This window comes from Bos indicus, chromosome 1, assembly GCF_029378745.1.
Source record: "Bos indicus isolate NIAB-ARS_2022 breed Sahiwal x Tharparkar chromosome 1, NIAB-ARS_B.indTharparkar_mat_pri_1.0, whole genome shotgun sequence".
NCBI lineage: Eukaryota > Metazoa > Chordata > Mammalia > Artiodactyla > Bovidae > Bos > Bos indicus.
The window spans coordinates 130,473,763-130,545,419 of record NC_091760.1 but is presented as its reverse complement, the minus strand read 5'-3'; the positions used below and the strand labels follow the sequence as shown (position 1 = coordinate 130,545,419).

General features: G+C 43.5%; 3 protein-coding genes and 1 long non-coding RNA gene across 4 annotated transcripts in view; 3 read left to right on the top strand and 1 right to left on the bottom strand.

Annotated features, from left to right (window-relative positions):
- The window catches only part of LOC139184262 (uncharacterized), a 16,790-nt gene extending 12,480 nt beyond the window's left edge, over window positions 1-4,310 (top strand). Inside the window, exons 2-3 of the long non-coding RNA XR_011567860.1 lie at window positions 1,395-1,468; window positions 3,067-4,310. This is a non-coding gene — a long non-coding RNA (uncharacterized lncRNA). The remainder of the gene's footprint in view (window positions 1-1,394; window positions 1,469-3,066) is intronic.
- A 42,264-nt stretch (window positions 4,311-46,574) lies between these two features.
- Window positions 46,575-47,048, top strand: LOC139179990 (small ribosomal subunit protein eS27-like). The gene has a single exon (XM_070780936.1). It carries the CDS (start codon window positions 46,690-46,692, stop codon window positions 46,843-46,845), a length of 156 nt encoding a protein of 51 aa, XP_070637037.1. The 5' UTR covers window positions 46,575-46,689; the 3' UTR covers window positions 46,846-47,048.
- Window positions 47,049-49,333: 2,285 nt separating this feature from the next.
- LOC139179982 (proline-rich protein 23B-like) lies at window positions 49,334-50,942 on the bottom strand. The gene has a single exon (XM_070780851.1). The coding sequence runs from the start codon at window positions 50,733-50,735 to the stop codon at window positions 49,950-49,952; it is 786 nt and encodes a 261-aa protein (XP_070636952.1). The 5' UTR covers window positions 50,736-50,942; the 3' UTR covers window positions 49,334-49,949.
- LOC139182316 (proline-rich protein 23C-like) lies at window positions 50,843-65,209 on the top strand. Its single transcript, XM_070787067.1, has 2 exons — window positions 50,843-50,915; window positions 64,305-65,209. Exons 1-2 carry the CDS (start codon window positions 50,843-50,845, stop codon window positions 65,207-65,209), a joined length of 978 nt encoding a protein of 325 aa, XP_070643168.1.
- Window positions 65,210-71,657: the final 6,448 nt, after the last annotated feature.

The following is a 71,657-nucleotide window of genomic DNA, read 5'->3' as shown; positions in this document are numbered from 1 at the left end:
AGTCATCCATCTATTCCTTTTGTATTTTGATAAGTTTCAAAATAAGTTGCAGACATCAATATACTTCATCTCTAAACAGTTCAGCATGCATGTGCTGTGCTTAGTTGCTCAGTCATGTCTGACTCTTTGCGACCCCATGGACTGTAACCCACCAGGCTCCTCTGTCCATGGGGTTTCTACAGGCCAGAATACTGCAGTGGGTTGCCATCTTCCTCCAGGGGATCTTCCCAACCCAGGAATCAAACCCAGGTCTTCCCCATTGCAGGTGGATTCTTTACAGTCTGAGCCACCAGGGAAGCCTGTTCAGCATACACACACACACACACACACACACACACATATATATATTTTTGGCTGTGCCTTGTTGCTTCTGGGATCTTATTTCTTCAACCAGGGATGGAACGTGGGCCCCTGGCAGTGAGAATGCTGAGTCCTAGCCACTGGACCACCAGGGAATTACCTGGCATACATATTATTGAAAGTAAAGAGTGGCGCTGAAGCGGAGGCGTGGGGCTTTTAGGTTCTGTAGCTGGTCGCAATGGCAAGCAAAGGAGGGTACATCGTGCTTGGGCTCCTAAGAAAAAAAAAAAAAAAGAAAGTAAAAATGTTAGTTGCTCAGTCGTGTCCAACTCTTTGCAGCCCCATGACTATACCCTGCCAGGCTCCTGTCCATGGAATTCTCCAGGCAGGAATACTGGAGTGGATAGCCATTCCCTTTTCCAGGGAATCTTCCCAACCCAGGGATTGAATCCCAGTCTCCTGCATTGCAGGTGGATTCTTTACCGTCTGAGCTAGCAGGAAAGCCCATACATATGATTAACCAGAGTTAAATATTTATGGTTCTTCCCCCCATGTACAAATGAGCTAATATTAACTCTACCACACATGAGTCTTGACTGATGTATCCACCTGTATAATATGAAGATATAGAGTATCATCATCTCTGCAGGAAAGTTCCCTCCTGCCCACTCCCAGTCAGTCCCTGCCCCCACGCAGAGGCAACGCTTTTGTTGTTTCCTTCATGGACTGGTTTTGCCTGGTTTAGAAATTCTTACCAGGTTTATTTTTTCGGGTAATTATTCTTTCATTCAGGAAAAGAATCTTGAGATTCACTCATATTTTGTGGGTATGTGTACCGTATTTTGTTCATTTTTATTGCTGGGTAATATTTCATTGTTTGACTATAGCACAGTTACTTTATCCATTCTCCTATTGTTAGACACCTGAGCTGCATACAGTTTTTAGATACCATAATAAAGTTGATGAGTTTGTTGTTGTTTACCCGCTCAGTTGTGTCTGACTCTTGTGACCCCATGGACTGTAGCCCTCCAGGCTCCTCTGTCTGGGATTTTCCAAACAAGAATACTGAAGTGGGTTGCCATTTCCTTCTCCAGGGGATCTTCCTTATCCAGGGATCGAACTTGCGTTTCCTGCTTGGCAGATGGATTCTTTACCACTAAGCCACCTGGTAAGCCCTAATAAAACTAATATGAACATTTAAAAATGATTATATGTATTTATTTACTTATTATTTTTGAAGTATAGCTGATATACACTATTATATGAGTTACAGGTGTGCAATAGAGTGATTCACAATTTTTAAAGTTTGTACTCCACTTACATGCTATGCTTACTCACTCAGTCATGTCTGACTTTTTGTAACCCTTGGGACTGTAGCCCACCAGGCTCCTCAGTCCATGGGATTTCCCAGGCAAGAATATTGGAGTGGGTTTCTATTTCCTTCTCCAGGGGATCTTCCTGACCCAGGGATTGAACTTGGCGTCTTCTGCATCAGCTGCTGCTAAGTCACTTCTGTCGTGTCCAACTCTGTGTGACTCCATGGATGGCAGCCTACCAGGCTCCTCCGTCCATGGGATTTTCCAGGCAAGAGTACTGGAGTGGGTTGCCATTGCCTTCTCTGTCTGTATCAGCAGGTGGATTCTTTACCAACTGAGCCACCTGGGAAGCCCATGTACTCCACTTACAGTTATATAAAACACTGGTTATATGCTGTGTGTTATATAATATATCCTTGTAGCTTATTTTATATATAATAGTTTTTACCTCTGAATCCCCTACTGTTATATTACTCCTGCTAGGAACATTTTACAAATATTATTTTATGACATGAGAGTGAGGCAAATAGTATAGCAGCCAGATTGAAGTTATTTGAGGGAGATGAAGAAGTGCAGAGAATGAGCACAGAAAATTTTCTTTGTCTTGGTCACACTGTGTGGCTTGCAGGATCTTAGTTAGTAACTAGGGATTGAACCTGGGCCATGGCAGTGAAAGCACCAAGTCCTGGATCACCAGAGCATTCCCCAGATAATTTTCTTAAGATTAATAGATAAAAAGTGGGGAGAGAAAGAGCAGTAACTAGGGGGATGTTCATGGGTGAGGGATGGTGTGTGTGTATATGTATATGTATACACATGCCATACACACACACACACACACACACACACACACACACAATAGCTTTTAGTGATAACTGGGGTTAAATTCTATATCTGTATCTTGGCAAGTTACCTAACCTCTCCAAACTGAAGTTCTCCCTTCTGAAAAATGGGTGTAATAATACCGCCTCTTGGGGCTGTTGAAAGGATATGGAAAGTGCTGGGTAAATAGCTGGTGCTTGAGGCCTGGCAGGGCTTCCCAGGTGGCGTTAGTGGTAAAGAACCTGCCTGCCAATTCAGGAGACGTAAGAGATGCAGGTTCGATCCCTGGGTCAGGAAGATCCCCTGGAGGAGGAGGCATGGCAACCCACTCCAGTATTCTTGCTTGGAGAATCCTGCGGACAGAGGAGCCTGGCAGGTTACAGTCCATAGGGTCGCAAAGAGTTGGACATGACTGAAGCAACTTAGCATGCATACATGAGCCCTGGAAACTATTAGGTTGGTGTAAAAGTAATCACAGTTTTTGCATTGTTGAAATTTGCCATTCACTATTGGAATACATTCTAAATAAATGTGGTTATGTTATACATCATTTTAATGTGTATTTCTTGCTTTATGTTTTTTTTGGCTAATGATTTATTACTTGCTGTTTATTTTATATTTATTTTAGATTATGGAATTTGTGTTAGAAAGCAAATTTGAGCGATTTTCTTATTTGAGTTCAAAATGGGTTGTAAATCAGTAGAGAAAACTAGCAACTTCAACAACACATTTGGCCCAGGAATTGCTAACAAAGGAATAGTACAGTGGTGGTTCAAGACATTTGCAAAGGAGATGAGAGCATTGAAGATGAGGAGTGGAGTGGCCAGCTGTCGCAAGTTGACAGTGACAATTGAGAGCCATCATCAAAGCTGATCCTCTTACAACTACATAAGTTGCTGAAGAACTCAGCATTGACCATTCTATGGTCATTTGGCATTTGAAGCAAATGGAAAGGTGAAAAAGCTTGGTAAGTGAGTGCCTCATGAGCTGACTGGAAAAAAAATTGTTGTTTTGAAGTGTTGTCTTCTCTTATTCTATGCAACAACAGTGAACCATTTCTCAATCGGATTGTGACGTGCAATGAAAAGTGATCTTATATGACCACTGGCAAAGACCAACTCAGTGATTGGACTGAGAAGCTCCAAAGCATTTCCTAAAGCCAAACTTGTACCATAAAAATGTCATAACCACTGTTTGGTGGTCTGCTGCCCATCTGATCCACTACAGCTTTCTGAATCCTGGAGAAAGCATTACATCTGAGAAGTATGCTCAGCAAATCGATGAGCTGCTCCGAAAACTGCAATGCCTGCAGCCAGTATTGATCAACAGAAAGGGCCCAGTTCGTCTCTACAACAATGCCCGACCATATCGCACAACCAACATTTCAGAAGTTGAATGAATTGGGTTGGATGTTTTGCCTCATTTGCCTGACCTCTTGCCAACCGACACCACTTTTTCAAACATCTTGACAACTTTTTGCAGGGAAAACACTTCCACAGCCAGCAGGAGGCAGAAAATGCTTTCCAAGAGTTTTTTAAATTCTGAAGCACAGATTTTTATGCTACAAGAATAAACAAACATTTCTTATTCATAAAAAGTGTGTTAGTTGTAATGGCTCCTATTTTAATAAATAAAGATGTGTTTCTGCCTACTTATAATGATTTAAAATTCACAGTTCAAAACTGTAATTAAGGTTGCACCAACCTAATATCATAGTACATCTCTGATGCAAAGCCAGGAACGCACTTGTTCATGGGCAGCTTGTGCTCCTTGTGGTCAGTGACAGCTGGCCTCAGTGTCTGGGGTCAAGCTGGGCTAAAGATTGGGGCTCAGTGTCCCCCTGCCTCAGGAAGTGAGCGATGTTGGAACTGGGGTTGAGGAGGTCACTGTGCCATTTGGCAGCTGCCACCAAGACCTTGGAGTGAAGACAGCCCTGGAGCAGCTCCAGTCACTGGCCTCAGCCAAGGCAGTGGAGAGGAGCTGCAGGGAGCCATGGGAACAGAGGCAAGCAGGAAGCCAGGTGGTCCCAGGAAGCTGCAGCCGTGGCTGGTGGGTGGGAAGGGAGCTGATGAGAATGTCAGGGTTCTGGAGGGGATAGGGTTTCTGCCGCCTCCAGCTGCCTTAAGCCACTTCTGCTGTTTTCCAGAGGGACCCAATTACCACCCTCTTGTGGAGCCAGGGCCACCAGAGATCTTGGGGAGATAGGAGGCGGCTCCCAGCTGGGCAGCAGGGGCCTTTTAAGCTCCCCTAACAGTACACCCGTTCCTGATCATCTGAGATATGGGGCCTGGTTTGGGGAAAATGTTAAGACTTCGGCACATGGTCCCTCAGGTCCCACAGGGCCTCAGGCTTTCAAAGTGTTCTTGGAAACACCAACTCATTTGATCTTTTTCATAGCTTAGGAACTGCCTGAAAGGGTTTATTGGCTTCTCTGGACAGATAGTGTCCCTGTGGTCCAGAGAGAGGGAAGCCTCTTGGCTTATAGTCACCTATCCACCAAGGGATCCAGGACTTCTGTCTCTAAAGAGCCTCTTCCCTGTGCAACTTGGTCAACCAATCAACACACAGCAAGGCTGGCCAGGTTGCCACAGGCCCCACCATGCCCTAAGTACGTCACCAGGCTTGCATCCCTCATTTGTGTGACCTGCCTGGTCTTTGAAGATATTTGAGCTGCAGTCCCTGCCCAGCGCACAGCATGTACCTAGCTTTATCCTGGTTACTGTGGAGGGAAGGTGGACTGTTCTCTGCCTCCAAGGAGTGGACAACTAGGTCTGACCTCTGAGGGAACAGTGAATAATATGGTGTACATAATTAGGACCATGTGATGTCAGGCCTGAGGATGCTGAGCTGGGCCTCTGTGGGGTGCTGTGTTAGGCTGAGTAGGGAAGGTGTTCCAGTGGGGAGCCTATGCCAACAAGTGTGAGGAGAAAAGGAAAGATTAGAGAGGGCTTCACAGGGTGGAAAGGTTGGAGGTTACATGGCTTGAAATCCATTCAGACCCCAAGTGTTTACTGAGAACCTCCTTACTATGTGTCAGACACTTATGAGGCACTTTACATATGTTATCTAATTTCATCTCAGTATAGCCACAGAAGTAGGTACTTTTCCCATTTCACAGCTAAGCAAGTGTGAGTATAAAGAGGAGGTCTGTTGAAGTTGAGTGACTTGCTCAAGCCCAGTCTGACTCCCAAACCCTTACAGAAGGCTTCTTGGGGAGGGCTAGTTTTGAGTGTGTATGAGGGCAGATGGGAGGATAAGTCCAGGAGGTGAGAGAGGTGAGGGAAGTGCATGAGTAGAGGCGAGGGGGCAGACCTGGCTGGCTGTACAGGGCACTTAGTAAGGTGCAGCTTCCTGTTTTACCTGCAGCACTTCCTGTTTGGGCTCCATCCCTGCATTAAGGGTCTTGTTTGGCCACTTGAGGTCCAGCGTCTCCTCTGAAATGTTAACCTCTTCTCCCGCTGGCCCCCTGCAGACATTCTGCTCCTGCTGGACTCCTTTCTGGTTTCCCACCTTTGTGTTTGCCTTTTCCGCACTTGAATGTCATCCTCTCTCGTCTCCATGGGCCCAAATCCTGCCTGTCCCTTCATGGCCCCTCTGGGAATTTCAGCTCCTTCAGGAAGCCCTCTCTGGGTCTTTCTGTAATCTTGCCCTATGCTCTGAACTCCAGTTCTCCTAGTTCTTAGCTGAGGGTCCGAGGCCCTTTTCTAATGTCTGTCTTGTTTACCCTATTTATAAACTCCCCATGTTCTGGCAGGAGCCACAGTTCCAACCCACTGTTTGCCGGCCCTGTAAGACTCATGGACAGGGCTAGACCACTGATGAAGCATTTGCTGCAGGCTGGGCAAGGGGCCAAGACCTTGGCACAAGTTTCCAGATTTATTCCTCAAAACAAGCCCTGGATCTTGACTGACCCCCAGGTGACTTAGAAAGAGGTCTTGAACAGGGTCCCTGCTCACAGGCACTCACAGAAGAGATGTGGATGCAAGATAGTGTGGGCCTGGCCAGGGGGCCAGCCCCTCTGCAGATGCTTATAACACAGCCCCTCTTGTCTTCCTCCTTTTTCTTTTGTATGCTGGGGGGTGTGTGTGTGTGGAGGTGGGGGGGTTCCCCATAAACCCACCTCCCCCTTTAATTTCCCCTTGGAAAGTAAGCCTGGATAATCACAGCTTGAATGGTACCCAACTCTTGGGGTTAAAGTAAGCCTATGTGAGGTAACAGTGAGGGGCTTGTGGGGCGCCTTCACTGGGCCCAGTCGCCCACAGCTCAGGTGTGCAGCCCCAGGGAAGCCCTCAGCCTGGATCTTGGCCCGACTGCAGCCTGGAGGCCCCCATCCTCCTGCCCTGGCAGAATGAACCAGCCTGGAGGGATGAGCAAGCCTGGAGGCAGGCTGCAGAACAAGAATGCAGCCTTCTGGCCCACTTGTCACAGGGCATCTCTGGGAGGCCCCCCAGCTCTTCCAGGCCATGGCTCTGCTGGGGAAGCTGGGGATTAGGAGCCTAAGTCCACCAAGAATCCTGTTTTTCTTAGCTTCACACAGATTGCTCTTTAGGAAAGGCCCCTCATCGAATTAGCCTGAGTCAACAGCTCCATTTATTTGGACATGTGATGTTATGAAATGGGCTGCTGCGGGGGTGTTTTTGTACCGCATATCTGGGCTGCCCCTCCAGGATGGTATTGTGAGGGGGGCCGCCTGGGTCTGGCAAGAGCACAGCCTGAGAGGGGCTCCAGCCGAGGCCGGAAGGGAGGCCACACGTTTTCTAGCCAGGCGGGAACTGCTCCCGCTCGGATTTCATAACAAGAAAGTAACCCACGGGGTGTCCACACATCCAGCTTCCTCTCCTGTTGGTGGTTTTGAACCAAAATAAAGGATCAGGGGCCCTTTGACCACCACTCCTTCCTCTGCCCCAGGTCAGAATCCAAAGGGACTACTACAAGGGACTTTTCATGGTGACAGGTCCTTTACCACATAAGTATCTAAGACTTTAGAGAAAAAGGTGAGTACCAAGAGTTACTGTTTACTAAGGATTTACTGTGTGCAATGCGCTAAGCGTAGTATTAAACGAATCACAGTTTTTCTTCTCTCTCTGTCCCCCAACACTGTCTTTATCTGCCTGGCGAAAGAAAGCCGAAGCCCCTCCTTCTCTCCCACCTTCAGTTCCCTCCCCACTCTCTTGCCTGTCTCCTAACTTTGGGATTTATCCTTTCAGTTTTCTTTCTATGCATTTGTATACATACATACATCATATATTATTTTCTAACCATAAAAACAGCTCTTTGGGACCTCCCTGGTGGTCCAGTGGCTAAAACTTTGTGCTCCCAATGCAGGGGGCCTGGGATCAATTCCTGGTCAGGGAGCCAGATCCCACGTGCCACAGCTGAGTTCACATGCTGCAACTACAAATCCCACATGTCACAGTGAAGACTGATGATCCCACATACTGCAACTGAGACCCGGGGCAGCTAAATTAAAAAAATGAACAAAAACAGCTCTTCAAGGAAAGTACTGTCATCCCCATTGCACAGAGGAGAAAAGACGAGAGGCTAAGCAACTTGCTCAAGGGCACACAGCAGAGTGGGTTTTAAATCCACTGTTGGCAGTTTGTGTGACTCCAGGGAGCAGCAGGAAACCCTCATCCTGGGCAGCGCCCTGACCCCTAGCAGGTCGCAGACTTTGCTGTTAGTCAACTGTAGTGTGCTTCTTACCAGCTCTCTTTCTTGCCACCCCTATTCCATGCTGTTACAGTTTTTGGCAAATGTTTCACTCAGCGTGGGCATTTGTTCCATTGGGCCGTGTGGAGGTCACCCTGAAAAAATGGAGCAGGATCATGGCTCTGCTGCCTCCTTCCTGTCCCCTGACCTCAGATTACTGCAGACCTGTCTTCCCTGGACCACTTTTTGCTTTGTGCACCCCCGAGTCAAACGGGAATAAGAAGTACCCCTTCTCCAGGAGGTTCATCTATATGCGTGTATCTCAGGCCACAGGGCACATGGGCTGAGTGCTCATCCCTTTTTGGACAAATAGAACAGTTCAGCACAGAGTTTCAGGTCACTTACCACACGTGGGGTGTCTACCAGGACACAGGTAGGAAACAACCAGGAAAGCAGCTGGTTGTTGCCTACTCCTGCCTGGGAGATAAACCCAGTTGGAGGAGCAGGCCTGTAAATGTTTTCCTCTTTCTAGTGGGGATTCTTGGCCAGAAACTGTTATGTGTGTAAGCTACTGAAACGAATTCTCACAGTTGATGTAGGCTGGGAAAGCAGGGAACAGGGAGAGCCGGGAGGCAAAGAGACATTATTTGATGGATTAAAAAAAAAAAAACAAATTCCAGTGCTGAGCCTGGAAGCTTCTTAGAAAAGGTAATGGGACCTTTTTTTCCTGTTGAACTTTCAAACCTTTCTGACCCTGCACTTTGAGCTCTGGAGTTTATCAGGGACACCAGGGGCCAGGAGTGTAGCAGGACTAAAGTTACGGGGACAAAGCTGGAGGCAGGTCAGCCCTCCACAGGGGAGTCCCCAGGGCCTGCAGGCAGCCACTGCCACCAAGAACTTCTAAGGCCAAGAAAGGGAAGCCTAGAAACCAAACATCCCTGCCGATCCCAGGCAAATGTGTTCCTCATCAAGGCAGACCACAAACAAAGTTTATTAAAAAGCCTTCTGAAGGACATTCCAAATCACCAGCAGGCCTCTGTGAGGTGACCGTCCATTCTCCTGTGGACTCTCATTCCAGTCTCATTGGAGCTTTTCAAACACCACGTCACCGGTGTGTCCAGGAAGGAAAATAAACAGGGGCTCCGGCCGGCGGCCCCACAGCTCAGGGTGACCTGGCTCTCAGTGCAGGTCTGCGCTTTCTGACACCACGGGCTTGACAGGGATGACCCGAGGAGCGACTACAAACGGCGCAGTGAGGCCTCATGGCCTGTGGGGTGGGCTTGCTCCCCGGGTCCTAATGGCAGCCCACCAGGCAGAGGAAGGGCCCTGCGGTTGCAAAAATGGTGGCTTAGGAAGATGGAGTGTGCCCTGAACTGGAAAAGTAATGTGCCTTCTAGGAAGAGAGGAGGTTTCAGCCCCCAAGGAACTGGAAGTTTTCTCATCTGTAAAATTGGTGATTTTCCCAATAGATGAGAGTGGGACTGCACTGGTTAAAAGTGGGGACTACAGGTCTCAGATCCCCAGAGCATATCAGGGTATCCCATAGAAACCTAAGGCCCTATGGCCCACAGTTTAACAGTTAAGATTCCTTGGGAATTCCCTGACAGTCCAGTGGTTAGGAGTTGGTGCTTTCACTGCCAGGGTCTGGGTTCCATCCCTGGTCAGGAAACTAAGATCCCACAAGAAAAAAAGAAACAACCCAAACAAAAAAACTAAGATTCCATGACTTTAAAGATTGCAGGTCTTTAAGATTCTATGATTTTAAAATAATCTGAATAAACAACGGACCGACAAGGAAGATGTAAACCACAGAATATTGCAGTTCTAGGTCAGGGACGGGAGAACTGCCTTTACAGTCAGCACTCTTAGTCTCAGCTTCTCTGTGTCTGTCCATCCTGTCCATCTCCGTTCCCACCCCTTCAGCCAAGCTACTACCATCTCTGATACTTTATTCTTTTTATTTTTAATTTAGTGGTACTTTATATTTGCTTACAGAATTATTTGTTTTATGTCTGCCTTCCTTACTAGCTTATCCAGGGGCAGGAACTAGCTTTTTTGATGACTTTTGTATCCCCTGAAACTTGGCCTCAGTGAATATTGGTTGAACAGTTAAATGAATAACTTTATTCTAAGCTTTTAATTCATTCTAGAGACTGTTGATATAATGGCTGTTCCATTAGAGCTTGCTACTTTTCAGACTGAAATCAGGGATGGTTCCAGGCAGCCTGGTTGACTGCACTCCATGAAGTCTGGGGGCAAAGAGGTCTTGTCTACGGAGGATGAACAAAGTCTGAGCAGACCACATGTTCTGAGATGAGACATAGCCGCACGTTAGGACAGGCAGATACACACACACACACACACACACACACACACACACACGTATCCTTCCTTGGTCAGCTCTTGCCTGTTTACTCTACAGACATTATCTTTATTTGGAGAATCAATTATGAAATCAATCCCTCACCATTTCTCCAATAATGTAGCTAATAAAAAGAAAAGCTATTTTGACGGTGTCTGGTTTTCAGCTAAAAGGAGGGTCAAAACAGCAATTTTATCAGCTGCCCTTTGAAAGTGCTTCTATGTGACAGCAGTTCACAGGGGTAAACACGATGATTCCAGCCCCATTCTTGGTATTGGCTCCTGCCTAAATGACAGATTGTGTTTCCTCCAGACCAGGACATCTGTGGGTAGACAGCAAGGTCAAGTCAAGGTTACATCATGACAGCTTGGTCATCAGAGCATGGCCCAGCCCTCCCCCATTGCCTATTCCAGTTAAGCACAAGCCAAAATGAAGGGTTTCTGGGATTCTGGAGGAAGTGGGCCATGTTCATGAAGAAGCCCTAGGCCCTGGGGTTTTGGTGAAAGCTTTTGTTTCAGAACTTCTGCTAAGATTCTTCTCCAAGAAAACTATCCCAGTGGCAATTCTGGTGGCAATTCTGACTGTTGTTCTTGCCTTCAGTAGATTGAAGGCCCTTGAGGGCAGAGAGGGGCTTCCTTGGTGGCTCAGATGGTAAAGAATCCACCTGCAATGTGGGAGACCTGGGTTTGATCACTGGGTCAGGAAAATCCTCTGGAGAAGGGCGTAGAAGCCCACTGCAGGATTCTTGCTTGGAGAATCCCATGGACACAGGAGCCTGGTGGGCTCCAGTCCATAGGGTCACAAAAAGTCCCACACTACTGAAGTGACTTAGCATGCAAGGTCTGAGACCATGCATTTTTCCACTTCCTACCTTCATTGTCTAGGGCTTTATGCATGCTTAAGATATGCAGATGACACCATCCTTATGGCAGAAAATGAAGAACTAAAGAGCCTCTTGATGAAAGTGAAAGAGGAGAGGGAAAAAGTTGGCTTAAAACTCAACATTCAGAAAACTAAGATCATGGCATCTGGTCCCATCACTTCATGGCAAATAGATGGGGAAACAGTGACAGACTTTATTTTGGGGGGCTCCAAAATCACTGCAGATGGTGACTGCAGCCATGAAATTTAAAGATGCTTGCTCCTTGGAAGAAAAGTTATGACCAATCTAGACAGCATATTAAAAAGGAGAAATATTACTTTGCCAACAAAGGTCTGTCTAGTCAAAGCTATGGTTTTTCCAGTAGTCATGTATGGATGTGAGAGTTGGACTATAAAGAAAGCTGAGCACTGAAGAATTGATGCTTTTGAGCCGTGGTGTTGGAGAAGACTCTTGAGAGTCCCTTGGACAGCAAGGAGATCCAACCAGTCCATCCTAAAGGAAATCAGTCCTGAATATTCATTGGAAGGACTGATGCTGAAGCTGAAACTCCAATACTTTGGCCACCTGATGTGAAGAACTGACTCATTTGAAAAGACCCTGATGCTGGGAAAGATTGAAAGTGGGAGGAGAAGGGGATGACAGAGGATGAGATGGTTGGATGGCATCACTGACTCAATGGACATGAGTTCGAGTAAGCTCCGCGAGTTGGTGATGGACAGGGAAGCCTGGAGTGCTGCAGTCCATGGAGTCACAAAGAGTTGTACATGACTGAGTGACTGAACTGACTGAGGAATTCTTTGAGCAGCAGGAGATGTCTGATCTTGAAGGTGTTAGAAATCAAGTACTGGAGTAGGAGGAACTAAGCCTGCCTTCTGGACCTACCACTTGTGACTGAGAACTTTGTGTGCAAGTTACTTAATATCACTGAGCCTATTTTCTCACCTCTAACATGGGGACTATAATAATGTTATCTTACTTGTATAAGGTTTTGTGAGGAGGAGTCAATGAGATAATGCATATAAAATACAATAAATGTTAGGTTGTGCAATGAATGAGGCTGAGGGTGCTCCTCCTCCTTGAATCGGGATCAGAGGAGATGTGGCACGTACTGGGACCCATTGTGTGTGTGTGTGTGGGGGGGGTGCATCTCAGGCCTTCTAAGTTTACTACTTCTTTGGGTCTGATTTCCAAAAACAAAATGGAAACTACTGCCTTTTAGTAACACTTTTTACTTAGGTATATTATTGGGGACCTTAATTCAAAAAATGCATTTTATTGTTTATTTATTTCTTAAAATTTTTTAAATTGGAGTGTAATTGATTTACAGTGTTGTGTTAGTTTCAGGTGTACAGAAAAGTGAATCAGTTATACATATACATATGTCTCTTCTTTTTTAGATTCTTTTTTCCATATAGGCCGTTACAGATTGAGTAGATTCCCTTTGCTGTACAGTAGTTCCTGATTAATTATCTATTTTATACATAGTAGTGTGTATATGTCAATCCCAATCTCCCAGTTTACCTCTCACCCCATCCTGCTTTCTCCCATAGTAACCATACATTTATTGGAAGAGTCATCTAAAAGAAACACATCACTTTTATTTACTCTTAGTAAATATAAGCTCCACGCTTCACTGTCTTAGGTTAAAACTCCAAACTCCCTTCTTTGATGCCCTAATAGTCCCTAGTGAGGTCAGGAAAGCAGCGACCACCTCAGGAAGTGCCCTAAAGAGGTCCTTGCTCACCGTAGTCAGTGTGAACAGAGCTGGGGGAGACCCCATCTGACAGGGTGTGGCCTGACTTGGAAGATCTCTGCTGATTTATGGCCACTTCTTAGGCTGCCATCTTGTGGCAGTTGTTCTGAGGTGAGTCTGTCTGTGGGTAATGCGCTTCCTAACTTCTCCACAGACTCACTCCCTTGTGATTTACATGATACTTGAAAACATTTGCAAGTGGGGCTGCTAACTCCAGCTGTAGGAACAAGATGATCTTAAGATGAGACCTCCTCCAAGAAAGACATCCCAGCCAGCACTGGGTGCCAGGTGTTCAGGTGACATGCCCAAGGCAGTGGTGAGGGCAACAGTAAGGGCTGCCATTTAATGAGCACTTACTATATTCTATGGCTTAGTGCTTCCTATATGTTATTTCTTTTAATACTATAGCAGCAACCTTCTGAGCTAAGGCTTGCTATCTCTCCATTTGACAGATGCAAAGACTGAGAGGTCAAGGCACTTGCCAAAGTTATAGAGCCAGCGTGTGGTAGAGTTGGGACTCAAAATAAGGTCTTTTGGACCCAAAGCATGTGCTCTAAGCCCCGCTGTGTGGTCATAGGTGGGGTGTAGAGCCACCAATACCTGGGAGCCTGCCCTGGTTTGGGTTATGTGAGCTTGGCTCAGTCACTTAACAGCCCCCGCTTCCCCAACTCTGTTTCCTCCTCTGGCTGGAGCTTCCTCATGTGGTGATTGAAAGGATTAAAGGGCATGATTGATGTAGTTAGCACAGTGCTTCACACAGGTGAGGGCTCAGTAATGTGGGTTTCTTCCTTCCCTCCCTGGGAGGGCAGAAGTGGGAGGGACTGCCTCCCTAGTTAGGCTCCCTGGTGGCTCAGCAGTAAAGAATCCACCTGCCAAACAGGGGGCACGGATTGAATTCCTGGGTCAGGAAGATCCCCTGGAGAAGGAAATGGCAACCCACTCTGGTATTCTTGCTTGGAGAATCCCATGGAAAGAGGAGCCTGGCGGGCTACAGTCCATGGGGTCATACAGAGTCGGACACGACTGAGAGACTAAAGAGCTGCAGCAGCAGCAGGCTCCCTGCTGGTCCTGTTGGGACCTCCCACCATTTCAGCCTCTCCTCCGTCTTCTGGCCTCCACAGGACCCTTGGCACCACTACCAGAAAGTCTTTGGTTCCTGACGCTTTGATCCACTTCTCAGTTTAATTATCTTGGCTGCATGGGAAAGATAGCACTGGATAGTATAAAGAGCCCGTGACTATAATTTTAGAGACCTTGGTTCAAGTCCAGTCCCAGGTCTGAGACCTGGATAACGTATTTCTCTCTGGACCTCAGTTTCCTCATCTATAAAATGGAGGGTTTGGACTTCCCTGGTGGTACAGTGGATGAGAGTCCACCTGCCAATGCAGAGGACATGGGTTGGATCCCTGGCCTGGGATGAATCCACATGCCTCAGAGCAACTAAGCCCAGGAGCCGCAGCTACTGAGACTGCGTGCTGCAACTGCTGAAGCATGAGTGCCTAGAGCCTGCGCTGCACAAGAGAAGCCACTGTAATAATACGCCCGCACACTGCAACTAGAGAGTAGCCCGCCTCACCACAACTTGAGAAAGCCTGTGCACAGCAACAAAGACCCAGCACAACCAAATATACATACATACATACATACAGAAGGGAGGGTTTGTGCATATACAGGACCAGTGTTCATATGCAGTCCGTGCAGCCACTCCCTGGTTCTATACCCCCTGTAGACATCATTAACCAATTGCAGCAACTTTTTCATTGATCCTGGTTGTATTGGTAGTTCAGTTATTATTGTTCAGTCGCTCAGTCATCTCTGACTCTGTGACCCCATGGACTGCAGCACACCAGGCTTCCCTGGCCATCACCAACTCCTGGAGCTTACGCAAACTCATGTCCATCAAGTCAGTGATGCTGTCCAACCATCTTGTCCTCTGTTGTCTCCTTCTTCTCCTGCCTTCAATCTTTCCCAGCATCAGGGTCTTTTCTAATGAGTCAGCTCTTCCATGACTGGATGCCATGATCTTAGGATAGTTGCAGAGCCTTCCCTCACACGTAGGGGCAACTGGTTAGAGTTGAAATGACAATTAAAACCTCTTGGACATTCCAGTTGGTTGTCTGCTAAGGGTCTTTGCAGGTCTCACTCCACCAGCTGAGCCTTTAATGCTCTGAGGGGCAGTGCAAAGAATGTGGGTCTGAAATGAGGGGAGTAGATTCTAGCTCTAGAAACATCACTTAGCAGTCTGTGTAAGTTGCTTACACGCTAAGTGCTGTTTTCTACTTGTTAAAAAAAAAAGAGTCCTAGCATGCTGTGGCTGTTGGCATTGTCATGAGACTGAAATCACTGCAGCCTCCATGAAGGCAGGACCTGGGTCCCTGCCAGTGCTGCCCCCTCTGTGCCTGGAACAGCATCTGGTCCAGAGCAGGCTCTCCATGAATTTTTGTTGAACTGAAGCAGAGTGAAACATGAAACCTGTAGAAATGGACGAAACTACAACCTGGTGAAATACATCTCTGAAGAAGTGGTTCCCAGGGACTTCCCTGGTGATCTGGTGGTTAAGAATCTGCCTTCCAATGCAGGGGGTACAGGTTCCATCCCAGGTCGGGGAACTCTATGTTCTCACATGTCGTGGAGCAGCTAAGTTTGAGCACTGCAACTGAAGAGCCTGCACACTGCAGCTACTGAGACAGTGTGCTCTAGAGCCTGTACTCCACAACTGGAGAAACCTCCATGTGCTGCAACTAGAGAAAACCTGTGCGCTGCAACAAAGAAACCTGGGTGCAGAACGAAGACACAGGGCAGCCAAAAAAAAAAAAAAAAGAAGAAGCGGTTCTCAGTCTTAATGGAGCATAATGCTGATCATGGAGCCCTTTCAACATGCAGATTCCTGGACCCTAGTGCAGGGAGCTGACCTAGGGTGTCTGAGATGGGGCTTAGGAATCCATAGGTTCAAAAAGCTTTCCTGGTAATTCTGCTGCAGGTGGTCCAGCACCCACTCTTGGAAATATAGCTCCAGAATTGAGAAGTTCAAAGTAAATAGAGAGGCCTTCCCTTGTTGCCAGTTGTTTTCTAGGAGTTGAGTTCCCACTTTGGAGTTCCCAGAGCCGGGGCGTCTGTGTAGGGGTCATCTGGAAGGACAGGTCCTTCCTCTCCTTATTGGCTGCCACTATGAGAGGCCCAATCCACATTTGGTTGATGCTCTTAAGTCTCTATGCTCGCTAGCAGAGTAATGCTCAAAATTCTCCAAGCTAGGCTTCAACAGTACGTGAACCAAGAACTTCCATATGTTCGAGTTGGATTTAGAAAAGGCAGGGCAACCAGAGATCAAATTGCCAGCATCTGATGGATCATAGAAAAAGCAAGAGAATTCCAGAAAGACATCTACTTCTGCTTCATTAACTACACTAAAGCCTTTGTGTGGATCACAACAAACTGTGGAAAATTCTTAAGAAGAATACCAGACCACTTTACCTACCTCTTAAGAAACCTGTGTGCAGGTCAAAAAGCAACAGTTAGAACCGGACATGGAACAATGGAATGGTTCAAAATTGGGAAAGGAGTTTGTTAAAGCTATATATTGTCACTCTGCTTATTTAACTTAAATGCAGTGTATATCATGAGAAATGCCGGGCTGCATGGAGCACAAGCTGAAATCAAGATTGCTGAGAGAAATATCAATAACCTCAGATATGCAGATAATACCACCCTATGGCAGAAAGTGAAGAGGAACTAAGAGCTTCTTGATGAAGGTGAAAGAGGAGAGAAAAAGCTGGCTTAAAACTCAACATTCAAAAAATGAAGGTCATGGCATCTGGTCCCATCACTTCATGACAAATAGATGGGGAAACAATGGAAACAGTGACAGACTTTATTTTCTTGGTCTGCAAAATCACTGCAGATGGTGATTGCAGCCATGAAATTGAAAGACATTTACTTCTTGGAAGGAAAGCTATGACAAACTTAGACAGTGTATTAAAAAGCAGACATTATTTTGCTGACAAAGGTCCATATAGTCAAAGCTATGGGTTTTCCAGGAGTTATGTATGGATGTGAGTTGGACTATAAAGAAAGCTGAGTGCTGAAAAATTGATGCTTTTGAACTGGTGTTGGAGAAGACTCTTGAGAGTCCCTTGGAGTGTAAGGAGATCCAATCAGTCCATCCTAAAGGAAATCAGTCTTGAATATTCATTGGTAGGACAGGTGCTGAAGCTGAAGCTCCAATACTTTGGCCACCTGATGCAAAGAGCCAGCACATTAGGAAGGACCTTGATGCTAGGAAAGATTGAGGGCAGGAGAAGAAGGAGACAACAGAGGATGAGATGGTTGGATGGCATCACTGACTCGATGGGTTTGAGTTTGAGCAAGCTCTGGGAGTTGGTGAAGGACAGGGAAGCCTGGTGTGCTGCAGTCCATGGGGTTGCAAAGAGTCGGACACAACTGAGTGACTGAACAACAACAACAAATGAGAGGCCCAGTCCTCATCTGGTTGATGCTCTTCGGTGTCAACGCTCTGACCTGTGAGGCCCATGTAGAAAGCAGCCAGGTCAGGAGCATTTCCCCTTTCATCTCAAGTATAATGGGAATGTTGGGGGAGTCTAGGTTGCCAAGGCTGCTCATCACCAATTATCCTGGTGCAGATTCTAAGTCACTTTGCCCAACTCCTTCCATAAACCTCAGGTCAGGATCCTTGAGGAAGGGCAACCAGGAGTCAGGTTGGCTGGGGCTCAGGCAGGATACTCTGGTTGAGATAGTGGTGGGGTGTGTGGGTGTGTGTGTGTGAGAGAGAGAAAGAGAAAGAGAGAGAGACACTACGTGGTTCCCCAAACAACTGAGTGGAAAGTGAAGAACAGTCAAATGTTTGGAATTTTTCTCTGCATGTTGCTAAACATAGAGGTCTTTGCAAACGTTCATGTATTAGATGGAAATTAAAATATTTCATCCTGATGTTTTGGGATGTGGTAATGAAGCTTGCAAGTAGATGATTGGTTACAACTTATCTTTGGATCATCCTACTTTACTTCACAGTCACAGTTCATCCCTGTCATCATCATCATTCAGGCCAAATTCATGAATTAGATAAGATTTTCGAGCTCTCCTTTTTAAAAACCCTTACTGAGTTGATTGTGTTGGGTCTTAGTCGTGGCACGCAGGATCTTCATTGTGTCATGTGGGACCTTTGTGTGCATGGACTCTCTAGTTGCGGCACGCAGGCTTAGCTACTCTGTGGCATGTGGCATATTAGCTTCCCAACCAGGGATCAAACACATGTCCCCTGCACTGCAAGGTGGATTCTTAAGCACTGGACCAACAGGGACGTCCTTGAGCTCTTCTTAAAGATTCAAAGAAAATCCAGTTAAAAAATTATGGTCCTTTCCTCTTCCTCCCAGGGCCTTCTTCCCACAGTCCATAAGATCTACTAACTTCACATGCTTCTTATAAGGGTTAGAAAAGTTAACACATGAAATGTGCTTAAAACTGTGCCTGATAAATTCTCACAAAATGATGTTCATCTTTCTTTACTACACACCACCACTGCTATGGCTATTACTACTACTACTGCTACTACAGGGCTTCCCTGGTGGTTCAGTGGTAAAGAATCAGCCTGTCAATATAGGAGATGTGAGTTTGATCCCTGGGTCAGGAAGATTCCCTGAAGAAGGAATGCCAGCCCATTCCAGTATTCTTGACTGGGAAATCCCATGAATAGAGGAGCCTGACAGGCTACAGTTCATGGGTCACAAAGAGTTGGACACGACTTAGCGATTAAACAAAAACAACTACAACAACTACTACTACCACTCTAGATGTATCCTGTTAGCATAAATCCATCCAGAGCAACCTTTAGTTATTTCAAGCCAATGGGGAATTGTTTGTCCACAGTCATTAAATTCTCAGCCAACTGAATTCTCATGCTTTAAAAGAGGAGATCTTGGTAACTTTAGCCATTGGAACATGGAGGTCATGCTGGATTCCCTTGTCTTTATAAATAAAATTTGGTGGATATGTCCTTGTTTTTCCTGTGGTCTCCTGGACTCAGAGTTCTGAACAACAGCTAGTGATTGTTAGGACACAGCATGGCACAGGGCAAGTGCTTATTCAATTCAGTTCAGTTCAGTCGCTCAGTCATATCCAACTCTTTGTGACCCCATGGGCTGCATTACACCAGGCTTCCATGCCTATCACTAACTCCCAGAACTTATTCAAACTCATATCCATTGAGTCAGTGATGCTATCCGACCATCTCATCCTCTGTCGTCCCCTTCTCCTCCTGCCCTCAATCTTTCCCAGCATCAGGGTCTTTGCAAATGAGTCAGCTCTCCGCATCAGGTGGCCAAAGTATTGGAGTTTCAACTCCAGCATTAGTCCCTCCAATGAACACCCAGGACTGATCTCCTTTAGGATGGACTGGTTGGATCTCCTTGCTGTCCAAGGGACTCTCAAGAGTCTTCTCCAACACCACGGTTCAAAAGCATCAATTCTTCTGCGCTCAGCTTTCTTTATAGTCCAACTCTCACATCCATACATGACTACTGGAAAAACCATAGCTTTGACTATATGGACCTTTTGGCAAAGTAATGTCTCTGCTTTTGAATATGCTGTCTAGGTTGGTCATAACTTTTCTTCCAAGGAGCAACTGTCTTTTAATTTCATGGCTGCAGTCACCATCTGCAGTGATTTTGGAGCTCAAAAAAATAAAGTCTGTAACTCTTTCCACTGTTTCCCCATCTATTTATCATGAAGTGATGGGACTAGTTTTAGAAAAGGCAGAGGAACCAGAGATCAAATTGCCAACATCTGCTGGATCATGGAAAAAGGAAGAGAGTTCGAGAAAAACATCTATTTCTGCTTTATTGACTATGCCAAAGCCTTTGACTGTGTGCATCACAATAAACTGTGGAAAATTCTGAAAGAGATGGGAATACCAGACCACCTGACCTGCCTCTTGAGAAACCTATATGCAGGTCAGGAAGCAACAGTTAGAACTGGACATGAAACAACAGACTGGTTCCAAATAGGAAAAGGAGTATATCAAGGCTGTAGATTGTCACCCTGCTTATTTAACTTATATGCAGAGTACATCATGAGAAACACTGGGCTGGAAGAAGCACAAGCTGGAATCAAGATTGCCGGGAGAAATATCAATAACCTCAGATATGCAGATGACACCACCCTTATGACAGAAAGTGAAGAGGAACTAAAAAAGCCTCTTGATGAAAGTGAAAGAGGAGAGTGAAAAAGTTGGCTTAAAGCTCAACATTCAGAAAACGAAGATCATGGCATCTGGTCCCATCACTTCATGGGAAATAGATGGGGAAACAGTGGAAACAGTGTCAGACTTTATTTTTTTGGGCTCCAAAATCACTGCAGATGGTGATTGCAGCCATGAAATTAAAAGACATTTACTCCTTGCAAGGAAAGTTATGACCAACCTAGATAGCATATTCAAAAGCATAAACATTACTTTGCCAACAAAGGTCTGTCTAGTCAAGGCTATGGTTTTTCCAGTGGTCATGTATGGATGTGAGAGTTGGACTGTGAAGAAAGCTGAGTGCCAAAGAATTGATGCTTTTGAAGTGTGGTGTTGGAGAAGACTCTTGAGAGTCCCTTGGACTGCAAGGAGATCTAACCAGTCCATTCTGAAGGAGATCAGTCCTGGGTGTTCTTTGGAAGGACTGATGCTAGAGCTGAAACTTCAGTACTTTGGCCACCTGATGCGAAGAGTTGACTCATTGGAAAAGACTCTGATGCTGGGAGGAATTGGGGGCAGGAGGAGAAGGGGACGACAGAGGATGAGATGGCTGGATGTCATCACCGACTCAATGGATGTGAGTTTGAGTGAACTCTGGGAGTTGGTGATGGACAGGAGGCCTGGCATGCTGCAATTCATGGGGTCTCAAAGAGTCGGACACGACTGAGTGACTGAACTGAACTGAACTGATGGGACTAGATGACATGATCTTAGTTTTCTGAATGTTAAGTTTTAAGCCAGCTTTTTCACTCTCCTCTTTCACTTTCATCAAGAGGCTCTTTAGTTCTTCTTCACTTTCTGCCATAAGGGTGGTGTCATCTGCATATCTGAGGTTATTGATATTTCTCCCGGCAATCCTGATTCCAGCTTGTGCTTTATCCAGCCCAGCATTTCTCATGATGTATACTGCATATAAGTTAAATAAGCAGGATGACAGTATACAGCCTCGATGTACTCCTCTCCCTATTTGGGACCAGTCTGTTGTTCCGTGATCAGTTCTAACTGTTGCTTCTTGACCTACATACAGATTTCTCAGGGGGCAGGTCAGGTGGTCTGGTATTCCCATCTCCTTAAGAATTTTCCACAGTTTGTTGTGATCCACACAGTCAAAAGCTTTGGCATAGTCAATAAAGCAGAAATAGATGTTTTTCTCGAACTCTCTTCCTTTTTCCATGATCCAGCAGATGTTGGCAATTTGATCTCTGGTTCCTCTGCCTTTTCTAAATCCAGCTTGAACATCTGGAAGTTTGTGGTTCATGTACTATCGAAGCCTGGCTTGAAGAATTTTGAACATTCCTTTGCTAGTGTGTGAGATGAGTGCAATTATTGAGTGCAGCACTTTCACAGTATGATCTTTTAGGATTTGAAATAGCTCAACTTGAATTCCATCAACTCCTCTAGCTTTGTTTGTAGTGATGCTTCCTAAGGCTCACTTGACTTTGCATTCCAGGATGTCTGGCTCTAGGTGAGTGATCATGCCATCATGATTATCTGGGTCATGAAAATCTTTTTTGTGTAGTTCTTCTGTGTATTCTTGCCACCTCTTCTTAATATCTTCTGCTTCTGTTAGGTCCATACCATTTCTGTGCTTTATTGTGCCTATCTTTGCATGAAATGTTTCCTTGGTATCTCTAATTTTCTTGAAGAGATATCTTTCCCACTTCATTGTTTTCCTCTATTTCTTTGCACCGATTACTGAGGAAGCCTTTCTTATCTCTCCTTGCTATTCTTTGGAAGTCTGCATTCAAATGGGTATATCTTTCCCTTTCTCCTTTGCTTTTCACTTCTCTTCTTTTCACAGCTATTTGTAAGGCCTCCTCAGACAACCATTTTGCCTTTTTGCATTTCTTTTTCTTGGAGATGGCCTTGATCACTGCCTTCTGTACAATGTCACAAACCTCTGTTCATAGTTCTTCAGGCATTCTGTCTATCAGATCTAATCCCTTGAATCTATTTTTCGTTTCCACTGTATAATCGTAAGGGATTTGATTTAGGCCATACCTGAATGGTGTAGTGGTTTTCCCTACTTTCTTCAGTTTAAGTCTGAATTTGGCAATAAGGAGTTCATGATCTGAGCCACAGTCAGCTCCTGGTCTTGTTTTTGCTGACTATATAGAGCTTCTCTGCCTTTGGCTGCAAAGAATATAATCAATCTGATTTCAGTATTGACCATCTGGTGATGTCCATGTGTAGAGTTGTCTCTTTTGTTGTTGGAAGAAGGTGTTTGCTATGACCAGTGTGTTCTCCTGGCAAAATTCTGTTAGCGTTTGCCCTGCTTCATTTTGTACTCCAAGGCCAAATTTGCCTGTTACTCCAGGTATTTCCTGACTTCCTACTTTTGCATTCCAGTCCCCTACAAGTTGCCCTTTTTCTCTCCCTTCATTTTTTGTGGTGCCCCTTCCCCATTCAGATATTCATTTGTCTCTGCTTCCAGGAATCTTATTTTACGTTCCCTGCTAACTTGCTGTGCCAAATCTGTCAGGTCGTAAAGACGAACAAGCAAGACAGATAAGCATAAGTATATCCAATGCCTGAGGAATATCATAGATTGTTAGTGATGTTCTGGAGAGTTATGCTTGTCATGCAAAATGCCTTCCAGAGAAGCCAAGTGTTGCCTGGACATGATGCTCCAGTGTGACCGGAGAGACCCTCCCAATCCAGCATAAGGTCCAGTTGTGTTCCTCCATTCCTCATGCAACACCCAGCCCAGTCAGAGGCTCTACTCAGCCTCCTCGTTGGGCTCACTGCTGCCCTAGCTTGCTCAGCTTGTCTCAGAAGTGAAACCAGATGGCCAGGGTGGGTAGTGAGGGAGACCCACAAAAGAAAAACCCCAGGGAAAACTGAGCTCTAGGTTCCACCCACTGCCCCAAACTGCTTCTGAATTGGTTCATCCATGAACAAACCCAAAAATTCCTTTTATCTCCCAATCACTAAGAATCTGATCCTTTATTTAGTCCCGAAACTTGGAAACTAATCTTTTATTTATCTCTACTGTAATCCCACTGCAGGCTGTGTATGGAATACACCGCTTGGGAACAAACTTCTAGGATTTCAGAAGGACCCTGAGTCAGGGAAGCACAAGGGCTTACAAGGGAAAGAAAAACCAGGGCCAGGATGTTTTGGTTCCATGTGTGAACTGGAGTAAGAACGTGCCTCATTTGGGCTTGTATGGTGGAGAGTGAGCCACAGGCAAACTCCTTAATCACCAGACCACAGCAGAGGGCAGCATGATGTCAGATCCCAGCAAGGCAAGCTGGTTGAAACAGTTTCCCAAGCTTCCTTCAATGTGGCCCTCAAGCCAGGGCACAGAATCAGTGACACATGGAGTGGTTCCAGATAGCTGTCTGTCAGCCTGGTTTCACCCTTTCTCAAAGGATCTGGGGCTAAACTACACACACAGTGTGGCAGAGAGTGCCAGCCTGTATACTACTGCTCACCCATCTGTCCTGAGCAGGCTGACTCCCACTGGGACCCTGGGAGGACTGCCTAGTCTCTGGAGGTCTTGCAGACCTGCACCCCTCCTCCATCTCTCACACTCATTCTTTTCTCTTTGCCTTTTTTGGTTATTCTTGTTTTTGTTTTGGCTGTGAGGCTTGTGGGATCTTAGTACCCTGATCAGGTATCAAACCCAGGCCCTCGGCAGTGAGAAGGCAGAGCCCTTAACACAGGGAGCTCCCATCTCTTTCATTCATTCTTATTTTCAACAAATATTTCCTGTGTACCTCTCTGGTGCCAGGTCCAGGGCTGGCGCTGTCCATTCAGTGATGAACAGGGCATCATCCCTGCCCTTAAAGAACTAGTAGACCCTGTGGAGAGATCAGTCAGATGCTGAATAGTCATTTAACTAAAGTTATGATGGAAGGAGGGCAAGGGGCCACACTGGGGGTCTGGGAGTTTGTAAGGGGAGAATGCAGTTAGTGCTGGCAGTCAGAGGCTGGTAAGCTGACCATTGAAGGATGAGCAGGAGTTAGCAAGGTGCCGAGCTGGGGAGTCCAGGAGCGTCTTCATAAATTCCTCCACTCTTTTTGACTTTTCACCGTCTTCCTGACTCCCTCCAAACCTCAGCTCCTGACTCAGGCATCAGGGGCATTTAGTGTGTGTTCAAAACTCCATTTCTGCAAACTGCTTGTGGACCTCAGCCCCTGGTGTTACCCCCAGAACTAACCAGCTGGTCTGTGCCTTCCCAAGCCCCCTTCTGGGGATGCAGCTGCCTAGTCCTGGTCCTTCTTTCACCAACTCACTGGCTTATGTACTCACACGTCTTTGATTCACACACCATGTCAGCTTGATTCCACGGAGCTTTCCCAGCACCTGCTGACACTACAGGGGAGGCAGCTCACTTTGTTCACAGATTCTCTCAGAAGTTTGCTTCTTCAGCTCACCACACACACTCAGCCAGGACCAGGCCTTGCTCTGGGCCCGGGCTGAGGGCTAAAGGGCAGTCTGAAAGAAAGCCATACAGGTAGGGTTCAGGGAGAGCTTCCTGGGAGAGTCAGGCTGGGAAGGAATTTGTCAGGGGGTGTTGCTCTTCTTTCCCCTTCTCTTACCCCGTTTGCTCACTCTTTCCCAGGTGTTCTTCAGCCTCTACTCTGGCCTTTCATGGATATTTCCCAGCTTTAGCCTTAAGGAATAGAACTAAGAGGACCCTTAGAAATCTAGTCTGATACCTGCCCATTTGACAAATGGGGATAGTGAGGTCTGTATGGGGGAGGGATTAGCACAGAGTCATGCAGCTCAAGGAAACATGATGGCTAGATACTTGTATTGTTCCAGAGTCAAAGTGAGCTCTTTGACAAGGCCTCTGAAAAAGTGAGTCTTCTCTCTCCTACCTGATTTTGATGGACAGGTTGGTGGAAAGATGGGAGTGGAATTAGTGGACCACAGGTTGATAAGCAATAATGTCCTGGATTCTTTGCCACTTTGATGGGAAAAGGGAGAAAACTCCAAGAAGTGTCCAAAGGCCCTTCCTTTCTAATGAGCATGACAGGAGCTGGTGGTTCAGTCATTGGTCCTGGCTGTGTTTTCAGTGGTCTCCATATAGGCTTAGATTGCAGGGCTTTAAGCCCGTGACAGCTTCAGCTTAATGAGTGGATTTAGAAGGACTCCAGCTCCGAATAAAGTTCATGTTAGAACCAGGTCTCAGGGAAACAGGGTGACAAATGATTCCCTGGCTGTATTCTTTGAGCACATCCACCCCCCAGCAGATGAGCCTACTGGAGAAGCACATACTCATAAAGTGTCGCATGGTAGCAGGGGAATCTGAGCTGAGTGACCCTTGATCTGTTAGTTGAGCAGCTTGGACTAGAATCTGAGTTTATGGATTCATCTTTTCTCCCCGCCTCCTTTTTTTTCTTGGTAAGGAATTTGATTTTTAACTTAAAAGCTGAGAAACGATTATTTATAAGCTGGAGAGTAAGATGATATAATTTACATTAAAATAGCTTTATTGAAATATAATTCACATAACATAAAATACCCTTTATTTTTTCTTTGACTGAATTAGAGTTCTCTAAAGCCGTCTTTTTCTTTTTTTCATTTTTCTTACAAAATGGAGTTTGTGTCTCCTGTTGTTTGTTGTGTAGTTGCCTAGTCCTGTCTGACTCTTTAGCGGCCCCATGGAGTGTAGCCCGCCAAGCTTCTCTGTCCATGGGATTTCCCAGGTAAGAATACTGGAGTGGGTTGCCATTTCCTTGGCCATTCCTTCTCATACCCTTCAACGAAGCAATGAACTTTTTGTGACGCTTACCACATTTTTCTAAGACTATTTGCTTGATAAGGAAATCATTTAAAATACTTTTTCAATTAAAAATTTTTAGATAGAGGGGCTTCCTTGGCAGTCCAGTGGTTAAGACTCCACACTTCCATTGCAGGGGGCGAGGGTGGGGCCAATTTTTTTTTTTTTAAGATAGAAACCTTGCTTTGCATTTCTATTCCCATCATCTTGCATTTCCCCAGGTCAGAAAAACCTATATTTCTTCCTCTCTGAAGCAAATTATTCTTAAAGAAAAACAAAAGTAGGTAAGATAAAGGGCACAACTATTTAAAAGAGTTAAATCCTTTTTAACTGTTATATGCTCTTAGATTTTAAAAACTAATTTGAAGAAGGCCATAAAATGGATTGTTGAGTCCTTTTAAAAAACACTATTTTAACAGTGTTGTGTGTGTGTAATTGTCATGCTCAGAAAGCATTCTTTGTGGAAGTGAAGTACTATAGGTTCTTGGTACATGAGAGTTTTAGAGACAAGGTACTTATGACTGACGTCAGAACTAAAAGTCCCAACAGGATTGTCCATCCAGCACAATATTCTTTCTTTATTGCTAACATTGACTGTGTGCTACTATAGTCCTGATTGTCAGCTTCTCCACTGCATGGTTATCCTGGCCTACAGTATCTCCATTCCCGGCCCCTGCCCAGTCGCATCGACCTTACTGCTCCCTCACTCTGGCCAAAGGAAAACAAGTCAGAAAATAATCCTTTTTAAAAAGAACAAATTTGAAGAATCTGTTTTCTTTCTCAACAACTAGCACAAATAGATGTGGTAACCTCAAACTACAACATTATATATAGAATTATGTACTTATATATATAACATGACATTATTATATAGAGTAAGGAAAGTAAATCATGATCTAGTGTTTCAAAAGAACTATCTTTAGATTATAATTTAACATGGAGAGAAACAAATCCCACCCAAAAGGGTTAAAAATGTTGGATTAAAATTAAAAACTCTAAGAGGAAACAAAAAACTACCTGGAGACAAAGGAAAAAATGAAATGAAAGTGCAAAAATCCAGAATCTATGGGACATAGCAAAAACAAAAACTTATAATAAGGAAGTTTTTGTGATATACCTATCTCAGGGAACAAGAAAAACCTAAAATAACCCACAACAGAAGCAGCAGTTAGAACTGAACATGGAACAGTGGACTGGTTCCAAATTAGGAAAAGAGTTTGTCAAAGCTGTATATTGTCACCCTGCTTATTTAACTTATATGCAGAGTACATCATCCGAAATGCCAGGCTTGATGAAGCACAAGCCAGAATCAAGATTGCAGAGAGAAATATTAACAACCTCAGGTATACAGATGACACCACCCTTATGGCAGAAGGCAAAGAGGAACTAAAGAGCCTTTTGATGAAGGTGAAAGAGAAGAGTGAAAAAGCTGGTTTAAAACTCAACCTTCAAAAAACAAAGATCATGGCATTTGGTTCCATCACTTCATGGCAAACAGATGGGGAAACAATGGAAACAGTGACATACTTTATTTTTGGGGCTCCAAAATCACTGCAGATGGTGATTGCAGCTGTGAAATTAAAAGACACTCCTTGGAAGAAAACCTATGACAAACCTAGACAGTGTATTAAAAAGCAGAGACATTACTTTGCCAACAAAAGTCTGTCTAGTCAAAGCTATGGTTTATCCAGTAGTCATGTGTGGATGTGAGAGTTGGACCATAAAGAAGGCTGAGGGCCAAAGAATTGATGCTTTTGAACAGGTGTTGGAGAAAACTCTTGAGAGTCCCTTGGACTGCAAAGAGATCAAACCAGTCCATCCTAAAGGAAATCAGTCCTGAATATTCATTGGAAGGACTGATGCTGAAGCTGAAGCTCCAGTACTTTGGCCACCTGATGCAAAGAGCCAACTCCTTAGAAAAGACCCTGATGCTGAAAAGATTGAAGGCAGGAGAAAGGGACAACAGAGGATGAGATGGTTGAATGGCATCACTGACTCAATGGACATGAGTTTGAGCAAGCTCTGGGAGATGGTGAAGGACAGGGAAGCCTGGTGTGCTATATCACGTGGGGTCACAGAGTCAGATGTAACTGAGCAACTGAACAATGACACCATCACCTAAAGAATATACATATATATGAATATATAAAAATATGAATATATATATGATTGTATGTGTGTGCTAAGTTGCTTCAGTCATGTCCGACTCTTTGTGACCCTATGGACTATAGCCTGCCAAGCTACTCTGTCCATGGGATTCTCCAGGCAAGAATACTAAACTGGGTTCCCATGCCCCACTCCAGGGAATCTTCCCCACCCAGGGATCAAATCCATATCTCCTGAAGCTACTGCATTGCAGGGGATTCTTTACTGCTGAGTCACCATGAAAGCCCATATATATGATTACTTGTATATAGATGTGAATATATATTTATATGTGATATAAACATAATAATGATATATTTATATATGTATAAATAATGATTCAATTATATATATACACACACACATATATAAAGCACATATGTATATAATCACAGCACAGTGATTCAGTTATGTATGTATTTATATATCTATATATATAGATATATATAGATAGATACACTTATGGATATATATATATATATATATACTGCTAAGTCACTTCAGTCATGTCCGACTCTGTGCGACCCCATAGATGGCAGCCCACCAAGCTCCCCTATCCCTGGGATTCTCCAGGCAAGAACACTGGAGTGGGTTGCCATTTCCTTCTCCGATGCGTGAAAGTGAAAAGTGAAAGTGAAGTCGCTCAGTCGTATCTGACTCTTAGCGACCCCATGGACTGCAGCCTACCAGGCTCCTCCATCCATGGGATTTTCCAGGCAAGAGTACTGGAGTGGGGTGCCATTGCCTTCTCCAATCTATATCTATATCTATATCTATATCTATATCTATATCTATATCTATATATTTACTTTGGGAAAAAAAGCCAAAAGTCAAAATGCCAGATTGTATGATAATTTCATTTTTAATTTTTTTGGGAACTACCATACTGTTTTCCAGTTATATATGTATAAAACTGAATTTGCTGAACTGTGTTACATGCATAAATTAACATAACATTGTGAATAAGCTATACTTCAATAAAATAAATTTTAAAAGATGTCTGTTGCATTTCTATACATTAACAGTGAATTATCAGAAAGAGAAATTAAGAAAAATATCCCATTTACAGTTGCATCAAAAGCTGTTTAAACATAAATCTAATCAAGGAGGTGAAAGACCTGTACTTGGAAGACTATAAGACACTGAAAGAAAAGACAGTCAAAGAAAGAAAGTGAAGATGACAGAAATGGAAAGATATAATGTCATGGATTAGAAGAATTAACGTTGTTAAAATGTCCATATAGCCAAGGCAATCTACAGATTTAATGCAATCCTTATTATCCTACCCATAGCAATTTTCACAGAACCAGAACAAATAATTCTAAAATTTGTATGGAAACACAAAAGACCCTGAAAAGCCAACACAGTCTTGAAAAAGAAGAACAAAGTAAGTATCACACGCCCTGATTTCAAACTATACTACAAGGCAACAGTAGTTGAAACAATGTGGTACTGGCATAAAAACAACATGTAGATCAATGGTAAGAATGTGGAGAGAAGGGAATCTTCACGCACTGTCGCTGGGAATAAACATCGGTGCAGCTACTATGGAAAACAGTATGGTAGTTCCTGAAAAAATTAAAAATGAAACTATCATATAATCCAGCAATTTCACTTCTGTTTTTTCCCCCAAAGTAAATAAAGACACTAGTTTGAAAAGATACATACACCCGTATGTTCACTGAAGCATTGTTCACAATAGCCAAGATATGGAAACAACTTAAGTGTCCATCAGTAGATGAATAGATAAAGAAGATTTGTGTGTATGTGTGTGTGCATGCATGTGTGTATGTATGTGTATACATGTATGCGTGTATATATATATATATATATAAAATGGAATATTCAGTTCAGCTCAGTCCCTCAGTCGTGTCTGACTCTTTGTGACCCCATGGACTGCAGCACGCCAGGTCTCCCTGTCCATCACCAACTCCTGGTGTTTACTCAAACTCATGTCCATCGAGTCGGTGATGCCATCCAACCATCTCATCCACTGTCATCTCCTTCTCCTGCCTTCAATACTTCCCAGCATCAGAGTCTTTTCAAATGAGTCAGTTCTTCACATCAGGTGGACAAAGTATTAGAATTTCAGGTTCAGCATCAGTCCTTCCAATGAATATTCAGGACTGATTTCCTTTAGCATGGACTGGTTGAATCTCCTTGCTGTCCAAGGGACTCTCAAGAGTCTTCTCCAATACCACAGTTCAAAAGCATCAATTCTTCTGTGCTCAGCTTTCTTTATAGTCCAACTCTAACATCCATACAATGACTACTGGAAAAACCATAGCTTTGACTAGACAGACCTTTGTTGGCAAAGTAATGTCTCTGCTTTTGAATATGCTGTCTAGGTTAGTCATAACTTTTCTTCCAAGGAGCAAGCATCTTTTAATTTCATGGCTTCAGTCACCATCTGCAGTGATTTTGGAGCCCCCCAAAATAAAGTCTGTCACTATTTCCATTGTTTCCCCATCTATTTGCCATGAAATGATGGGACTACATGCCATGATCTTCATTTTCTGAATGCTGAGTTTTAAGCCAGCTTTTTCACTCTCCTCTTTCACTTTCATCAAGAGGCTCTTTAGTTCCTCTTCACTTTCTGCCATAAGGGTGGTGTCATCTGCATATCTGAGGTTATTGATATTTCTCCCAGCAATCTTGATTCCAGCTTGTGCTTCCTCCAGCCCAGAATTTCTCATGATGTATTCTGCATATAAGTTAAATAAGCAGTGTGACAGTATCCAGCCTTGATGTACTCCTTTTCCTATTTGGAACCAGTCTGTTGTTCCATGTCCAATTCTAACTGTTGCTTCTTGACCTGCATACAGATTTCTCAGGAGGCAGGTCAGGTGATCTGGTGTTCCTATCTCTTTAAGAATTTTCCACAGTTTATTGTGTTCCACACAGTCAAAGGCTTTGGCGTAGTCAATAAACCAGAAGTAGATATTTTTCTGGAACTCTCTTGCTTTTTCCACAATCCAGTTGATGTTAGCAATTTGATCTCTGGTTCCTTTTCTAAAACCAGCTTGAATATCTGGAAGTTTGTGGTTCATGTACTGTTGACATCTGGCTTGAAGAATTTTGAGCATTACTTTGCTAGTATGTGAGATGAGTGCAATTGTGCAGCAGTTTGAGCATTCTTTGGCATTGCCTTTCTTTGGAATTGGAATGAAAACTGATCTGTTCCAGTCCTGTAGCCACTGCTGAGTTTTTCAAATTTGCTGGCGTATTGAGTGCAGCACTTTGACAGCATCATCTTTTAGGATTTGAAATAGTTCAACTCGAATTCCATCAACTCCACTAGCTTTGTTTGTAGTGATGCTTCCTAAGGTCCACTTGACTTTGCATTCCAGGATGAGTGATCCTGGAATGATCACTCAGGATCATTCCAGGTGAGTGATCACACCATTGTGATTATCTGGGTCATGAAGATCTTTTTTGTATAGTTTTTCTGTGTATTCTTGCCACCTCTTCTTAATATCTTCTGCTTCTGTTAGGTCAATACCATTTCTGTTCTTCATTGAAATATTACTCAGCCATAAAAAGAAGTAAATCTTGTCATTGCTACAACATGGATAGACCTAGAGGATATTTTACTAAGTGAAATAAGACAAAGAAAGATAAAAATATTGTATGACTTCATTTATATGTAGAATCTAAAAAATCAAACACAATAACAAAACAGAATCATACAGAGACCAGAGAAGTGGTTTTAGAGGGGAGGAACTTGGAGAGATGTGTAAAACAGGTAAGGGAAATTAAGAGGTACAAACTTCCAGTTAAATAAATGTAACACGGATGAAGTGTACAGTGTGGGGAATATAGTCATTAATAATGTAATATCTGTATGGTGATAGATGGTAACTAGACTTACCATGGTCATCAGTTTTGAAATGTATATAAATATCCAGTCACTATGATGTGCATCAGGAACTAACATAGTGTTATAGGTCAGTAACACTTCCAAAGCAAACAAACTCGTAGAAAAAGAGATCGGATTTGTGGTTATCAGAAGTACGCTCAGATAGTAAAGAATCTGCCCGAAGTGTGGGAGACCCAGGTTTGATCACTGGGTGGGGAAGATCTCCTAGAGAAGGGAATGGCTACTCACTCCAGTATTCTTGCCTGGGAAGTCCCTTGGACAGAGTAGCCTGGTGGGTGACAGTCCATGGAGTCACAGAGTTGTATACTGCTGAGCAGCTAACACTTTCACTTTTCATTTCAGAAGTAGTGGGTGCAGGCAAGGGTATTTGGATGAAGGTGGTCAAAAGGACAAACTTTCAGTTATAAGACAAATCAGTACTAGAAATATAATGTACAGCATGATTAATGCAATTATGTTGTTATATACGAAAGTTGTTAAAAGAGGAAATTTTAAGAATTCTTACCACAACAAAAACTGTTTTGTCTTTTTCTATAATTTTGTGTGTAAGATGATAGATATTCACCAGACTTATTGTGGCAGTCGTTTCATGATGTATCTAAGTCAAACCATTACGCTGTATGCCTTAAATTTGTACAGTGCTGTGTCATTATATATCAATAAAACTGGAAGAAAAAACTAAAAATAAAACGAATACTTTATTTGTTCATTTTTGTATCTTTTTCTGTGTATGTGTGTAACATTATTATTCAATATATGTATATATTGCAAAATGATTATTACAATAAGTCTAATTAACATCTGTCACTACCCAGAGTTACACTTTTTTTTTCTTGTGCTGGAGAACTTTTGAGTTACTTCTTAGCAACTTTCAAATATATACTACAGTATTTTTAACTATAGACATCATGCTTTACACCACATCCCCAGGACTTACTTATTGTATAGCTAGAAATTTGTTCACTTCGGAAGGCTTTCTTATTTTTCCTTGCTATTCTTTGGAAGTCTGCATTCAGATGGGTATATTTTTCCTTTTCTTCTTCGCCTTTTGCTTCTCTTCTTTTCCCAGCTGTTTGTAAGGCCTCCTCAGACAACCATTTTGCCTTTCTGCATTTCTTTTTCTTAGGGATGGTTTTGATCACTGCCTCCTGTACAGTGTCATGAACCTCCGTCCATAGTTCTTCTGGCACTCTGTCTATCAGATCTAATGCCTTGAATCTATTTATCACTTCCTCTGTATAATCGTAAGGGATTTGATTTAGGTCATACCTGAATGGCCTGGTGGTTTTCCCTACTTTCTTTAAGTCTGAATTTGGCAATAAGGAGTTCATGATCTGAGCCACAGTCAGCTCCCGGTCTTGTTTTTGCTGACTGTATAGAGCTTCTCCATCTTTGGCTGCAAAGAATATAATCAATCTGATTTCAGTATTGTCCATGTTTAGAGTTCATGGTGATGTCCCTGTGTAGAGTCATCTCTTGTGTTGTTGAAAGAGGGTGCTTGCTATGACCAGTGCATTCTCTTGGCAGAACTCTGTTAAGCCTTCGTCCTGCTTCATTTTGTACTCCAAGGCCAAACTTGCCTGTTACTCCAGGTATCTCTTGACTTCCTACTTTTGCATTCCAGTCACCTATGATGAAAAGGACAGCTTTTTTGGTGTTAGTTCTAGAAAGTCTTGTAGGTCTTCATAGAACCATTCAGTTTCAGTTTCTTCAGCATTAGTGGTTGGGCATAGACTTGGATTACTGTGATATTGAATGGTTTGCCTTGGAAATGAACCTAGATCATTCTGTCATTTTTGAGATTGCATCCAAGTGCAGTTCTGTCTCTTTTATTGGCTATGAGGGCTATTCCATTTCTTCTAAGGGATTCTTGCCCACAGTAGCAGATATAATGGTCATCTGAATTAAATTCTCCCGTTCCCATTAGTTTTAGTTCCCTGATTCCTAAAATGTTGATGTTCTCTCTTGCCATCTCCTGTTTGACCACTTCCAATTTACCTTGGTTCATGGACCTAACATTCCAGGTTCCTGTGCAATATCATTATTTACAGCATCGGACTTTACTTTCACCACCAGACACATCCACAACTGGGCATTGCTTCTGCTTTGGCTTAGCCTCTTCATTTCTCCTGGAGCTATTTCTTCACTCTTCTCCAGTAGCATATTGGGCACCTACTGATCTGGGGAGTTCATCTTTCAGTGTCACATCTTTTTGCCTTTTCATACTGTTCATGCAGTTTTCAAGGTAAGAATGCTGAAGTGGTTTGCCATTCCCTTCTCCAGTGGACCATGTTTTGTCAGAATTCTCCACCATGACACATCCATTTGGGGTGGCCCTACATAGCATGGCTCATAGTTTCATTGAGTTAGATAAGGCTGTGATCCATGTGATCAGTTTGGTTAGTTTTCTCTGATTGTGGTTTTCATTCTGTCTGCCCTGTGATTGATGAAGATAAGAAGCTTGTGGAAGCTTCCTGATGCTTAAAACTCAATATTAAAAAAACTAAGATCATGGGATCTGGTCCCATCACTTCATAGCAAATAGATGGGGAAACAATGGAAACAGTGACAGACTTTCTTTTCTTGGTCTGTAAAATCACTGCAGATGGTGACTGAAGCCATGAAATTAAAAGACGGTTGCTCCTTAGAAGAAAAGCTATGACAAACCTAAGCAGCATATTAAAGCAGATGTTACTTTGCCAACAAAGGTCCATATAGTCAAAGTTATGGTTTTTCCAGTAGTCATGTACGGATGTGAGAGTTGGACCAGAAAGAAGACTGAGTGCTAAAGAACTGATGCTTTTGAACTGTGGTGTTGGAGAAGACTCTTGAGAGTCTCTTGGACAGCAAGAAGATCAAACCAGTCAATCCTAAAGGAAATGAATCTTGAATATTCATTGGAGGGACTGGTGCTGAGGCTGAAGGTGCAATACTTTGGCCACCTGATGCGAAGAGCCAACTCACTGGAAAAGACCCTGATGCTGGGAAAGATTGAAGGCAGGAGGAGAAGGGGATAATAGAGGATGAGATGGTTGGATGGCATCACCTAGTCAATGGACATGAGTTTGAGCAAACTCTGGGAAGTGGTGAAGGATCAGGAAGACTCGTGTGCCATACAGTCCATGGGGTCAGAAAGAGTCAGAAATGACTGAGTGACTGAACAACAACCACAACAGAAATTTGTACCTTTGGATGTCTCTTTTCAAAAACCCTTCCCTGCTTGCCTACCCCTGGCAATCACCAACCTTCTCTGTGTATCTGGGTTACTATTTTTTTTTCCTTATATTAAGCATACAAGTACAGTCATATAATATTTGTCTTTATCTAACATTTCAATTATCATAATGTCCTTGAAATCCATTCATGTCACAAATGGAAGAATTTCTTTCTTTTCTTAAATGACTGAATGATATTCCATATATATGTGTATGTGTGTATATTTCATGTTTTTTTAAATTGAATTATAGTTGATTTACAATATTGTTTCATTTGTATAGCATAATGACTCAGTTATATGTGTGTTTGTGTGTATTCCTTTTCAGATTCTTACCCTTTGTGTTATTGTTCAGTTGCTATGTTGTATTTGACTCTTTGTGACCCCGTGGACTGCAGAACATCCATCCTCCCTGTCACTCACTGTCTCCCACAGTTGCTCAAACTCATGTCCATTGAGTCAGTGATGCAATCCAACCATTTCATCCTCTGCCACCCTCTTCTCCTTTTGCCTTCAATATTTCCCACCATCTGGGTCTTTTCTAATGAGTCAACTCTTCACATCAGGGGAACAAAGTATTGGAGCTTCAGCTTCAGCATCAGTCCTTCCATTGAATATTCAGGGTTGATTTCCTTTAGGATGGACTGGTTTGATCTCCTTGCAGTCCAAGAAACTCTCAAGAATCTTCTCTAGCACAACAATTTTGAAGCATCAGTTTTTCAGCGCTCAGTCTTCCATATAGTTCAACTCTCACATCTGTCCATGACTACTGAAAATACCATAGCTTTGACTATACGGACCTTTGCTGGCAAAGTGATGTCTTTACTTTTTAATATGCTATCTAGGTTTGTCATAGATTTCCTTCCAAAAAGCAAGCTAATTTTATGGCTTCAGTCACCGTCTGCAGTGATTTTAGAGCCCAAGAAGAGAAAATCTGTCACTGCTTCCATTTTTCCCCCTTCTGTGCCTGCAATGCAGGAGACCTGGGTTTGATCCCTGGGTTGGGAAGACTCCCTGGAGAGAGCAATGGCTACCCACTCTAGTATTCTTGCCTGGAGAATTCCATGGACAGAAGAGCCTGGTGGGCTACAGTCAGTGGGGTTGCAAAGAACTGGACAGGACTGAGTGGCTCTCACTTTCACTTTCTCTGATTACTTATAAGGTTGATCATGTTTTCATATATGTATTGGTCTCTCATGTAACATCTATGTGCTGTGTGTTTATGTCTTGCCCGTTTTTTGGATGTTACTGAGTTTTGGGACTTTTTTTGAGGGGGGCTTTTTTTTTAAATTTATGTGTTTTGATATAATCTTTTCCCATTTTGTGGCTTGTTTGTATTCACATTCTTTATAGTGCCTTTTGATAAACAGATTTTCTTAACTTTAATGTAGTTTCAGATATATTAGTTTTGTTCTTTATGCTTTGTAAATTTTGTGTATTGTTTAGGAAATACTCCCTATTCCAAGATAATTTTTGTATCTTCAAAGTATTTAAGTCTTTACTTTTCAAAATTTAAACTCTTTATCCTAATCCAGATTTGTAAAAGACTGTTCTCTATGGATAGGACAGTGATTCAATTTCAGTTTTTTCCTCATTGTGTAAAACACGTCAGCCTGGTGCTTTTATTGGAAGGTTCCTTTCTGAGATTTGCCTGGTGGTCCAGCAGTAAGACTCTGTTTCCCATATACATTACCAAACATAAAATAGATAGCCAGTGGTAGTTTGATATATGATACAGGGAGCTCAAGTCTGGTGCTCTGTGACAACCTAGAGGGATGAAGTGGGGAAGGAGGTGGGAGGGTTAGTCAAGAAGGAGGGGACACGCATATCTATGGCCAATTTATGTTGATGGATGGCAAAAGCCATCACAATATTGTAAAGTAATTATCCTCCAATTAAAAAAAAAGACTCCATGTTTCCATTGCAGGGGACATGGGTCTGATCCCTGGTCAGGAAACTAAGAGCTTACAAACTGTGCAGTTTGGACCCCAGAAAAAGTTCTTTCCTTTGAAGTGAATCATTTCCTGGGTATACTTCTTTGTTTATGTGTGGATATGTTTTTTATTTCTTTTGTTGCATTGATTTAATTGTCTCACCAGAAGGAATTTCACATAGTACTTTTAATACATTGTTTGATGCAAGACATTTAATACATAATAATACAATACTAATTAAATTAGTATATTTTCATAATAAGTTTTTGGTAGACAAAATATTTGTTTATGATCATTTTTGAAAAAATGGGTTTATTAAGCAAAGAATTCCAGGTCAAAACACTTGTTTTCTAGCAATACTGCTATTTTATTCCACTGTTTACTGCCTCCCATTGCTGTTTCTGAGACGTTGGTTGTCTGATTGTTTTTTTATTGTAGTCATCTTTTCTTTCTGCCTATAAAAAATACTGTCTTTGGATTGGTATTTTGTGGGTTTACAATACTCTGTCTAAATGTGTATTTTTAAAAAATGTATCAATCTTGAAAGTCGTTGTGCTTCCAGAACGAGGACGCTGGGCTGTGTTCCAGAACTATGTATATTCTCACAAACAGGCTTCTTTTCCCTTTCTTCCATGCTAAAGTCATGAAGAATCTTCTCAGCATGCCTTTTACTCCTGTTAATTGTAGGAAGCTGTTCATCCCTAATATCTCAGATTAAAAATCTTCAGATACCCAGGACATGGCCTTTTCTCACTACCTTATATCCTTCTCCTTCTGGAACTCATGTTGTGCTCAGCTATGTCTGACTCTTTGTGGCCTCATGGACCGTAGCCACCAGGTCCCTCTGTCCATGGAATTTTCCAGGCAAGAATACTGGAGTGGGTTGCTATTTCCTACTCCAAGGGATCTTCCCAACCCAGGGATTGAACTCACGTCTCTTGCGTCTCCTGCATTGGCAGCACAATCTTCACTGCTTACGCCACCTGGGAAGCCCCTCTGGAAGTCAAACTCAATCACAAAACTAAAAAGATCTTCAACTTCCCTGATATTCCCTTTAACTTTCTATTATAACTGAAACCTGTTTCTTCTGAGTACCTCATTTTTCCCTGGAGTCTTTACAAGTGGAGGCTTTTCCTCCTCACCCATGCCTAGTATCCGTAGCTGGAGATATAGTGTGTGTTCTTGCTCTTCATTGATGTTTTCCAATCATTTCTCCATTCTTCCTGAATTGCACATCATCAGAGTATAACCACTCTCTAATCTGGCTTAGTTTCAATCTCTGAGATTCCTCTCCCTCACTCCTTAAATTTTTAAGGAGTCACAATTTTTGGTGATTTCAAAATGCACATAGGCAGTTCTTCCAAAACATGGATGTATCTCTATCCTGCACCACTCCTCTACCAACTAGACACCCATAGTTCACTTCCTAGTAAATATCTCCATGGAATATGTAACAGGCAGTTCAAAGGACATATGTCCAAAATTGAACATATTTTTTCTATAGTTACTATCCTCAGGGTCTTTCCAATTTCAGAAAGTAACAATTCCATTTCCCCCCCCACCCACGTCCCAAACCCTCAGGTTATGATAGAATCTTCTTACTTGTTACATGAAGAAATCCTGTTTTCTGTCTTCAGAATGTATCCAACTATGTGCCACTTCATATCTTGCTTTACTTTAATGTAAGGTACCGTTATTTCTTGTATAAATTACTGTACCCCATGAATGCAGTGATTTTTAACTATTTGTTCTTGACTGAATTCCTGGAGTTTGGAAGGTGCCTGATACATAGTCAGCACTTAATACATGTTTGTTGAATGAACGATGAGTAACTAAATTTTTTCTGTCATTTCTGGAGAACTTCTCATTCATTATCTCTGTGAATAATGGGGCTTTCTGTTCTTTCAGTGTTCCCCCTATCTCCAGCAGTCATATAGTAGAACTGCTCCCTCTCTGATAATGTCTCTTAGTCTTTCTTTCATATTTTATGTTTTTGACTTTCTTACCTTTATGGATGATTTCTCTATCTCAATGTTTCCATTTTCTTTTAAAATTTTTAAAAATTTTATATTGGGGTATAGGTGATTTACAATGTTGTATTATTTTGCAGTGTACAGGAAAATGTTTCAATCATACATATGCCTATATCCATCCTTTTTCAGATTCTTTTCCCATATAGATTATTGGAGAATATTGAGTAGAGCTCCCTGTGTTATACAGTAGGTCCTTGCTGAATATCTATTTTATACATAGTAATGTGTATATGGCAACTCACTCCAGTACTCTTGCCTGGAAAATCCCACGGGCAGAGGAGCCTGGTAGGCTGCAGTCCATGGGGTCATGAAGAGTTGGACACGACTGAGCGACTTCACTTTGACTTTTCACTTTCGTGCACTGGGGAAGGAAATGGCAACCCACTCCAGTGTTCTTGCCTGGAGAATCCCAGGGACAGGGGAGCCTGGTGGGCTGCCGTCTATGGGATTGCACAGAGTCAGACATGACTGAAGCGACTTGACAGCAGCAGCAGCAGCAGCAGCAGCAGCAATGTGTATATGTTAATCCTAATTTCTTTCTTCCTCCTTTCTGTTTGGTAACCATAAATTTGTTTTCTAAACATAAGTTTGTGTGTCTGTTTCTGCTTTGCACATAAGTTCATTTGTATCTTCTTTTTAGATTCCATATTTAAGTGACATCATATGATATTTGTCTTTATCTGATTTACTTAGTATGGTAATCTCTAGGTCATCCATGTTGCTGCAAATGACATTATTTCATTTTTAAATGGCTGAGTAATATTCCATTGTTACTTTACTGACTTCCTTTGTGGCTCAGACTGTAAAGAATCTGCCTACAATGTGGGAGACCTGGATTCAATCCCTGGGTCGGGAAGATTCCCTGGAGAAGGGAATGGCTACCCACCCCAGTATTCTTGTCTGGGAAATCCCATGGACAGAGGGACCTGGAGGGCTACATGTGATTAACAAGGGATTAATTTCCAAAATACAAATAGCACATGCAGCTCAATACCAAAAAACAAACAACCCAATCAAAAAATGGGCATAACACCTAAACAGATATTTCTCCAAAGACAAAATAAACATGGCCAAAAAGTAAATGAAAAGATGCTCAAATCACACTATAATTATTAAAGAAATGCAAATCAAAACTACAATGAGGTATCATCTCACACAGGTCAGAATGACCATCATTTAAAAGTCTACAGAGAGTTGGACACGACTGGGTGACTAACACTTTTCACTTTCATTCCATTTTGTATGTGTACCACATCTTTGTTCCTCAGTTAATGAACATTTAGTTTGCTTCCAATGTCTTGGCTTTTGTAAATAGTGCCCCAATGAACATTGGGGGGCATGTATCTTTTTGAATTAGTTTTCTCCAGATATATGCCTAGGAGTGGGATTGCTGGATCATTTGGTAGTTCTATTTTTATTTTTTTAAAGGAACCTCCATACTGCTCTCCATAGTGGCAGTACTAATTTACATTCTCACCAACCAGAAGAGAGTTCCCCTTTCTCCACACCCTCTCCAGCTTTTATTATTTGTAGACTTTTGACTGCTGATCATTCTGACCCATATGAAGTGATACCTCATCATAGTTTTGATTTGCATTTTCTAATAATTAGTGATATTGAGCATTTTTTCATTTGTTTTTTGGCTGTTATTTTTTCTTTGGAGAAATATCTGTTTAGGTGTTATGCCCATTTTTTGATTGGATTGTTTGTTTTTTGGAATTGAGCTGCATGAGCTATTTGTATTTTGGAGATTAACCCCTTGTTAATCACTTTGTTTGAAAATATTTTTTCCTATTCTGTGGGTTGTCTTTTCATTTTGTGTATGGTTTCCTTTACTGTGCAAAAGCTTTATGGATGATTTATCTAGTTTAGTGTTTCCATTTTCAATTCTGTCTAAAATTGTTTAACCCATTCATTGTATTTCTCACTTCCATGTTTACATATTTAATCCCTAGAAAAGAGATGGGAATACCAGACCATCCGACCTGCCTCTTGAGAAATCTGTATGCAGGTCAGGAAGCAACAGTTAGAACTGGACATGGAACAACAGACTGGTTCCAAATAGGAAAAGGAGTACGTCAAGGCTGTATATTGTCACCCTACTTATTTAACTTATATGCAGAGAACATAATGAGAAACGTTGGGCTGGAGTAAGCACAAGCTGGAATCAAGATTGCTGGAAGAAATATCAATAACCTCAGATATACAGATGACACCACCCTTATGGCAGAAAATGAATAAGAACTAAAGAGCCTCTTGATGAAAGTGAAAGAGGAGAGTGAAAAAGTTGGCTTAAAGCTCAACATTCAGAAAACTAAGATCATGGCATCTGGTCCCATCACTTCATGGGAAATAGATGAGGAAACAGTGGAAACAGTGGCTGACTTTATTTTGGGGGGCTCCAAAATCACTGCAGATGGTGATCGCAGCCATGAAATTAAAATACGGTTGCTCCTTGGAAGGAAAGTTATGACCAACCTAGACAGCATATTAAAAAGGAGAAATATTACTTTGCCAACAAAGGTCTGTCTAGTCAAGGCTATGGTTTTTCCAGTGGTCATGTATGGATGTGAGAGTTGGACTATAAAGAAAGCTGAGTGCTGAAGAATTGATGCTTTTGAACTGTGGTCTTGAGAGTCTCTTGGACTTCAAGGAGATCCAACCAGTCCATCCTAAAGGAGATCAGTCCTGGGTGTTCTTTGGAAGGAATGGTGTTGAAGCTGAAACTCCAATACTGTGGTTACCTGATGCAAAGAGCTGACTCATTGGAAAAGACCCTGATTCTGGGAAGGATTGAAGGCAGGAGACGAAGGGGACGACAGAGGACAAGATGGTTGGATGGCATCACCGACTCAATGGACATAGATTTGGGTGGACGCTGGGAGTTGGTGATGGAAAGGGAGGCCTGGCGTGCTGTGGTTCGTGGGGTTGCAGAGTTAGACACGACTGAGCAACTGAACTGAACTGAATTTTCTTTAGTTTCCTTTTAGAGTTGCCATATCTTTGATATTTTGTCTCAGCTACACTTATGTTGCTCTCTTTTGTGTCCTCAAAACATATCCATTTTATTTAACATATTTTATATATGATAATTCATCAATCTCAGTCATTTGAGGAACTGGTTTTCCTTTTCTTTGTTTTGGATTATTTCTCATTTTTTCTTACTTATGGTAGTTTATTTCATTAAGTGTTCTTTGATTTTGGATTATGAGTTTAGAATCACTGGAAGGTCATCTCTGAGAATATACTTAGACATGAGTATAAGGTATACTCTCTGAGAAAATTAGTTTTACATTTGCCAGGTTAACCATCTACCAGAGAATATCTTCAACTATTAATAAACTGTCAGCTTCCCTTACCTGCTATTCTGTTTCATTCTACCTTGATCCAAGACGGAGACAAATACATTTATGTCCCATCTCCTTTTGTATTATGAGGTTTTTTCTTTTTTTTCCTTTTGCTTGTTAGATTACCTACTGGAGGTATTTTTTTTTTTTTTTTTTAAGCCTGGGATTTTTTTTTCAGGGCTTTTTAACCACTGACTTTTATTTTCTCTCCCTCATTAATTGGCCATTAAAACCAAAGCTCTAGGTCATCATAAATGATAGGTGTTCCCTGTGTACCTTCTTGTTTTAGAATCTACTTTCCTGCCTGGGTTTCAGATATGTCATCATTTTTGGCCTTGGAAGATTTGTCTTACATTTTTGTTGTTGTTCAGTCACTCAGTTGTGAGTGACTCTTTGTGACTCCATGGACTGCAGCACGCCAAGCTTCACTGTCCTTCACCATCTCCTGGACTTTGCTCAAACTCATGTCCATCCAGTTGGTGATGCTATCCAACCATCTCGTTCTCTGTGATCCCCTTCTCCTCCTGCCTTCAATCCTTCCCAGCATCAGGGTCTTTTCAAATGAGTCAGTTCTTCATCAAGTAGCCAAAGTACTGGAGTTTCAGCTTCAGCATCAGTCCTTCCAATGAATATTCAGGACTGATTTCCTTTAGGATTGACTGGTTTGATCTCCTTGCTGTCCAAGGGACTCTCAAGAGACTTCTCCAACACCACAGTTCAAATTATCAGTTCTTCGGCACTCAGCCTTCTTTATAGTCCAGCTCTCACATCCAACATGACTACTGGAAAAACCATAGCTTTGACTAGACAGACCTTTGTTGGCAAAGTAATATCTCTGCTTTTTAATATGCTGTCAAGGTTGGTCATAGCTTTTCTTCCAAGGAGCAAGCATCTTTTAATTTCATGACTGCAGTCACTATCTGCAGTGATTTTGAAACCCAAGAAAATAAAGTCTGTCACTGTTTCCAATGTTTCCCCATCTATTTGCCATGAAGTGATGGGACCAGATGCCATGATCTTAGTTTTTTGAATGTTGAGTTTTAAGCCATCTTACATTATTACTAGCTGTATTATGCCTTTAAAAATATTAAAACATTTTTTTCTGGGACTTTCTGTTGGCCCAGTGGTTAAAAATCCACCCTCCAATACAGGGGATGCAGATTTGATCCCTGGTTGGGGAACTAACATCCCACATGCTGCAGTGCAACTAAGCCTGTGCACAGGACCCCACATGCTGCAGGGCAACCAAGCCTGTGCAACAAGAGAAGCCCCCCATGTGCTGCAACTAGAGAAAGCCTGTGCACCACAACAAATAGCCCACATGCCCCAACGAAGACCCAGTGCAACTAAAAAAATTTTTTAAAAGGTCATATTTTAAAAAATCATAAAGAATAAAAATATTAAAATAAGTTTTATCCATCAGTTTCAAGAGTGTTCTTGAGGACATTTTGGACTCATTGGCCCACATGTTGCTAAAAATGGATGCCCTCAGTTATTTCCAATGTAGATTATGAGGCTCTTGCAATAGAAGATATAGTTTTGCAAAGAGTGCCATCTTCCCTCTTTACAATAATCAGATAATTAGGCTGGGACTTGAGTCTGATTAGCTGCTATCTTATAGTGCATAAGAAGGATGGATTGTTGAACTGTGGACGAGATAGTAGTACAGAAGATTTCGTCTGCTGGAGGCAGAGAGCAATGATAGGAAATATTAAAGCATATTAAATAGAGATGTCTACTCTAAAAAGAAAGACACAAGCTTTCAGGGACCAGAAATAGAATAGAAAATCCAATCTCTGAATGGACAGCTGATATTCTGATGTATTTGTGGCACTGAGACTAAAACATATAATGGGAACTGGGATTTCTGTTCCTTCGAAGGGGCTGAAAATCAGCCCATTGCCAATCACGAGAGGTTGAAGAGGCAGTGATGAGTATTTCAAGGTTGTACCTGTGGTTGATCAGGAAAGATAACTGAAACTTTGGATGCCAGTTGTGATTTGTGACACATAATTGCTTGGGGATTAAACCTGTGACTTTCTAGAATTCCAAAAGCCTTGACTATGAGTTGTGGTCCACTAGAAAGTGGAAACTATAAAAAAATATAACTGGGATATAGAAAATGAATTCTTACTCAAAATGCATCCACCAGTCAAATTACCAAGTACATGGGGGCAATTAAGTAGTGAAACAAAAAATAATAGGAGATTTTACCTGTGAGGAAATTGAATTAAGGGAGCCGTTTATTAATGTTTTAAAAATTTCAAAACATAAAGGGTAGAATAATATCCATGAAACAAAAATAGGAGTTATAATACTAAATGGGAAAGTTTTGAAAAAGAATAAATGAATTAAAATCTTGACAAAATTTTTTGAAATAAATGTTCTTGTGGAAGTATAAACAGAATACTGAAAACTTGATGAAAGGATTAATTGGATTTAAAAATAGAAAGTTGGAATTGATAAGGCATACAGCACATGATCTTAAGATGTTAAGACTCATGGGAGATAGAGCAGTGCTATTATTTGTCTGATTGGATTTCCAGATATGGGTTCAGTTCAGTTCAGTTCAGTCGCTCAGTCGTGTCCAACTCTTTGCAACCCCATGAATTGCAGCACGCCAGGCCTCCCTGTCCATCACCAACTCCCGGAGTTCACTTAAACTCACGTCCATCGAGTCGGTGATGCCATCCAGCCATCTCATCCTCTGTCGTCCCCTTTTCCTCCTGTCCCCAATCCCTCCCAGCATCAGAGTCTTTTCCAATGAGTCAACTCTTTGCATGAGGTAGGCAAGTACTGGAGTTTCAGCTTTAGCATCATTCCTTCCAAAGAACATCCAGGACTGATCTCCTTTAGAATGGACTGGTTGGATCTTCTTGCAGTCCAAGGGACTCTCAAGAGTCTTCTCCAACACCACAGTTCAGAAGCATCAATTCTTCGGTGCTCAGCCAGATATGGGTATATGTGGGTTATTACAAGAGACAGAGCCTAAGATTTTGTGGAAGTTCAAGCAAGATAATTTCTCATATTGATGGTTAACTAAACCCATCAAGCCAAATAAAAATAGCATCTACCTCTAGATATGTTACAGTCAAACTACAGGATGCCAAAGGGGAAAAAAACATTTTAAAATGGGCTAAAATGTAAAAAAAAAACCAAAACCTTAGGAATAAGCCTGGCCAAGGAGGTGAAAGACTTACATGCTGAGAACTATAAAATGTTGATAAAGGAAATTGAAGATGATTCAAAGAAATGGAAAGATAGCCCATGTTCTTGGACTGGAAGAATTAATATTGTTAAACCAGCCATACTACCAAGCAATGTACAGATTTAATGGGAGCCCTATCAAATGATCCATGACATTTTTTTACAGAACTAGAACACATGACCCTAAAATTTATTTGGATCCATAAAAAACCCAGCATTGCCAAAGCAATACTGAGGAAAAAAGAACAAAGTTGGAGGCATAACCATCCCAGATTTCAGGCAGTAACACAGAACTACAGTAATCATAATAGCATGGTATTGGCAAACAGACATATGGATCAATGGAACAGAATAGAGAGCCTAGAAATAAACCTAGATACCTATGGTCAGTTACTCTTTGACAAAGGAGGCAAGCATATATAATAGAGAAAAGACGGTTTCTGCAACCAGTGACTTAGGGAAAGCAGGATACCTGTATGTAAATCAGTGTTGGAAAAGCCCCTCACACCATACACAAACTCAAAATGGCTTACAGATTTAACTTTAAGATATGACACCATAAAACTCCTATAAAAGAACATAGACAAAATATTCTCTGACATAAATCATAGCAGTGTTTTCATAGGTCAATCTCTCAAGGCAATAGAAATGAAAGCAAAAATAGACAAATGGGACCTAATTAAACTTATAAGCTTTTGCATAGCAAAAGAAACCATAAAGAAAATGAAAAGAGCTTTCCGGCGGTGATGACCTCCTCACGAGAATATGCCTCTCGCAAAGGATCTTCTTCATCCCTCTCCAGAGGAGGAGTAGAGGAAACACAAGAAGAAGCTCCTGGTGCAGAGCCCCAATTCCTATTTCATGGATGTAAAATGCCCAGAATGCTATAACATCACCACCTTTAGCCATGCACAAACAGTGGTTTTTTGTGTTGGCTGCTCTACTGTCCTCTGCCAGCCTACAGGAGGAAAGGCAAGGCTTACAGAAGGAGGCTCTTTCAGATGGAAGCAGCACTAAAAGTCCCCTGTATCAAGATGAATGGGAAACCATCCCAATAAACACGTTTTGGATTAAAAAAAAAAAGAAAATGAAAAGAAAGCCTACAAAGTGCGAGAAAATATTTGCAACTTATGTCACTGACAAGGGCTTAATTTCCAAACTGTAGAAACATATTGTACAACTCAATAACAAAAACCCAAACAATCCAATCAAAAAATGGGCAGAAGACCTAAAAAGACATTTCTCCAAAGAACACATACAGAAGGCCAAAAAGCACATGAAAAGATGCTCAACATCACTACTTATTAGACAAATGCAAATCAAAACTACAATGGTGTATCACCTCATACCAGTGAAAATGACCATTATTAAAAAGTCTACATATAATAAATGCTGAAGAGGGTGTGGAGAAAAGGGAACCCTCCTACAGTGTTGAAATGAATGTAAACTGGTACAGCTATTATGAATAACAGTATGGAGGTTCCTTTTTAAAAATTTTATTTATTTATTTATTGGCAGTGCTGGGTCTTTGTTGCTGCTCAGACTTTTCTCTAGTTGGGGTGAGTGGGCTTCTCATTTGGGTGGCTTCTCTTGTTGTGGAGTACAGGCTCTGGGTGTAGGGTCTTCAGTAGTTGTGGCTCGTGGCTCAGTAGTTGTGGTTCCTGGGCCCTGGAGCACACACTCAGTAATTATGGTACAAGGGCTTAGTTGCTCTGCTGCATGTGGGGTCTTCCCAGACCAGGGATTGAATCCATGTTTGCTGTATTGGCAGGCAGATTCTTTACCACTGGACCCCAAGGGAAGCCCAGGAGGTTTCTTAAGAAACTAAAACCCGTTGCCATATGGTCCAGCATTCTCACTCCTGGACAAATATCCAGAGAAAACTCTGATTTGAAGAGACACATGCACCCCAATGTTCATGGTAACACTATTTAAAATAGCCAAAACATGGAAACAGTCTAAATGTCCATCCACAGATGAATGGATAAAAGAGATATGGTATATGTATACAATGGAATACTACTCAACCATAAAAAGAATGAAGTAATGCCATTTGCAGCAATATGGATGGACCTTGAGAGTATCATACGAAGTGAAATAAGTCAGAGGAAGACAAATATCATGATATCACTTATATGTAGAATCTAAACTGATACAAATGAATGATTTACAAAACAGAAGCAGAATCAGAGACATAGAAAACAATCTTATGCTTACCAAAGGGGACAGTGGGTGGGGGAGGGATAAATTAGGAATTTGGGACTAGCAGATACAAACTACTATATATATAAAGTAGATGAACAATAAAGTCCTACTGTATAGCATGGGGAACTATGTTCAATATTCTGTAATAAACCATAATGGAAAATGAAAGTCACTCAGTCCTGTCCAGTTCTTTGCAACCCCATGGAATTCTCCAGGCCAGAATACTGGAGTGGGTAGCATTTCCCTTCTCCAGGGGATCTTTCCAACCCAGGGATTGAACCCAGGTCTCCTGGGTTCTGGGCAGACTCTTTACCAGCTGATCCACTAGGGAAGCCCAAGAAGACTGGAGTGGGTAGCCTATCCCTTCTCCAGCAGATCTTCCTGACCCAGGAATCAAACCGGGGTCTCCTGCATTGCAGGATGATTCTTTACCAACTGAACTATCAGGAAAGCCCCAAACCATAATGGAAAAGAATATGAAAAATAACATATATATCTGAATCACTTTGCTATACACCAGAAACTAACACAACAATGTAAATGAACTGTACTTCAATAAAAATAACAAAATTTTTAAAAATGCTAAAATGAACAACTGAATCAAATAGAAAAGGAGTAACAACTTAATTGGCAGAGACCTCTTGCCTGCAACAACAATAAAAAATGAAAGAACAATGGAGTAATAGCTTTAAAGTACTTTAATGTCACATTAAAATTAGGAATAATATATAATAAAACATTTTCAGTAATAAGAGACTTAGGAGAGTATGCTGCATTAAAAACATGTTGAGCCAGGGGTCAAACCCAGATCTCCCCCATTGCAGGTGGATGCTTTACCAGGTGAGCCACAAGGGAAGCCCATAATGTACAACACAGGATATCAATATCTGTCATAAACCATAATGGAAAAGAATATGGAAATATATGTTTATATAACTGAAACACTTTGTAGAACAGAAATTAATACAACACTGTAAATCAACTATATTTCAATAAAACATTTTGCTATTTTTGTATCTATTAAAATATTAAAAACAAACATGTTGAGATTTACAAAACCAAGATAGTTTACTATAATGTGATATAGTGGAAAGAACAATTTTTAAAGGATATTCTTCACCAAGAAAACTGAGGCTAGACTTTGAGAGTGGAATGTAAGAATAAAATAGTAGAGAAGAAATGGTAAAGCATGTTGGTTTATATAAATAGTAGTAATATATATAAAAATACCATTAGATTTTATTTCTTTTATAAAAATGTGAAGTAAATGTAATAAATTAATGTTTTAAAAGAAGTTTGATATAAGAAAAAATTCGAGGTAGAATTCTAAATGGAAGAGAACTTCCTCAGGTTAAGAGGAAACTAAGAACAAACATCATGCTATTATGTTTGACAGCCATCATACTATTTTGCAGTTTTCCAAGGGAGCAGCTCCAAACACCAAGAAAGAGAAAGGCTCTGGCTAAATATCTTTATAAATTCATGAGAAAACATATAAGGAAGGAAATTAACAACATGAGAAATCCCCAGCAATTTCCTGTTTGGGGAAGCTATAGGGTAGTAACCGTACGGTGCAAGAGAGAGTACAATTTGAGAGAAAATAACTGATGCGAAAGGAAGGGGAATGGAGAGACCTGAGAATGATGCGTAAAAAAGTCCAAACGTCTGAAAACACATTGTCCGGTATCCCTGGACAGATTTTCCATTTCAAAGATGAGGTGTAGAATCTGCTTTCTCTTCTTGACGTCTTCTCCTGCCACTATAGCCAGTCTGGAGTGAAAAAGAAATTGTTGGTACAAGGCACATGAGATGCTTAATTTCCAGGTTGTAGGACTTTGAATGTCAAGGACACTGGGAAGTCCATTGGGCCGCCAGGATGGTAGCTACAATTGTGTCCTTGTGGCCCAGAGTGTAGTTCATTCTGGAAACAGACATCTCCGAGCCTTGGGCGCAGGACCGTGAGGGCGCGGGGGGCGCTCGTGAGGGCTCGGACTTGGAGAGGGCGGTAGAGACTGGAGTGGTGAGTCAGGGAAGGGCTCCAGAAGGTGCATGTCTAGGTGGTCGTCGTGGTGAGGAGAGCATCTCTCTGGACTAGGGTTAGGCGCCCGAGGCCAGAACTCTGGGAAGAAGCCCTGTGCGTCGGAGCGCCACACCCTGGCGTCTGGGCTGCGGAGCCCAGCGATGAGGCCGCCTGCCGGATCCATCTCTGGTGACAGGAAGTCAGAGCCCGAGTCGGCGTCGTCCCCGTTGGTCTCTTCTTCGCAAGCGACCTCTGGCACAGCTGCGCAGAATCCCGGTTCCAGAGCCGTGTACTCCCTGGGAGGGCTCAGGAGAGCGGCCCGTTCAAGGACCTGTCCCGACGGGCCTTCCACCCTCGAGCTCAAGAGGGCCTCGGGGACCAGTGTGAGGATGAAATCTCCGAGAGCCACTTGCAGCACGGACGTGGGCTCGGGCTCCAGCACCAGATCTACGTCGTCCAGGGGCAGATGCAGGGCACAGCCAGCGGGCAGAACCAGCACGCGTGTGAGAGCGCCCGCAGCCATAGGTCCTGTCAGGTTGTCCATGCTGGGCGCCGTCTCGGACTCGGACTCGGGGCGCGCGCGCTCCTCCGTTCGGCGGCGCTTGGCAGGGCTGGTTTCTCCGGCCTGGTTTCCCCATCGGTCTGAGGCGTAGGCACCGGGGCTTCGAGGTCTGCTGCCCATCAGTTCGACAGAAGGACGGCACTTCTGGGGCCTGGCAGAGGGCAAAGAGGCGCTCAGTGCTGCACGCTGTGACGCGGTGCGGGCCAGCTGGGGCGCAGGACGGCGCGATGGTGGGCGAGTCCTCAGAGCTCCGGGACTGCCTCCCTGTGGTCTTGCAGTCCAGGCTTCAAGGGGATCGGCGTAGGGCGCTGGGCTGCGCCTCTCGTCTTCTAGTCTTCAGCACCTCACACCGATTAGTCAGTGCACCAGACGGCCAAAGATATGGCACGTGACGCCAGTGGAATCCTCGCCGTAAAATGTCACGCTAAGCCCCGCCCCTCGGAGGCCCCGCCCCCTCGGAGGCCCCGCCCCACAGAACTCGCGGTATCTGTGCTGCCCAATAGTCAGGGCTGTAGTTGATAGGTCACAGTAGGGAACTACTTTTATAGTCCTCCAGGGGACAGAATATTTGTGTGCCTCATTTTTAGGAAAAAAAAAAAAGATACACCAATAACAGAACTGTAAATATTAGTTACCTTTAAATTAATGTTTTCCTTTGATTTCAGGCATGGTAGAGAAAGAAACCATGGTCGGCTTCCTTGGTAACTCAGTGAAGTATCGCTTGCAATGCAGGAGACCCGGGTTCGATCCCTGGGTCGGGAAGATCCTTTGGAGCAGGGCATGGCTATCTCCTCCAGTATTCTTGCCTAGAAAATCCCATGGACAGCAGAGACTGGAGGGCTACAGTTCATGGAGTTGCGAAGAGTCGGACATGACTGAGTGACTAACACACACACAGAGAAAGACAACCGCTCAAATAGACCACCCCCTTGGCAGCATAAAACAGACCTATCTAAATGCTCCATGAAAATCCTTTAAAGCTTGGTTTCTGAAGAGTAAATAGAAAATACTCATATCTGTTTAGGTAAAATTCCGTCTTAATATTAAATAAAATATTTGTGGCAGTTTCTTCCTAAAGGTAAAAGGCTGTTAAAAAATAAAACTATCTTGGGATAATTAAATTGTTTTATTGAGTATTTATTATGTATCACTCATTTTACTGAGTTTTGAAAAACAATCGTTTTCTCGATTGAGCCAATACTTTGTTGAGGTATGATTGACATACAGAAAGCTATACATTTTAAATATATACGACTTGAGTTTGTGTATAAGTATACACTGGTGAAACCATCACCACAATCTAAGCCGTAAACGAACGGGCTTCTCTGGTGGTGCGGTCGGTAAAGAATCTGCTCATAATGCGGGAGACTTGGGTTCGATCCCTGGTTTGGGAAGATCCCCTGGAGGAGGGCATGGCAACCCACTCCAGTATTCTTGCCAGGATAATCCCCACAGAAGAACCTGGCGGGCTGCAATTCATTGGGGTCGCAAAAAGTCCAAGGAGACTGAGAGACTTAGCACAGCACAGCATATATCTATGAACTGCGGAAGTGTCTTCCTGCCGTCTTTGGAAAAAAGTGATTTTTTTTTTTTTGGTATCCACAACACCTGAAGTTCAGAGTAAAAAAAAAAAGTTATTATGTACCAAGTTTATGTTAGATGTAGGCGTCCAATGCACACTTATCTGGTTTTAAATCATGAACTCTTAACTCATGTATTTATCACATACACCTAGGACTGCAGTACTAATTAATTCTCTGTGTGCCTTTTCAAGCTAATAGGTAATGACTTTCTTCTTTTTTCCCCAAAATATTTTTCACAGTTTGCATTCCTGTGAGCAGAGTATGTTTCCATTTCACTGCATCCTTGCGAACATTTCTTATTTATAGACTCTTACCTGTTTTCCAACCTAGTACAGTAAAATGTTATCTCACTGTGTTTTCATTTTGCATTTATGATTGCAAATGAAGGTGGATCATTTTTCCACATGATTATTAGCCAATATTATATCTAATTCTTTGAAGTATTCCTATCTTCTATTTTTTTTAACCTTTAAAAAATTAGGATTCAACTCTTCCTCCAGCTTTATGCAGTGCTGATTCTTTCTTCTTCAAAGACCAATTCAGACAGCACTTTCTTGAAAAGGGCATTTCTGACCATTTTATTTGAAATGGCATTCTTGACTTACTCCTTATATCATCTTTCTCTCTATAGCCTTCATAGTATTATCATAATCTGTAAATAAACAAAATATTGTTTAAAAAATTGAGGTTCAGTCATACTACATACTGCTGCTGCTGCTAAGTCGATTCAGTCGTGTCCGACTCTGTGCGACCCCAATAGACAGCAGCCCACCAGGCTCCCCCGTCCCTGGGATTCTCCAGGCAAGAACACTAGAGTGGGTTGCCATTTCCTTCTCCAGTACATGTAAGTGAAAAGTGAAAGTCAAGTCGCTCAGTTGTGTCTGACTCTTAGCGACCCCATGGACTGCAGCCCACCAGGCTCCTCTGTCCATGGGATTCTCTAGGCAAAAGTACTGGAGTGGGGTGCCATTGCCTTCTCCCATACTACATACCAGTCACTTATCAAATGTGAGTGTAACAAGTGTCTGTATCAGAGTCTTCAAATATTTTAACACTAGATTCACTGTAATTCTCACTCATCCCACATCTGTTGTAATTTGTGGTGAGTTTAATATTCTCATGGATCTCGCCCCTTACCACCCCCTCTCCCCCAGTCTTGGCTTCTTAGTTCTCTTCCCCTTCAGTGCTTTTGTCCTCCTTCCTACTTCATTGACTCAAACTCTTGACATTGTCATTATGAAACCTATTTTGCAGTCATCAGTTAGATCCATTCCATAGGTCCCCAACCTCTGAGATCCAATGCCTGATGATCTGATATGATAATAATATAAATAAAGTGCACAATAAATGTAATGCACTTGAATCATCCCCAAACCATCCACCAATCTCGTCTCATGGATAAATTGTCTTTCACAAAACTGGTTCCTTGCAGCACTGTTTACAAAAGCTAGGACATGGAAGCAACCTAGATGTCCATCAGCAGACAAATGAATAAGAAAGTTATGGTACATATACACAATGGAATATTACTCAGCTATTAAAAAGAATGTATCTGAGTCAGTTCTAATAAGGTGAATGAAATTGGAGCCTATTATACAGAGTGAAGTAAGTCAGAAAGAAAAAAAACCAATACAGTATATTAACGCATATATATGGAATTTAGAAAGAAGGTAGTGATGACGTTATGTGCAAAACAACAAAAGAGACATAGATGTAAAGAACAGACTTTTGGACTCTGTGGGAGAAGGTGAGGGTGGGATGGTTTGAGAGAATAGTATTGAAACATGCCTATTAACCATATGTGAAATAGATGACCAGTCCAAGTTTGATGCATGAGATAGGGCACTCAAAGCCAGTGCACTGGGATGACCCAGAGGCACAGGATGGGGAGGGAGGTGGGAAAGGGGTTTGAGATGGGGGTCATATATATGCCTGTGGCTGAGTCATGTCAATGTATGGCAAAAACCATCACAATATTGTAAAGTAATTAGCCTCCAATTAAAATAAATAAATAAATTTTAAAAACTGTTCCTGGTGGCAAAAAGATTGGGGACCACTGCATAAGACTATAACTTAATAGTAAACTGTAATCTGCCTTCACTGGTCAAGCTCACCTTAACTGTTTGTACAGAACTTGCATATCCTCCAAGCATCATGTAGCCTATAAGAATAAGTTGTTAAGATGTTTCCCCATGTTCTTTTTCTGGAAAATGGAGTCAGCTATTGTCCTGTTTGAACTCCAGCTGATTAAGACTGGTTGGGACTACCAATTCTCCTCCTGGCTTGGGAGAGTGTTTGATCAGTGACCTTTTGAGATCAGAGGGCCAAAACTCCACCCTCAGAAAATACTAATGCCATAATTTTCTGAACATGAATCCTATGAAACAGCATGTAGCTTAGTTGCACCTGCCCAGAATGACGATATCTCATCTTTTTCTTATTTCTAGTCACCTTTTCCCATGCTCTGTATGCCTCAGGTCACCCTAATCTTTATCCCATATATGTTATAAACCCCTGGCCTTTGGTAAGATGGATTTGAGGTTTATTCTCCTGTTTATTCAATGTTTATTCATTGCTTGAATGACTTGAAAATAAACCCTTTCTCTGCTGCAAATCTCCCGTGTCTCAGAGTTTGACTTCCTGCTTGTAAGGCAAATGAACATGATTCAGTAACAGTTACTCCAAATTGTGACCCCTCTATTAACAGCTCAACCTCTCGGGTGTAGTTTGGTCCCAGCGGAGAAAGTGTACCTTTGGTTCAGTTGATGGAACTCTCTCCATGAGTGCTGACCTGCTCCAGGGATCGATGTAGAAGTTGATCCCACAGCAGCTGTTGCTAAGATCCTCTGTACCAAGAGCCCTTCTTTTGTACCTTGCAGGCAGGATCTCCTTTGAGGTGTTCTCCTTTGAGTCTGATGTGAGCTGTGTGTTTGTTCTCAATGACCTTTTTTCCACAGAGGTATTTGTTTCCTCTCTTCTTCTCCTGTCTTTGTCTCAGGAGAGGACCACATTCCCTTGGGAGGGATACTGGTGGTGAGGATTCCCTGAGTCCAGGGCAATGATGATGAGCCCAGATATGAAAGTGCTGAGTTTGTGAGAACAGCCCAACTGAGATGGCACAAGCAGGGACAGGAGCCACCAGGTGGAGGGCCCCATTCTGGCCAGGCCAGGAGCTCCGAATGTCTGCCTGTGTTCTGGAAAGCTGTAGGTTTGTCCTTGTGTCTTTTGCAACCTGGCACATGCACCTTCAGTCTCCTGAATGGAATCCCTGTTACTCCCTGAGCCAGAGGTGAGAGAGGTGAGACATTCAAGATGGCTTGCAGTATGCTTTGTGTTAAAGCAAGTGTTCCTTCCCATTTTTTAGAACCACCATCAGCCTCCCCTACCCCAGACCCCACCCCTGGCACCATGGTCCCTACTTTCTCTGGCTTTAAGCTCCACTCCCCCACCTCTCAGTACCCTCTTTCTCAAGAACACAAACAGGGTATCTGCTTCCATCACCTGGAATTTACAGAGGTTGGTGCCTTTGGTGTCCATGTTCACCCTGTGGAAACTCAGGCTCCCAGCTTAGCCTCAGTGCCCCAGCTCCTGTATACTTTATTAGCACCTTGCGCTTTCCTCATAGCTCAGTCAGAAAAGAATCTGCCTGCAAAACAGGAGACCTGGGTTCGATTCCTGTGTTGGGAAGATACCCTGGAGAAGGAAATGGCGACCCACTCTAATATTCTTGCCTGGAGAAACCCATGGGCAGAGGAGCCTGGTAGGCTACAGTCCATGGGGTCGCAAGGGTCAGACATGACTTAGCAACCAAACCACCGCCACCACACCTAAATTACCACCTCAAGGGAACTTGTTTGCCCTTGGCCAGGAACACAGAAGTTCCATCCATGCAAACCAGTTTTGAACAGTGAAAGTGAAAGTCACTCAGTCGTGTCCAACTCTTTGTGACCCCATGGAATTCTCCAGGCCAGAATACTGGAGTGGGTAGACGTTCCCTTCTCCAGGGGAATTTCCCAAACCAGGAATCAAACCCAGTTCTCCCACATTGCAGGCAGATTCTTTACCAGCTGAGCCACAAGGGAAGCCCTTGTGGCAAAACTACTCATTTTGACCAGTAGTGCAGGGCAAACCCCTGAATGCTGGCCATGGAAATTTGAGTTCCCCTGTTTCCTTTGTCACCAACCATGTGGGTTCCGACCTTGATCACCCACTGCCCTTGTACCTGAATGCTTCCAAATATGAGTGAAAACAAGTGACGTGATCTTCCACTCCTATCCAATGAAATCTTTGATAGGTGCTTACATTGAATTCCCAGGTTTTTTGCTGAAGGAATTCTGAGGCATTTTCCTGGGATGTGGGCTAAGAATCTGAAGCTTTACCACAATTGGTCATAGGATGCCACTGTCGGCCAATCACAGAGCACTACGTTCAAAGGCCATGGAGAGAGGCCTCATGGAAATGGAACTCTGTGGAAAAGAATTCGATGCTGCCCTAAGAATAAGAGTATACATGACTCAGTGGTGTGAAAAGGGACAAAGCGAGCCAGTGTGGGCTGAAAGGATGGGGTGGAAACAGAGTGGTTTCACTGTCGTCGGCAACCATGCACAAGTATTTCCAATTTCAAAGTCAATATGGGGAGTTTCCCCCATGAACACTGGAAAGAAAGCTGAGCCACACCTTCCTCTGGCCACAAGATTGGGGGCATAGATGTGCCTTTCCAGTGACACTTAGATCAAAGGTGCTGCGGTCTGCATGACCTGGAGGGGATCCTGGCTGGTCTGACTCAGCTCTATGTGTTCTGTGTTCCTGGGCTGCTGGGTTCATCTTTGTGCATGACATTTCTATCATCAGTCCATTGGGCTCTGACAGCTCTGCTCTTGGGTATAGTTTTGGTTCAAGTGGAGAAAGTGAACTTTTCATTCAGTTGATGGCACTATCTCCATGAGCATTGGCCTGCTCCAGGGATAGAAGCAAAAGTTGATGCTGCATCGGCTGCTGATAAGATCCTCTGTGCCAAGAGCCCTTTTCCTTTGCACCCTGCTCAGAGGATCTGACCATCATTGACTGTTTCGGCCCAGGGAGACTTCAGGTTGCCATGATGGACTCACCTCAGACGGGGGTAGAAATAAAAGAGGCCTGGTCGCTCCTGGGGTGTCAGTGTGAATAGTGATCTACAGGTCCTTGGGGCTTAATGGGGAATGGGTTTTCTGGTAAAGTTTCTGGTAAAGTTTTTCTGCCTCTGAGGTCCACTTTGGGAAACCAGAGCATGTGAACCTGGATGCCTAGCCTTAGAGTGGCAGTATCATTTGGGAACCCAGTAAATGTAAGGTAATTCTCTAAAGGTAGTTCTCTAAAGTGAACTCCCAGCCAGGAAGGTAGCAGTGAAGATGTCATGGACCTGCATGGGACTTCCTGTGGTCTGGGATGGATGCTGCAGGAGGCCTCATCTCTGTTCTCTGTGACCCAGACCCACAGGGCTCGTTCCTAGAGTCCTGGCCTCGGCTGACCAACCTTAGTCCAGAGAGAGGCTCTTCTCACCATGATGACCACCTGGACTTGCACCTGCAGGAGGTCTTTCACGACTCCGCACTCCAACCTCTACCTCCCTTTCATACTCTGGGTCCCATGGAGAACCTCCAGTACCCTCAAGATTCTCCGCCCAAGGCACGGAGAAGCCTAACCCTGAAATGAACTGACCTCTCAAATTACACCCCCTACAGGGTTGGGGACCAGATTTGAGTCTTCTGATTATAGCTCTCTGTACATAGCTCACCAGCAAACATCACGAGGGCCAGATGACTTTTGGAAGCATGCTACATTGCAGGGTTTTGCATCAGTTGCAAAATCAGCATTTAGCTGACTAGAACGCTGGTAAGGAAGCTCATCTGGGCAAAGAAAAACCTCCTGAAATACAGCCTGCTTTCAGATAGACAGCTGCTTAGGTTTTTCTCTAGGGAGGTCACCCTGAAGTAGCTCTACCCCACTCTCATTCCTAATGTCCCTTCAACCCAAGTCCCAGAACTTTTCTCTGAAAAGCTGTCCTTTCCCAGGCACTTTACCTCTGCCCCTTCCCCTCATATTACCGCCAATAGAGTAATATTTAATCTCTTGTTTATAAGATTTTGTCCCTAATGCCCATGCTAGTTTATGACAACCACAGTCCAGTGTGAGCTTCTCTGGATGACTGCTATAGTTCCTAGTGTGTGTGTGTGTGTGTGTGTGTGTGTTGAATGTAGCCAATATCCACTGAAGAGTGTGGGCAAAGTATTTGGTGGATACCAAACACAAAATTGTGAAGAGCGATCACGTGCCCTCCTCTTTGTGAATGCTGAGGTTGGCAAATGGTTGAACTCTGTTACTGGGTTTGTGGGTTTTTCATAAAATTTGTGACCCCGTCTCTCTGAAGCCAATTGTTTCCCATTGTTTTATTCTGATATATATTTAAAATAGAAATCTGTCCTCATGTAAAGTCTGTAATTCTCCAGATTCTGTGTTTTTAATCATTTTGAGACCCCAATGGGGGATTTTCAGTATGACACAGGGAACACAAATCCAGTGTTCTGTTATAATCTAGAGGGGTGCGATCAGGTGAGAGGTGGGAGGCAGGTTCAAGAGAGAGGGAACATATGTTTACCTGTGGCTGATTCATGTTGATGTTTGGCAGGAAAAAAAAAAAAAACCAGACTGTTGTAAAGTAATTAGCCTCCAATAAAAAGTAAAAAAGAAGACTTCACATGTGTTCTCTCCATTGTGACTGGCACTTAGAAACAGTTGGTTCTTAGGTTGACCTTTACTTAATCCTTCAGTCATGTCTGACTCTTTGTGACTCCATGGACTGTAGCCCACCTTGCTCCTCTGTCCATGGGGATTCTCCAAGCAAGAATGTTGGAGTGGGTAGCCTATTCCTTCTCCAGGGGATCTACCTGACCCAGGGATTGAACAGGGGTCTCCTGCATTGCAGGCAGATTCTTTATCAGCTGAGCTACCAGGAAAGCCCTAGGTTGAAATAGTATCCTGCAAAACAGCTTCATGTTGGCCATGACTTATGGATAGATTCTCCTGCCTGACCGATAAAGACAAAAGTATCTCCAAATCATGAGTGTTGTATCTTTGTATTGTTTACCTGCCTCTTATCTTTCCTCCTTCCTTTGATTGGATATTCCTTGCCAAGGGCAGAACTGTGGGTTAGGTAGGGGCTTCTGGGTCTCATGCCTGGTGTCATTGGGAATGCTCTAGGATTACCATGAAGCAGGACCTTTCTCTACATGATTTGTAAGTGTTTTAGTACTGAAATGATAGTTTGTAGTTTGTATTCTTTGTGATCCTGAAACCTTCAGAGTCTTATTTTGTGTCTTTGTGCTTGAGGACAGAGACTTAATCAAATTATTCCAAATGTTGGCATTTCATGGTTTGTGGGAGCATACAGCAGCTACTGGGAATTTGAGGGTCTTTAGGAGTCCATGGAGAAACCTAGCAGAAGAGCCAATGAGAGGAATTTGGGGCTTCAGGAATTGGAAACCTTGAATGCCCATGGTAGGTCTTAGGAATTGAAGATGGATGAGGAAGAGCATTCCAGAAGGGTAGGGTCTAGGGTTTGATGGATGGGTTAGTGTATTGATGGTTTGATTGGGTTATTTATTAAAGTGGAGGTGATTCACCTTTTTAGATTAGATTAAGATAGACTACAAGTGATTCATCATCTTTCCCAATCCTGGGCCTTTACAACTTATTACAAAGTCAGGGCAGTCATTCCCTGTTTGGAACAATACCTAATGCAGATCTTCATTACATACCTATTTGTGTCCCTGCCCCCTTTCCTGTCCTAGTTGCTATGGACTAGTTTGTTTATCTTTCAGTCTGTTTCACTGTTGCACCTGCATTCATCCATATTCTTTTTTACATATTCCATGTTGGTGATATCATACAATATTTGTCATTCTCAGTCAGCCTTATATCACTAAGCATGTTAGTGGTGCTAGGTTCGTCCAGGTTCCTGCAGATGGCAGAAATTCACTCTTATTCTTGGCAGTGTAATATTCCATTTGGTGTGTATGTGTGTGTGTATGTTCCTCCTCTTCTGTGTCTATTTTCTGTGGATGAGTACTAGGGTTGCTTCCATGTTTGCCTATTGTCTGTACTGGTACTATCAACATCCGGGTTCATGGCTCACTTCTAAGGAGTTTTTGTTGTTTTCTGGATGTATACTCAGGAATGGAATGTCTGGGTGACACAGTGTCTCTCCTGTAGTTCTTGGAGGAACAATTATGCTGCTTTGCATAGTGGTTGTCCCAATAATCATTTCTAGCAACAGTGTCTGGGGATTCTCTATTGCTCACATCTTAGAGAATATTTCTTTTTTGAAGACTTTCAGATTCTAGCCATTGTGACAGTTGTGAGGTGATATGTTGTTTTGAAATTGCATTCCTCTAATTATTATTGATTTGGGACATCTTTTAACAGGGCTTTTAGGCATCTGCCTCTCTTCTTTGGACCAAAAAGTGTATTTGGATCTTCTGTCTATGTTTGGATTGGGCTGTTTGTTTATTTTTATTCTATGGATATATAGTAACTGTTTATAGGTTTGGAGTCATCATATCACTTGCAGATCTTGTGTCCCATTCCATAGGATGTCTTGGGTTTGTCTCTGGTTTCCTATGTTGTGTGAAAGCTTTGAAGTTCACCTAGGTCCCATATGTTTAGGTTTGCTTAGATGACTTTTGTCTTAGGGGACAGATCCATTTACAAAGATATTGCCCTGCTTTATGTCTAAGAGCCAATATCTCATTGAAGATTTTAACAGATTCAGATCTCTCTCATAGGCCTGTAACTCATTTTGAGTTTATGTTTGTTGAAGGTGTATGGTAGTGTTCTAGTCTCATTGTTGTCCATGTAAGTGTCCAGTTTTGCCTGCAACAAGTGCTGAAGAGACTGTCTCTTGCCTGTTGTGTATTCATGCCTTTTAGATGGCAAACTCATTGGCTGTAGCTGCCTGTATATACTCTGGGCTCATGTCTTGGATCTGTATTCTGTTCTGTTGACCTCCATATGTGTTTCTGTGCCAGTACCATGCTGTTTTAATTTCTGTAGCTTTGCAATTTGGTCTGAAGTCTAGGAGTGTTGTAGCTCCAGCCTTCTTTTTCATTGTTTATTCTTTCCTGACTTGCTTTGTCAGGTTGGGTCCTGTGTAGCTCCCTATCACATTTGGAATATTTGTACTAGTTCTCAGAAAAACATCTTGGGTGTTTTCTAGGCATTTCCTTCAATCTCTTCTTCAGATAGTATGGTCATTTGAACAATAGCAATCCTTACAATCCCAGAGCTAGGGATGTCTTTCGATATCTTTGTGTCATCTTCCATTGCCTTGGTCAGTGTTTTCAAGGTTTTAGAATACAGTCTTTCAACTCCTTGGTTAGCTGTATCCAAGGTGTTGAATTTTTCTAGAGGTAGTCAGAGATGGGATTCTTCTCCTCTATTTTTTTTTTTCCATTTCAGACAATTCCTTCCTAATGTATAGAAAAGCAGCAACTTTCTGTCTTTAATTTTGTGGATTCATTAGTTAGCACTTGTCATTTTGGGGTGGAGACTTGTGAGTTTTTTCTTTAAGGAATCATACCATGTACTAATATTGGCAGTTTTAGTACTTCCCATCCATAGTGGGTACCTTTTCCTTCTTATTTTTGGCCAATTGCTGGGGTTAAAGCTTGCAATACTCTGTGTAATAGAAGGGGTGAGGGGCATCCTTGTGTGGTTTTGGGAGGTGGGAATAAAGGATTGAGTTGTTCCCTTTGAGTGCGATGTTAGGTGTATGTTTGTCCTCAGGGGCCTTTATTCCACAAGGTAGTTGCTTCCTCTCCCCTCCTGCTGCCTGTCCTTGTCTCAGGACAGGGCCACCTTCCCTCTGGAGGGAAGTCACTGTGAGGATTCCCCAGGTCCAGGACAATGATGAGCCCAGATGTGAAAGTGCTAAGGTTGAGAGAAGAGCCCACCTGAGATGGCACCAAGCACGGACAGGAGCAACCGAGTTGAGGGCCCTGTTCCTCATCAGATCACAGGCTCTGAACCCTTGTGTGTGTCCTGGGGAGCTTTGGCATCTTTGTGTCTTTTGCACCCTCCAGTCTCCTGAATGGAAACCCTATTTCTGAAGGAAGGAGAGGTGAGAGGCATGGGACTTTCAAAGGTTGCTTGTAATATGCTTCAGCTTTAAGGCCGATGTTCCCTCCCTGCTCCTTGGAACTACAACCAGACTCTGGTCCCAGCTTCCGGCCCCAGGGGCCCTACTTTCCCTTGCTTAAAGCTCCCACATCTAGCTCTCAGTAACCTCTTTCTAAAAAATACAAGCATAGGTCTGCTTTCATCTCCTGGAATTACAGTTTGGTGCCTCTTGTGTTCAGGTTCATCCCATGGGAACTCGGGATCCCACCAGAGCCTCCGGGAACCCAGCGCCCATGCACCTTCCAGCACTTACACCTGAAACATCACCTCAGGGGAATTTGTTGACCCTTGGCCAGGGATAGTGGAGTTTCAGCCATGAGACCCAATTATGACCAGTAGTGCATGGCAAACGCTGAAGGCTGGCCATGGACTTTGGAGTATCCCTGTTGCCTTTGTTACCATCCAGCAGGGTTCTGACCTTGAAGACCCACCACCCTGGTACCTGAAACACTCCAATGCTGAAAGGGAAGAAGTGTTTTGACTTTCAACACTGGCATCCAGTGACATGTTTGGTGAGGGGCTTACATTGAATTCCAGGGTCCTTCACTGCAGGAATTCTGTTCTGTGTTCCTGGGTAGCCGGCCAGGAATCTGAAGCTTTATCCTGATTGGCTAGAAGATGCCTGTGCCCACCCATCACAGACCACTAGGTTCAATGTCCTTGGAGAGAGGCCTGATAAATAAAATTCTGTGGAAAGGAATTCAATGCTACCCTAAGAATGAGAATATATAGGAACTGCTATGGTGTGAAAAGATAAAAGTGAGCCAGCATGTGCAGAAAGGAGAGGGAGTGGGCAGGGAGGTCTTTTCCTCTTGTCTGCAACCCTGCGGTAGTATTCTGCATTCCAAAGACAATGTGGGGTGTTTTCCCACTGGGAACGCTGGAGAGAAAGTTGAGCCACACACACCTATGCTTGGGCAGGAGGACGGGTGCCATAGACAAACCTTTCCTGTGACATGTGGATCAAAGGCTTTGCCTTTGAGCCTGTTGACTGATCAGGCGCAGTTGTGCAGGTTCCTGGATCCTGGGCAGATGGGTTCTTCCTTGTGCTTGACATTTCCATCATCTGTCTTTTGGGCTCTAAAAGCTCCACCTCTTGAGTGTAGTTTCTGTCCTAGCAGAGGGTGTGAACCTTTGGTTCAGTTGCTGGAACTCTCTCCAAGAGCACCGACCTGCTCCAGGGATAGAAGTAAAAGTTGATCCTGCAGCAGATGCTGATAACATTCTCTGTTCCAAGAGCCCTTTCCCTTTGCACCCCGCTTGGAGGATCTGACCGCCCCTGACTAGTTCGGCCCAGGGAGGCTTCAGGATGCTATCCCAGACTCAACCCCAGGCTGGGGCTGAAATAAAAGGGCCCAGGACGTGCCTGGGGCAGCGAGTCAGTGTAAGTAGGGACCTAGAGTTCCTTGGGACTCGATAGGGAGTGGGGTTTCTGGTTAAGTTGTTCTGCTTCTGAGGTCCGCTTTTTGAAACGAAAGCACGTGACCCTGGGCGCCTAGCCTTAGAGTGGCAGAATCATTTGGGGACCCGGTAATCTTAGGGTAGTTCTCTAGCGGTAGTTCTCTAAGGTGAATTACCAGTCGTAGTCAGGGCTGTCAATCAAGCAGATTAGGTCCAGCGAGTTCTCGGGGTGGAACCTGGAAGGGGGCGGAGCCTAAGGGCAGGGATGTATTTATTGCGGTGCGGGACGCGCTGGCCTCACTTGCAATATTGGCCATCGCTGGTGGTTGCGCCAAGGAGTGAGCTTCGGTGACCAGGGAGCTAAAGTGCTGAACGCGGCTGCCCTGCGTGCGTGGACAGTGAGTCTCCCGGGAGTTGGCCCCAGATATCTGAGGACTTGCTCAGCATCACCGGGTCCTGTGCCCCAGCCAGCCCGTGCCGGTTTGCCTTACAGGTCTTGGAGACCTGTCGCAGAGAGCAGGACCGAGAGCCTCGTTGCCCTCTGTCAAGTCTCGGGTGTGCCGTCCTTCGGTCGTTGTGATGGGCACCCGGCCCCTCAGCCCCAGCGCCTCCCCTGACGATCTGTGGGGACCGCAGGCCAACGGACCCGGCCCAGCCAAACGCCGCCGAACAGAGGAGCTGGAGTTTCTGGAGTCCGAGTCCGAATTTGAGCTTGAGCTTGAGCCTGAGCCTGAGCCTGAGCCTGAGTCCGAGTCCGAGGTGGCACCCAGCCTGGCCGACTGGATGGAGCCCCCCATAGAGTGTCCGCCCACGGCCCAGCTGGTTGTGCCCACTGGCTTTGCCCTGCACCTGCCTCTAGAGCACGTCGACCTGTTGCTGGAGCTGGACTCCATGTCCATGGTGCAAGTGTCTCTCGGAGATCAAGTCCTCATGCTGATCCCCGAGGCTCTCCTGGACTCGGACGTGGAAGCGCCGAGGGTACAGATCCTGGAACCGGCCGCTGTCCTGAGCCTTCCCGGCGAGTACATGGCCCTGGAGCCTGAATTCTGCCCAGCTGTGCAAGAGGTCGCCTTCCAAGAAGAGGCCAATGAGGACGACGCTGACCTGCACGTCAACTTCCCGCGGCCTTGGATGGATGTTACAGGCAGCCCCATCTCTGTTCTCTGGGACCTAGAGCTGCAGGGCTCCTTTGTAGAGCCCTGGCGTCAAGAGATCAACCTTAGTCCAGAGAAAGGCTCTTCTCACCACGACGATTACCTGAACTTGCACCTGCGGGAAGCCTCCCACGACTCCCCACTTCAACCTCTACCTCCTTCCCCTAGTCCTGGTCCCGTGGAGCGCCCGAAGCGTCCTCAGGGTCCTCATTGCAAGGCACGGAGAAGCCTGATCCTGCAATGAACTGATCCCATCCCCACCCACCGCCAGGCTGGGGACCAGATCAGAGTCTTCTGATGAGGGCTTCATGTGCAGTTGACTGCTGGCAAGCATCTCAAGAGCCAGATGAGTTTTGGATGCTTGCCGTGTTGCAGAATTTTCCATCAGTTGCAAAATCAGCATCTAGCTGACTAGAACACTGGCAAGGAACTCACCAGGACAAAGAAAAGCCTCCTGAAATACAGCTTTCTTTCAGAAGATCAGACAGCTGCTTAGGGTTTTCTCTAGGGAGGTCACTCTGAAGTATCTCTACCCTGCCCCACCCCGCCCCCAGTTTCCCTTCAAACCCTTGTGCCAATGCTTTTTCTCTCAAAAGCCATGCTTTCTCAGGCAACTGCCTCTGCCTGTTCCCCTCATATTCCAGCCAATGGAGTGATGTTTAATCTCTTGTTGGTAAGATTTTGTCCCTAATGTCCATTCTAATTTATGAGAACTTCTGTGCAGTGTGAACTTTTCTGGATGGCCCCTGTCGTTCCCTGTGTGTTTATGTGTCTGTTGAATCTAGGAAATATCCACTGAAGAGTGTGGACAAAGTGGTGTATACCAAACACAAAACTGTGAAGAGAGATCATGTGCCCTCCTCTTTCTGAGTGCTGAGGTTGTCAATGGTTGAATTCTGTACTGGGTTTGTGGGTTTTACATAAAATTTGTGACTCCCTTCCCTAAAGCCCACTGTTTCCCATTGTTTTTATAATAGAAATCTGCTGTCATGGAAAAGTCTATAATTCTCCAGATTCTGTGTTTTGAATTGTTTTAAAACACTCACATGGGAAATTTGCTGTATGACACAGGGAGCACAAATCCCATGCTGTGTTACAACCTAGAGGGGTAGGATGGGTGGGATATGGGAGGGAGGTTCAAGAAGGAGAGGACATATGTATACCTATGGCTGATTCATGTTGATGTTTGGGAGAATGAAAGCGTATTGTAATTAGCCTCATACAAAAAATAAAAAAAGAAGACCCCACATGTATGTTATCCATTGTGACTGCCACTTAGAGACAGTTGGTTCTTAGATTGACTTGGTATCCAAAAAAACAACTTCATGTTGGCCATGGTTTATGCATAGATTCTCCTGCCTGACCAATAAAGACAAAAGTATCTCCAAATCATGAGAGTATTGTGTCTTTGTATTGTTTACCTGCCTCTTATCTTTCCTTCATCTTTTGATTGGCTATTTCTTGTCAAGGGCAGAACTATGAGTTGGGTAGGGGCTTCCAGGGTCTCATGCCTGGTGTCAATGGAAGTGCTTTTAGCATTATCACGAAGCAGGAGCTCTCTCTATGTGATTTGTAAGTAAGTGTTCTAGTACTGAAATGATGGTTTGTAGTTTTTCTGATCCTGAAAATTTCAGAGTCTTGTTTTTTGTCTCTGTGCTTGAGGATAGAGACTTTGTCAAAGTATTTCAACTGTTGGCATTTCCTGATTTGTGGGGACATAAAGCAGCTACTGGGAATTTGAAGTCTTTAGGAGTCCATGGAGAAACCTAGCAGAAGAGCCAATGAAAGAAATTTGGGGCTTCAGGAATTGGAAACCTTGAATGCCCATGGTAGGTCTTAGGAATTGAAGATGGATGAGGAAGAGCATTCCAGAAGGGTAGGGTCTAGGGTTTGATGGATGGGTTAATGTATTGATGGTTTGATTGGGTTATTTATTAAAGTGGAGATGATTCACCATTTAGATTAGATTAAGATGGACTACTAGCAATTCATCTTTCCTGATCCTGGGGCTGTACAACTTATTACAAAGTCAAGGCAGTCATTCCTTGTTTGGGAATGACTAGTACATGCTAGTTTGCAGGACTTCACCCCACCTCTTTTTGCCCCTGCTTCCTTTCCTCTCCTAGCTTATATGGACTAATTTGTTTACTCTACTTTTGAGTCTGTTTCACTGTTGCACCTGCATTAATCCATATTCTTTCTTTATACTCTCTACGGTGGTGATGTCATACAGTATTTGTCATTCTCAGTCAGCCTTCTGTCACTAAGCATGCTAGTGATGCTAGGTTCGCCCAGTTTCCTGAAAACAGAAATCCACTCTTACTTCTGGCAGCATAATATTCCATTTGTGTGTGTGTGTGTGTGTGAGTTTACTTGTGTGTCCCTCCTCTCCTGTATCTCTTTCTGTGGATGGGTACTAGGGTTGCTTCCATGTTTTGGCTATTTTCTGTAGTTGTGCTATCAACATCCTGTTCATGGCTCACTTTTAAGGAGAGCTTTTGTTGTGTTCTGGATGTATACTAAGGAATGGAACGTCTGGATGGTACAGAGTCTACCTGTAGTGCTTGGAGGAGAATTTATTCTCTTTTGCACAGTGGCTGTCCCAGTTGTCATTCCCAACAGTGTTTGGAGATTGCCTATTCCTCATATCCTAGAAAATATTTCTTTTGGAAGACTTTCAGGTGTCAGCCATTCTGACACCTGTGAGGTGATAAGCCATGGGTTTTTGAAAGTGTTTTTCTCTAACAATTAGTGAACTGAAGCATCTTTTCACATCATGTTAGGCATCTGCCTTTCTTCTTTGGACCAAGGAGTTTATTCAGATCTTCTGCCTGTGTTTGGGTTGGGTTGTTTGTTTTTATCCAATGGTGCTGTCAAAACCACCACCAGCTCCCCTGGAGCTACACCCCACCCCACCTCACCTCTGTCCCTGGCCCCATGGACCTCACTTTTCCTCCTCCTAAGCTCCCCAATCTCTACACCTGAGGACCAGGATAGAACCTTCTGGTGATGGCTCTGTGTACATTGCCCTCCTGGCAATCATCACAAGAGCCAGATGACCTTGGATGCCTGCTGCCTTCCAGAATTTTGCCTTGGTTGCAAAATTTGCATCTAGCTGGCTAGAATACTGGTAGAGATCACCTGGGCAAAGAAAAACCTCCTGAAATACAGCATGCTTTTGGATAGCTGCTTAGGTTTTTCTCTAGGGAGGTCACCCTGAGCAGCTCTATCCCACCCCCACTCCCGATTTCCCTTCTAACCTAACTCCCAGCACTTTTCTCTCAAAGCCATCCTTTCCCAGGCACCCTATCTCTGCCTCTTCCCCTTGTATTCCCACCAATAGAGTAATTACTTGATCTCTTGTTGACAGGATTTTGTCTCTATTATCCATGCTAGTTTATGACAACACTCTGCCCATTGTAAGCTTTTCTGGATCACCAGTGTAGCTCTTGTGTGTGTTTAATCTAGCCGATATCCACTGAAGAATATCCATGGAAGAATATGGACAAAGTGTTTTTTGGATACCAAACACAGAATTTTTCAGAGATCATGTGCCTTCCTCTTTCTGAGTGCTGAGGTTGGCAAATGGTTGAACTTAGTTACTGGTTTTTAACAAAATTTGTGATCCCCCCCAAGCCAACTGTTTCCCATTCTTTTCTTCTGATATGTTTTTACAATAAAAATATGCTGTCATGGAAAAGTCTGTAATTCTCCAGACTCTGTATTTTTTAAATGTTTTAAGACCTCACATGGGGAATTTACTGTATGACATAGGGAGCACCAATCTAGTGTTCTTTGACAAGCTAGAAGGCTGGGATGGATTGGGAGGTGGGAAAGAGGTTCAAGGAGGGGACATATGTATACCTATGGATCATTCATGTTGATGTTTGGCAGAAAGAAACATAATGTTGTAATTGTCCTTCAATTAAAAATAAAACCTAAGAAAAGAAGAACCCAGGTGTATTTTGTCCATTGTGACTGGCATCTAGAAACAGATGGTTCTTAGGTTGACCTATTACTCTGCAAAACAGCTTCACTTTGGTCATAGCTTATGGGTAGGTTCTCCTGCCTGACCAAAAAATACAAGAGAATTTTCAAATCATGAGAGTACTGTCTTTATTTACCTGTCCCTTATCTTTCTTTCATCTTTTGACTGGATATTCTTTGCCAAGTGTGGAATTATCGGTTAGATAGGGGCTTTGAAGTCTCATGCCTGGTGTCAAGGGAAATCCTTTTAAATGTTACCAAATGTGGTTTGTCAGCATCCCTTCTAGTACTGAAAGCCTTAGTTTGCAGTTTTTCTGATCCTGAAATCTTAGGTTGTTTCGTGTGTCTGTGTGATGACAAAGACTTGGTCAAATTATTATTCCAAGTGTTGGCATTTCATAGTTTGCGGGTACACAAAAAGCAGGTAATTGGAATTTGGGGGTCTTTGGGGGGGGTCCATCAAAAAAGCTGGCAGAAGGGCCAATGAGAGCATTTTGGGGGCTTCAGGCATTGCAGAGGACTTGGAAATTGAAGGTGGAAGAAGAAAAGCAGTCCAAGTAAGGATGCATCCAGAGTTTGATGGATGGGTGGATGGATTGATGATTTGATTGGGTTATTTATCAATGATTTCCCCTTACAGATTAGATTTAGGTGTAGAGATGAGTGATTCAGCAGTCTGACTACTCCTAGGTTTCTACAACTTATTACCAGGTCAAGACAATAATTCCCCTTTGGAACAATACCTGCTGGTTCCTAGGACTTCATCTCCTACCTCTTTTGGCCCCTGCCCACTTCCTTCTCCCATTTGGTAATATTCGTGTGTTTACTTTACATTTGAGTCTGTTTCAGTGTTGCACATACATTCATCCACATGTTTTTTTACACTGCCCATGTAGGCAATGCCATACAGTATTTGTCATTTCTGTCACTAAGCATGTTAGTTTGGGAGCCAAATAAAAGAGGCCAGGACATGCCTGGTGGAGTTTGGGGGGGGTGGGGTAGGGGTGGTGGGGGTGGAGAGAGTCAGTGGGAATAGGGACCTACAGGTCCTTGTGACCCTATAGGCAATGGGTTTTTGGGTTAAGGTTTTCTGTCTCTGAGGTCTACTTTGAGAAAGCAGAGCATGTGACTTGGAAACCCAGTCTTAGAGCCTCGGGAATATTCGGGGACCCTGTAAACATAGGGTAGTTCTCTAAACATAGATCCCTAAGGTGACCTTCCAGCCAGAGCCAGGGTTGTCAATCAGGCTGCTCTGGTCTGGCAAGTTCTACTCCGCGGAATCTTAGACGGGGCGGAGCCTAGGGGCTAGGTTGTATTCATTGCGCCACGTGCTGGCCTCACCGCAGCAGCTTTAGCCATCCCGGGTGTGTGCGCCGAGGAGTGGGCTTCGGTGACCAGAGAGCTGAAACGCTGAACGTGGCTCCCCTAGTAGCGAGGGCTGTGGGTCTCCCAGGAGTTGGTCCGGGACCTCTAAGGACTCCCCAGCAGCGCTCTGTCTTGGGGTCCAGCCAGCCTGCTCTGGCTTGCCTCGCCTGTGGTCAAGACCTGTCACAGCATGCAGGACCGAGCTCCTCGCTGTCGAACGGAGGTGCAGGAGCGCCCGGAGTCCGAATCCGAGCCTGAGCCTGAGTCCGAGGTGGCACCCAAACTGGACGACGGGAGAAAGCCCCAGGCAGAGCGCGAACCCACCGCTGAGCTGGTGTGTCCGCCGGCTGTGCCTTGCTCTTGCCCCTGGAGCATGTAGACCTGCTGCTGAAGCAGGAGTCCACGTCCGTGGTACAAGGGTCTCTCGGAGATCACATCCTCATACTGATCCCCTAGGCCCTACTGGGCTCGGACATGGGTACAGATCCTGGAACTAGGCTGCTGTCCTGAGCCCACCTGGCAAGTACACAGTCCCGGAGCCAGGATTCTTCTGCCCACGAGGAGTACGTGGACCTGCATGCCGAGTACCTGCCCCATGGGATGGATGCTGCTGGTGGCCTGCACTGTTCTCCGAGACCCAGATGCACAGGGCTCCTTCCCAGAGTCCTGGCTTCGGGCAACCAACCCTCGTCCACAGAGAGGCTCTCCTCACCATCACCACCTAGTGTCAATTGAAGTACTCCTAAAGTTTACCATGAAGTAGGAACTTTCTGTCAGTGCTTTGTGGGTAAGTCTTCTAATACTAAAGATATTAGTGTGCAGTTTTTTGGATCCTGAAAATATAGGAGTGTTGTTTTGTGTGTCTCTGGTTGAAGACAGAGACTTTGTTGAATTATTCTGAATGTTGGCATTTTATAGTTTGTGGGCAGACATAAAGCAACTGCTTGTAATTTTGCGGTCATGGGGGTACAAGGGGAAACCTCGTTAAAGAGCCAGTGAGAGCAATCTTGAGGCTTCAGTAATTGAAAACCTTGAATACCCCTGGGAGGAGTAGGGGATTAAAAGTTTAAGAGGAAGAATCCCAGCAGGTTCTCATACAGTTTGCTGGATGGATGGATGGGGTTGATTGGGTTATTTATTGAAGTGGAGGTGATTTACAGTTTCAGATTAGATTCAGGTGTATAGACAGTGGTTCCTGTACAACTTATTACAAGATTAAGGCAATCATTCCTTGTTTTGAACCATACCTGCTATTTTATATGACTCCATTCTCTACCTCTTCTTGCACTTGCCCCCTTCCCTCTCTCATTTGGTAAAGACTAGCTTGTTTACTGGAGAAG

What these genes read in the sequence shown, in the direction of transcription:
- LOC139179990 (XM_070780936.1), top strand. Translation starts at nt 46,690, where the DNA reads ATGGATGTAAAATGCCCAGAATGCTATAACATCACCACCTTTAGCCAT.
- LOC139179982 (XM_070780851.1), bottom strand. Translation starts at nt 50,735, where the DNA reads ATGGGCAGCAGACCTCGAAGCCCCGGTGCCTACGCCTCAGACCGATGG.
- LOC139182316 (XM_070787067.1), top strand. Translation starts at nt 50,843, where the DNA reads ATGGTGGGCGAGTCCTCAGAGCTCCGGGACTGCCTCCCTGTGGTCTTG. An exon ending in CAGGCTTCAAGGGGATCGGC is followed by an intron (nt 50,916 to 64,304) that starts GTAGGGCGCTGG and finishes TTTGCCTTACAG; the next exon opens with GTCTTGGAGACCTGTCGCAG.